We start from the raw sequence: 60948 nt of genomic DNA, 5'->3' as shown, positions 1-60948 counted from the left end.
GGACGTCGAAACTGCAAATAATTTTAAGGGGCAGTTTTATAAATTCTCGCGGAACCCCACCACTCAGAATCCACCGCGAACACCCTGCTGTGTCTTATCCGTGTCCACTGTGACAGCGCGGCCGCCTAGGGGGCCCCAGATGCTCCTGCTTCCGAGGTGGTGTGACAAGTCAGCCTTAGATACTAGATAGGTTAATATGTGGGTGGCCTGGTTGCCGGTGGCATTCGGGATGACACTCGAAGACGCCTTTGCCTGCGTGTCCTTGAACGCTACTGGGACGCGACGCTCTGGAAAGTTGCGGTGACAACGCCTGCAGCGCCCTGCCCCCGACAATTACCAGTCTCAGCGACCCAGCACCACAGAGTCTGGTGGTAGAGTCACGGTGGCTCGCAGGAGCACCGCCCAGTGACTGCCCGGCCCCGCCCAGAGGCGGAGCTCGCTGAGACTGAAGCTCCCCTGCAGACTGCCCGGCTCATCCGGGTGGGCGGAGCCCACCGCCCTCAGCGGCCCGCCCCCGCCCTCGGCTGCTGCGAAAACCCGGTTCTGCAGAGCGCACCAGACCTCGGCGCCGCCGGGAGCCGCACTGGGCATGCTCGGCTCTCGCCGGCTCTGGCGCCCGTAGGTGGGAAGCTCCGGCTGCCGGCGGCGGAGCTCGTAACCCGCAACGAGAAGAGGCGCGGGCGGAGGCGGAGGTTGGTACGCGCTCTGTGCTGCAGAGTTCCCCGGGTGGCCATGGCGAGCGGCGCACGGCGACCACCCGAGTGGCGCAGTGGTGTCAGGTCAGTGAGGGCACTGGGCGTGCGAGACTGGGCGGCGGGCTACGGTAGGAGGGAGCCCAGCGCCGGGTTTGTGTTCAGCGGCCGCCGGAGCTGCAGAACTTTCGGACGCCTGGGCTGACGAAGGCTAGGCGCCTGGAGGTGCCCTGCGCTCCCAGCTCCTGGCTGGTCGCAGGATGCTGGAAATACAGGCAGGGCGGGGACTGGCGGGTTGGGGACAGCCGGCGTCCCAGGCTCGTGCCACAACCTTCTAAGGGCCAGGAGTGCGCTGTCCACTGCGCTTCCCGGATCTCCCGGGAGAAGGAGGAAGCCACGCAAGCAGGGCTCTTCACCGGGCTGTGGATCGTTCTTGTTACGGTGCCTCAGTTTCCCCAGACAGAAAAAGGGGTGTACTGGCCTTTGCCCAGAAGGCGGCGAGGGGAGCTGAGGCGCCGTGTCCTGATGCTGCAGCAGGAGTGTGGGAAGCAGCGGGTGCTAAGAGCTGCCTCCTAGTCATGGGAAGCTGTTGGAGTTTGTCGCATTTCCCACCATAGCAAGTTGACACGAATTGTCTCGTGGCCTGGAATGGGGGGACGTGCTTCTTTGGCTAAAAAAGTAAATGCAGAGTCAATCCTTTTTAAGCCCGAGCATTGCTCGTCTCTCTCTCTTTAAAATAGTCTGGAACCACAAATTCCAAGGTTTATCAAGCAAACCGGAAAAAAAGAAAAGAAAATGTTTGCAGGTGCATTAGCTGCTCACCCTGTAGAAAATATTATGGCTCAGTTGCCATTGTTTTGAAAGACACTTGTTCAAAGTGTGGTTACTGTAGCAATCTTTATTTGCGCTAGCTTTATATTAAGAACTTGGAAACAGCACTGCAGAAACAGTGGTTTTTGAAGTTTTCTCACTTTTTTTCTAGACGAAACACTTTTTTTTAAAGTTGCTACTATACTCAACATAGTAAAAATGTTCAGGATGAAATATGCAAGATGGAAAAAGAATTATTTTCAGGCGAGACTAAATTAGAGCAAGGTAGCTTGCAGACATTGAGCTAATGCACAAAAATGCAAACTGTACCTTCAAGGGCATTATTACTATTTCCCCTACAGCTACCCATATACATCTATTAAAATATTTACAAGTTTGAGGAGCCCAGCACATGGCTGCTTACGTTTCCTGGTTCTGTGTGATGTGGCACAGTTAAAATCTGGCATGATTGCTCAGGATAGCTACGCCTCATGCTGTTAAGAAAGACAAGTAGGCGCAAGGCCCTGGGTTCAGGTCCCCAGCTCCGAAAAAACCAAAAAAAAAAAAAAAAAAAAAAAAGAAAGACAAGTAGGATCTTTCCTGTCTGACTCCTAGCAGGGAGCTGAGCACACAGGTCTTAGGAGTGTTCCTGGGATTGTATTTCTGGGCCCCATGGTTTTGCTAGTGACACTAGATGTACATAAAAGGTCATTTATTTTAAAAAATAAATCTCCCCACACTCACATGACCTTATTCAAATCCTACTCCTCACCCCTTTTGGCTAACAATTGAAAAATTTAAGACTATTTATTTTACACAGCTATTGTTTAATTTGAACTTTCAATAATTTTTTTTCAAGAACTTCCAAACCCTTAAATACCAAGTGACCACTTTCAGCAACCAAATTGTTTTCAGTCTTAGACCAATTCAATTAGCTTCATAAGGCAAGCGTGTTTGTATGTGTTCAGAAAATATGTAGATAGTAGTGTTTGCCTAACTTAGAATCCATCCTAGCATTTGGGGCACACATTGTCTTTTCTAGCAAAACCCAAGGGAACAGTTACAATTCTGACAGTTTCCACGGCCAATCACACTATGGTTAAAATCCGCATTGAGGTGCAACTGGTTGGTTTTAAATTTGCTGTGATCCCTCCGTGGAATGGTTAAAAGAATAGGGCTTAGTTGGTTATGTGGTTATAACTAATTAAAGGCAGACAGAGCCATTTAACACTTATGCCCCAAACAGAGGCTCTGTAAATTTCTTGGTCTTGCCTCTGCCTCCACCTGAGGTCTCTTCATGCATTAAAATATCACATTAGATTTTCTTCCCCACAAACTTTTATGGCCAGGCTTCTGAAGCTGCAAGGATGAGTAAGGCATCATGACTCACGCCATCTAGTTGGAGCGATGCGCCCGAAGACAAATCAATTAGAGCACAAAATAGTTACAGTGCACGCGCGCGCGTGTGTGGGCCTGAAAGCAGCAGAGAAAGATGGCCTCCTTGGGTTCGGAGGAGGAGAGGCCCTTGTGGAAGTGTTGACTTTGTACAGACTCTCTGAGAACCTGTTCAGAGTCTATTAAGCAGAGAAGTGGCTCCTCCATCCAGACAGAACCTATTATGCTGGGCAGGAAAGTGCCTCGATGCATGGTCATGGTGAGACTTTCTGGATGTGCTGAAGAAAGGACCTTGAGGTAGGAAAGAGTCACCCATGTGTGTCCCGTGGCTCTTAGTGGCTAAGGGAGAATTCTGTGGCGCTGTCAGAAAGACTCCATGGGCTGCTGCCAGCTTTGAAGATGAAAGGGTCTCACAAGCCAGTGTGCACAGTTGCAAAAGCAAGAAGGAAGATTCTTCCTCCACCAGTGTCCCAGTGTAGCCCACTAAGATACACGTGTGCCTAGTCACATTAGTTTTTATTGTTAACTTACGTGTCCTAAGAGGAAACAGTGATTGAAGAATTGCCCAGAGAACATTGGCCTTCTGGGCATGTCTGTGGAGCATTGACCTTTAAATAACTTATGAATTTTGTTATTAAGAAAACATTGCAAATGAAGAAAAGCATCACACACTCTAATTAGCCATAAGTACATAAAATATATTCTAGACTCAAAGTATAAATTGAATGGGAACAGCCTTTATTCTAAATGCAATTCTAATTATATAGAAAAGACAGGCTTCTGGTCTGGTTAATGGGGGCATTTTCTTGATTACTAATTGATGTAGGAGGGCCAAGTCCACTGTGGGAGGCACTATTCCTCAGCCAAGAGGGCCTGACTGTATAAAAAGGTAGCTGAGTGTGAGAGACTAAGCCAGCAATCCAGCCAGCCAGCATGGTCCCCCACGGTTTCTGCTTTAAGCTTCTGATTGAGTTCCTGCCCCGTGATGATAGACTGCGGCCTGGGAGTCAAAGCGAAAGAAACTGTTTCCTCTCCATGTTGCTTCTGGTCAGAATAGTTTACAACAGAAAGGGAATTAGAACATGTGGTGGATTTCCAAACCACAGAACAATAAGATAATGATTGTTGTATAAAGTCCCTAAGACTGTGATAATCTCTTATGGATGCTGTAGAAAGCTTATGCAGTCTTATTTAAAGGGAGATTTGGTGGGCAAAGGCAGCATAAGGGACACAAAGTAGTCCCTTCGCAGCAATGAATTAAACTATGTACAAAGGAGATTTGACTCTAGCCCATTATAGGTAAACAATAGGAAATGAGCGTAGGGCTTGAAGCAGCATGTGAAGCAAAACGGTTTGTTGGCTGATTTTAACTGCCAGCCTGGCACAGCCTGGAGTAACCCTGGAAGAGAGCCTTAACGAGGAATATCTAGATCATGTGAGTCGCTGGGCATGTCTGTGGGGAATTGTCGAATTTGTTAATTGATGTAGGAAGACACAGCCCACTGTGGGTGGCACCACTCCCTAGGTAGGGAGTACTGAGCGGTATAAAAAAGGAGGAAGCTAGCTGACCGTGAGTAAATAACCCTTTCCTCCTCTATTCTTTTTGTCTGGGCATCTGTCACATCATCAGATATGAAACTAAAACAGAAATATTCCTACCAGGTTTGTTCTCCTTTAAAGTAGCAAGGTGTAGCTGTATTAGTTAACTGTCCTTGCTATGATAAACCACCGTGACAAAAAATGACTTATGGAAGGAGAATTGATTTCGGATTATGGTTTCAGAGTGAGATTCCATAATGACAGAGGAGATATGGTGCAGGCAGCTGGAGCACGAAGCCTGCTGGGGTTCCATCTTCAGCCACACAGAAAACAGTGAACTACAAACTATCAAGGCCTTCTCCCAGTGATGCTCATCCTCCAGCAAGGCTCTACCTCTTAAAGGTTGTTCAACCTCCCCAAACCAGTTAAAGACCAAGTGTTCAACTAACCAAGCTAATAGCTAAAACCACCACAATGGCTAAGCCCCAAATTTCACAGATCATTTTGATGAGGGAATCAACCCCAGGGTAGTCAGGGCCAGTAGAGATCTCCAAAATGGCATCATTCACATGTATTTATGCAACCCATTGTTTAAGAAAACCTTTATGCACAATTCCTTATAGAAAGTTATAAAAATGAAAGCAAAGTCACATGTTGATTAGAGCTTAGAGAAGTCTCCAGTGTTAATCACACTTCTCCTGGATTGAAACCAAACAGCTGACAGAAACAACCTAGTGGAAGAGTGTTTCTTTTGGCTCCTGGTTTGAGAAAGTCCAGTCCTTAGGGCCCAGCAATGGGATCATGAGGCCACAGGCTGAAATCTCGGCCACGTGTAGGAAGCAGAGTGGATTGGCTCAGAGGCAGGGCCTCCCTGTAGCACCTAGTGCCTGTCCTCCCTTCTCACAAGGGACCCACTTCCTCCAGCTAGACTTCTCAAAAGTTCCACAACTTCTCAGAGTAGCATTCAACTGTGAAGCGAGTATTCAAACACATAAACTTATGGGGGATGTTTTGCATCCAAAACACAACTCCTGGTTCAGGGTGGTTCAACCTAATGTGTTCTGATTTTACAGTGGCCGCTTGGGACACAGCTTCACTTATTTATGCTTAGTGCCATCTTAGTAGTATTCTGCTGTCTCCACACCAAATGCATTTGAGCAGGGAGTTGTGGGAACACAAATTTGGGATCCTTTGGCCGAGAGTGATGAGATTTTGCCTCCTCTGCCCAGTTGGCGGCTGCTTACAATGCTGTGGCTACATGGATTACACTGGCTGTTCAGGTCACAGTTACTACTGACAGGGATAGCTTCAGTCTGAGATTCCACAGAGTTGCTGGGTAAATGTCCTTACAGAAAGAAGTATTTCACGTACAAGTACTTGTGCTGATTCATCTGAAGACTGCTATCATCTGTCAGCCATGTTTGCTGTTGGCTTCCTTCTTGTGGGGAGATCTGGGGCAGCTGCTAGTATGGGATCCCAAAGCCTCATGCTTAGATGTAAGAAATTCACCTACTCTTTTCCCAACATATCTACTCTCTTTTCTGGACAAGGCCTCAATTCCTGTCCTATAAAAACCTACAGACTTACTGAGTTGGTATTGCTCTGTGCCTTGAAAATCTAAACTGGAAAAAGCTATCTTATTAGAAGAATGACTCAAAAAGTATTTTTTTTCAGACAGTGTAGCAGAGGATGCCCTAGGTGATCAGTATGTGTTACTAAAAACAACAGCCATGGGGCTTTATTAAAATTTATCTTAATAAAAAGTGTATGTGTGTATATATGTATGTGTATAGTATAGGCGCCATAATGCCATTCTGTTGTTTTGTTGCTTCTACCCAAATGTCATTTCACAATGATGAAGTGATTCCTTTCCACTCTGGTATTCCTAGCTCAGAACAGACTTGTCAATCAAAAGAAAAAGCAACCACGGAGAGATTCTACAAAGGAAAAAGTGATATTTATTTGGAACTGACAGAGTTTCACTGGGAATATTAAACAATGAGCATATTCAAAGAGGTTGAGGGTGAGAGGAGGTTTAAAACCCCAGATTGGAAGGACTATACCGGGTGCTCAGAGACCATAATCCTTGATCACAGTTACTACTGACAGGAGTGGCTTCCATCTAAGATTCCCCAGAGTTTATACTGGGTAAACATCCTTATTATATACTTTGTATGCAATTTTAGACCTTTGTGCAATAGTAGTTCTCAGGTGACCATGTGTCAAGAACCTGCCCTTTATGACTTCCCAGCAGTGTTCATTTCGTTAGGGTTGATCAAGCAACTCCATTTTGATTCCGACAACCTTTACGTTTCTTTTCCTCCTTTCAGAAGTTTTTCTGCATTTATTAATCTTTGGAATATTATGCCTTTACTTATACCTCTCTTCTCTTAAGATTTATTCATCTTTATTTCGTGTGCATGAGTGTTTTGCCCTCATACATGTCTGTATCACATGCATGCTGTGCCTAAGGAGATCAGAAGGTTTCAGATCCTCTGGAACTGGAGCTATACATGGTTGTTAGCCACCATGTGGGTGCTGGGAACCGAACACAGCTTCTCTGTTGCCTGTGCTCTTAACCACTGATCTTCTCTCCAGTCCCTGGACCTTTCTTTTCTTTTCGTTCTTTCTCGGAGTGCTTGTCCTGTACTTTCTTGGTATTCCAGCCTTGGTCTTTTGATCTGTAAGCTACTGTGTTCTTTCTGAGTAACTGGGGTTCCCTGTGACTGCATCAGTCAGTCACCATACCCCAATGTTCCCACAATGTCTGTATTTCAAACCAACACCTCTCAGGTACATCTTCTATCCATGCATTAACTCATCGATTCGTTCAATAAAAGCTGACAGCCTGAGATGTCATCATTCAGCCGAGGGATGGGCATACACAAAAGGCAATCACCTGAGATAATGGGGTTTGGAGTGAAGTTGGGGTCTTTCAACCAAGATTCCTAGGTAGGCAGGGCCTTTCCAGATGGGCAATGGAAGGAAGATAGCATTGGAAGCCGCAGAGGTTCTATGAGAACAGCGAGAAGTCAGTAAGGGATGTAATGGGACAGCACAGCAGGAGAGGAATCCAGGATGTCAGTAAATTGGGGACTCAGAATAAAGAACATCATGAAAAGCTAAGTGCATACTTAGCTTAGTTCAGAATCACTCTAAACAAAACAATGTTTTATTTGTTCATTTTGTTTTGGTTGCAGTCCTAGGGGTTTGAACCCAGGCAAACACTCTGTGAACTGAGCTGTATCCCCGGCCTCTGGAGTATGTTTTCAGTCAGCTTTTGGAGAGTCAGCTGATTACAGCACTCGGGTTGGAAGCAAATCAAGGAGGAAGAACTCTCTTAGGGTGGTGCCTGAGGAGGTGATGATCACCAGGGCAGAAGAAGCAGGGTGGTGGCCAAATGCCTAGGAGCAAGACTTGCTAGAACTCGGTGATCGATTTATATAGCTGGGCAGGAAGAGAAGGGAGGCATTTAAAACAAGTCCCGAGCAATTAATTAGATTGTCAGGCGTTGCATATAAATGGAGGCACACCTGCTTGGGGCAGCTCTCCCTGGCTCTATCCCAGGGCAGGACTGGACGCTCCAGAGAGATTAAATTCCACTGTATACACTTAAAGCAGGAAGAGGAAGTAATGCCCAAGCCCAAGCCTGTGAGCCTTATGTATCATGGAGGGATGGACGCTGTAAGAGACGTAAATAAAAGGACTCCATTCTCTAGTCCTTCACCACCTCTAGATGGGAGTGTGTGGATCCCGCCCCGAGAGGGTATCTTAGAGGATGGGCTGCTACAGTGGCCCTTGTGACCAGTGAAGAAGAATACTTCCTGAACAGATACCTAAGTGTAATCCTAGCCCTTTCCTTCCATTGAGGACTAGAGGCTGCTTGATGGTCAGAGAGACAGCAAAGGGGAAAGGACTGTTTCTTGAAGAAATAAATGGGTTGGAGCAATGGGCTCCAGAATCGTTCATTGATGAGGCTCACCCAGTGCACACAGGGTCAGAGTCTGGAGATTTGGCTACTTCAGATGGTCCTCCTGGACTCATTAAAGGAGTATCCTACACATTTAAGAATATATACATGTATGCACACACACACACACACACACATATATACACACAGATACACACACAGACACAGACACACACACACACACAGACACACACACACAGCTGTACCTCTTTGAACTAGCATAGGCATTACTTGTGGCCATGGGTACTGCACTGATTCTGACTGATGCCTCTTCTGCAAAGGTCTTGTTCCTCTGCAAGGAAGGTAGACACACAGCTACCATGGGGACAGATGCTCACACAGCTACCATGGGGACAGATGCTCACACATCTACCCTTAGGACAAATGCACACATAGCCACTGTGGGAACAGATGCTCACACATCTACCCTTGGGACAAATGCACACATATCACTGTGGGGACAGATGCACACACATCCACCGTGGGGACAGATGCACACATATCACTGTGGGAACAGATGCTCACACATCCACCATGGGGACAGATGCACACACATCTACCCTTGGGACAAATGCACACATATCAGTGTGGGGACAGATACACACACATCCACCGTGGGGACAGATGCACACACAGCCACTCTGGGGACAGATGCACACACATCTACCCTGGGGACAGATGCACACACAGCCACCCTGGGGACAGATGCAAAGCCATCTTCTGTATCATTAGCAGAGGAAGGTACTTGACTCTCTCCAGGCTTTACCAAGGGCGTGCTCATGGGATGATAGTGAGAAGCTTAAACTTCCAGCAACTATTCCATTTCCTGTTTGTTGACTGTCGTGACTCATCTCAGGTTCTATATTTCTGTGTTATTCTAAGTGCAAGCACTGGAATGGCCCACCCAGTCTCCTGCCACTTCTTCTGGTAGTCCAATTTAGAGGAAAAAAAAAGGCTTTGTTGTCCTTGTTTGCTCTCCCTCTCCCTCTCCTTCTCCCTCTCTCTCCTCCTCTCTCCTTCCCTCCCTCCCTTTCCATCCCCCTCATCTCACTCTGCCTCTGTGTGTATGTGTTAATTATTTTTTATTTTCTTATTTTTAACTGCAAGCTTTTGGACAACCCTAGGTGCCCTCATCTCTGAGTTGGACTCTACGTAGATGTCTCAGAAGTAACCAATTTCTCTCGATTCCAGTATTCTTTCCAGAAGCCTGAGATTCATGTCCAGAAAGCATTGGCCTTGCACCCATCTTTGCCTTCACGGGGGCCCAGCATTTCTCCGTGGATGTTTGCACACAGTGCTGCTTTAGGCTTTTAGCTTACTCTTACCTTTGAGGGACATCTCATACCAACTTCAAGGCCGTGGTCTGTCACCTCCCTTCCTTTCACAGCAGTGCTCGGTTTTGCTTCCTAAGTAATGGACCATCCATTCCAAAGTGCTCTCCACATTTCTCTGGAGATTCTAGGGTCTGGAAGCTCTAGCAGCCCATTCATTAAACTGAGTTTTTGGAGTGTACCCCAGCATCCCAGACTCCTCGGGAGGGTACTCGCAGCAGACAGGGTAGAAGAGCTTTGTGAAAACGGATCACAACACAGGCTTCTGTTCCTCACCATGACAATTTACTTCTACGCTCACTTTCCACAGCAAAGCCATTATTCCTGCTGAGAAAACTATGCTGTCTCTTTTATTCATCCTCCACGTCTTGGCCAAGCCCAGGAAATAGTCTATGCCCTTTCCATTTTGCCTCATATTTCTGTGCCTTGCTAGGCACCTGGAAGGTAGAAACCTGGTCTTCAACTTTTTCTACCAGAGCAATTGGTATTAAACGGACACTAATCGCCTTGTAAATAATGTGTTCAGTTAGTTAATAGAATCAGCTCTCGGTTGCTTTTCTCGCTTAGCTAGGCCTGACTGCCCAGGTAATCACTAAAGAAACCTGGTGCTTGTTCTGGGCCTACAAGGCCGTTGCCCATCACAATAGGGAGAAACTGTGGAAACCAGGGAATTCCTATTTTCAACTGGTTATAGTCTTTAATCATTGATTTTATTTTATGCATATTGGTGTTTTGCCTATGTTTTCTATGTATTTACTTGTGTGCCTGGTGATGGCTGAGGCCTGAAGAGAGCATCAGATGCTCTGCAGAGTTACAGATGGTGGAGAACTGCCAGCTGCGTGGGTGCTAAGAATCAAACCTGTGCCCTTCGGAGGAGTACCCGGTGCTCTAACCACTGAGCTACCTCAACTGCAAATTGATTTCATTTGTTTCTAACAGTTTGCTGTATTGCCACATTGAAAGACATGTAGGCTTGCTGGGAAACGATCTTAACCTAGATAATAATGCCAGCTAGAAGACAGTTCAGGTCTAGTCCTGAAAAGAGTCATTCATTGGCCCCAAACCATTAAAAGAATGATTACTAAGAAATTTATGCAAATGTATTAAATTTAAATATGTCTGTCATTTGGACAGCTTACCTAAGCCAAGGTGTGTCCCCAGTGATCACTGTGAACACATTGCAGGGGCCCCGGACTGGGAATCTGAAGGACTGAGTCCAACAAGAGGCTTACTGGGCTAGAGCCAGGAGCTTCAAATTGCTTCTTCCAGGGTCACATGGACAGAATCACATAGGCCTGCCCCCACCCCCAGAGCACAGGGGGCTTCTGAGGGATGAATGTTTTATAAGCCGTAAATGTTGTCGATGATGAAGGAAGTCATTGTTACTCCCTTAATACGAATTAAGTCAGGTGGAGTTTGAATTACAGAATCCCTTCTGATCTGTGTCGCAGAGGTCCAGTTGTGTAGCATGAGTGGCCGAACCACTTCACAGGGGGAATGTTGGTTATGCAACTCCACTTTGTGCAAATGGGCTGGTGAACCAGGAAAGTGGAAAAGCTGTTTAACTCGCTCCAGTTAATTGCATTTTCCTTTTCAAATGGATAAAGTCTTATTCCAATGAAGAACAAAGCCATGCTTGGTCCATATCATCGGCTGTGAATCCAAATGGCTTTAATCAAATGCTCAGAGGCACAGGGAGTGAAGAGTGCTTGGATGTTTGGGAAGACTGATTAAGAGTATGTATTTCAGGCCTCAAATAGAGCTCTGTAGTCGGTGGGATTCAGTCCTTGGTCTTCTCTGTTTCAGAGGATAGATTGGAGCCTGTGTTGGACCCAGAAGGATAGTCCCTGCCAGACTTGTGGTTTGTCCCTGCTGGGATCAGGGTTGAGTCCCAAAGAGGGTGTGAGTGGGCAGTCTTCCTGAGTCCATGTTCCCTGTGTGCACAGGAAGTTCTGTTTTTGCCTGCCGGGGAAAGTTATCACATGCCTTATGGCACATCTACAGTTCCTGTGAGCCCTCCTTCAAGTCTCAAATGGCTTATGGTCACAGTTTGACCTGTTGATACCAGGATGATTTTGTTTTTCCTTTTTAAGGAAGGAAGGGTTTCTTTGGGCTCCCAGGTTGAGGGGACAGCCTGTAGTGCAGGGAAAGCATGGTTTCAGGAGTGTGAGGAAGCATTTGCAGTCAGGCAGCAGGAAGGTGGATGCCGGGGCTCAACTACTTTTCTTCTTTTTATTCAGTCTGAACCCAGAGCCCATGGGATGGCACAGCCCACATTCAAAGCAGATCGCCCTTTCTTCATTAAACTTAGAACTCTAGGAACTCTAGAAACACCATGTTAACATCTGGATATGCCTTTCTATGGCGATCCCAAACCAAATCAAGCTAACAGTGAAGATTAACCCTGGGCTAGGATTTATTTATTATCTGTGTACTAACAGTTCTCTTGTCTCCCCCCTATTCTTCTCATTTCTTCCCTGGGCCAGCCACAGCCTTAATTGCTGTGCTTAGAGAGAGAATGGTGAGTTTGGGAGGAACCTAAGAGAAAAGGCCACAGTTCAGAGGCACTGGATGACCCCCTGGTGTCATCAAGAGAATTGTGCAAGTAAGGAAATGAGTCTCAGTCTTCATCCCAGATTGTAGACCTTCATCCTAAAATTCCCAAGTTCTTTCCTCCTCACATCTCTCCCTAGAATTTCTGTCTTCCACCTTAACTTCGGAGTCCATCCCATTTCTCCTCCCAGAAACCCTGCCTGTCCTCTGCCCTCCTATAATGTCAGCTTCTTGGCTGCAGGAAGGCTCTCATTGTGTGCATAATTCTAGCTAGCCTAGAGTACAGTGCACGCCCCTATTGGATGTTATTCAGTTATTCTTTGCTTTATTGAGAGCTACTAATATCCTGAGGCTCATAATGAGTTTGATAGTTTTATTACAGGCTGTACCCTTGCAAAATAATCAGCCGCCCTCTGAAAGAGTTCATGGGAAAAACTGCTCTCTCAACACCAGAGCAGTGAGTTAATTGCGTTTGGCCGGTTGGGAAGCTGTGTATGCACAAAGATTCATTCACTGTGCCAGCCGCGAGACTTTATGGAGTTCCCAGAACTAGCAAGAAAATCTGAACTCAAAATTGGTTCTGGCCTGTTTTACAATTAAGAAAGTGTGTTGAGAATATTATTCCCTGAGCTGGCAAGATGGCTCACAGATAAAAAACACTTGCTAAGCATACTAGACGACCCGAGTTGAGTCCCCAACCTGAATTTCATCTCTGTATCCCAACAACGGAAAGAGAGGACCAGCTCCCAGATATTGCATTCAGACCTCTTACCTCCATATCCATCTCTGGTTCTCATGTGCATATGCACAAAAAATAATAATTTTTTAATAATGGGACAGGAGAGATGGCTCAACAGTTAGGAGTACTTGTCACTCTTGCAGAGGGACCAAGTTTTGTTTCCCAGCTTTGTTGTCAGCTTTGTTTCCCAGAACCCACATCAGGTGGGGCACAACTGCTGGTAACTCCAGTTCCAGGAGATCTGAGGCCCCTTCTGCGCTCCTTGGACACCAGCACATAGACAGTACACTAACATGCATGCAAGCACTCATGCATGCACATAAAAATAGTTAAATTCTTTTGTAAAAGATTATCATATCACTCCCTGGTTTATAGACCTTGAAGTTAGCACAGGAACAGAGGGAATGGTACCAACTCAACTTGTAGACAGCTAGGAGTTAATACTCCAATAAAACTCCTCCATGTTCTGTGGGATCCTCTGAACATTTCTTACTAGGTTCTGGGAAGAGTTCTGACTCACTAATACATCCTGGTGGCTTTACTCTGACTTGAGGTTGCTCTAAATCGTGTGTGTGTGTGTGTGTGTGTGTGTGTGTGTGCATATATGATTTATATATATATATGATTTATATATACATAAAAATTAATGGGAGGAGCTAACTTTGAGAATCAGAACCCATGTAGAAAGGTGGGTGTGCTGGTCTGAGCTTGTAATCTCAGCACTTGACAACAGAGACAGGAAGATGTCAGCCACCCACTGAGAGACTGTCTCAAAAGTTAAGGCAGAGCCAGAGCAATAAGACAACAAAAGGAGGTCAAGGGGATACAGATCGGAAAAGAAGAAGTCAAAATATCACTATTTGCAGATGATATGATAGTATATTTAAGTGATCCCAAAAATTCCACCAGAGAACTACTAAAGCTGATAAACAACTTCAGCAAAGTGGCTGGGTATAAAATTAACTCAAATAAATCAGTAGCCTTCCTCTACACAAAAGAGAAACAGGCCGAGAAAGAAATTAGGGAAATGACACCCTTCATAATAGACCCAAATAATATAAAGTACCTCGGTGTGACTTTAACCAAGCAAGGGAAAGATCTGTACAATAAGAACTTCAAGACTCTGAAGAAAGAAATTGAAGAAGATCTCAGAAGATGGAAAGATCTCCCATGCTCATGGATTGGCAGGATTAATATAGTAAAAATGGCCATTCTACCAAAAGCGATCTACAGATTCAATGCAATCCCCATCAAAATACCAATCCAATTCTTCAAAGAGTTAGACAGAACAATTTGCAAATTCATCTGGAATAACAAAAAACCCAGGATAGCTAAAACTATCCTCAACAATAAAAGGACTTCAGGGGGAATCACTATCCCAGATCTCAAGCAGTATTACAGAGCAATAGTGATAAAAACTGCATGGTATTGGTACAGAGACAGACAGATAGACCAATGGAACAGAATTGAAGACCCAGAAATGAACCCACACACCTATGGGCACTTGATTTTTGACAAAGGAGCCAAAACCATCCAATGGAAAAAAGATAGCATTTTCAGCAAATGGTGCTGGTTCAACTGGAGGTCAACATGTAGAAGAATGCAGATCGATCCATGCTTATCACCCTGTACAAAGCTTAAGTCCAAGTGGATCAAGGACCTCCACATCAAACCAGATACACTAAAACTAATCGAAGAAAAACTAGGGAAGCATTTGGAACACATGGGCACTGGAAAAAATTTCCTGAACAACACACCCATGGCTTATGCTCTAAGATCAAGAATCGACAAATGGGATCTCATAAAACTGCAAAGCTTCTGTAAGGCAAAGGACACTGTGGTTAGGACAAAACGGCAACCAACAGATTGGGAAAAGATCTTTACCAATCCTACAACAGATAGAGGGCTTATATCCAAAATATACAAAGAACTGAAGAAGTTAGACAGCAGGGAGGCAAAAAACCCTATGAAAAAATGGGGTTCAGAGCTAAACAGAGAATTCACAGCTGAGGAATGCCGAATGGCTGAGAAACACCTAAAGAAATGTTCAACATCGTTAGTCATAAGGGAAATGCAAATCAAAACAACCCTGAGATTTCACCTCACACCAGTGAGAATGGCTAAGATCAAAAACTCAGGTGACAGCAAATGCTGGCGAGGATGTGGAGAAAGGGGAACACTCCTCCATTGTTGGTGGGGTTGCAGACTGCTGCAACCATTCTGAAATCAGTCTGGAGGTTCCTCAGAAAATTGGACATTGAACTGCCTGAGGATCCAGCTATACCTCTCCTGGGCATATACCCAAAAGATGCCCCAACATATAAAAAGACACGTGCTCCACTATGTTCATCGTAGCCTTATTTATAATAGCCAGAAGCTGGAAAGAACCCAGATGCCCTTCAACAGAGGAATGGATACAGAAAATGTGGTACATCTACACAATGGAATATTACTCAGCTATCAAAAACAATGACTTTGTGAAATCCGTAGGCAAATGGTTGGAACTGGAAACTATCATCCTGAGTGAGCTAACCCAATCACAGAAAGACATACATGGTATGTACTCATTGATAAGTGGCTATTAGCCCAAATGCTTGAATTACCCTAGATGCCTAGAACAAATGAAACTCAAGACGGATGATCAAAATGTGAATGCAGATCGCTCATGAGAGACACAGCCAGAATACAGCAAATACAGAGGCGTATGCCAGCAGGAAACCACTGAACTGAGAACAGGACCCCTGTTGAACAATCAGAGAAAGAACTGGAAGAGCTTGAAGGAGCTCGAGACCCCATATGTACAGCAATGCCAACCAACCAGAGTTTCCAGGGACTAAGCCACTACCCAAAGACTATACATGGACTGACCCTGGACTCTGACCTCGTGGGGTTGCAAATGAATATCCTAGTAAGAGCACCAGTGGAAGGGGAAGCCCTGGGTCCTGCTAAGACTGAACCCCTAGTGAACTAGACTGTTGGGGAGAGGGCAGCAATGGGGAGGGGTGGGAGGGGAACACCCATAAGGAAGGGAGGGGAGGGGATGTTTGTCCCGAAACCGAAAGGGAATAACATTCAAATGTATATAAGAAATACTCAAGTTAATAAAATAAAAAAAAAAGAAATATGTAAAAAAAATAAAATGCAAAAAAAAAAAAAAAAAAAAAAAAAAAAAAGGCAGAGACATCCAGTGTCAACCTCTGGCCTCCACAGGTGCAAGGTGGGTGTGTCCACCCACACAGGCATATGTACACATAGGTATACACTACACACAGAGAGAGAAAGATATTAGTGCTAGAAAGTACCCTCTATGTATACTACACACGAATAGGAAGGATGTTTTGCTTTTATTAAGAGTAAAGTGCTGGGGAATACATATTCTAAAGCTAGGAGCATAGAAGGCAGAAGTGCTTCTGGACCAGCCTTAGGTGGACTGTGAGCTCTAGGAAGGATGATGTAAGGGGTAGTAAATGCCAAAGTAAGCATCCTGGCCATTGCAATCATCTGTCTTCTCCTGATTGCTTTTTTGGCACAGTATCTCACTGTATAGCCCAGGCTAGCCTCGAAGTAACAGCATTCCTTCCGCCTAGCCTCCAGAGTGCAGGTATGTTGTGACCAAAATAAGAAAGCTGTGGAACCAGTTCCCACGCATTCCCTGGCAGTCCATAGTTCTGGCTCCAACGGGCTATTGGAACTAGCACTAATTTATCTCTGGTTAGTATCTCGCCCAGAAGCTTTCTGCTAGCCACGGACTCTCTGGTTCTGGCTACCTGATTAAATCAGGGCTCTAGAAGTCCAGCATGGGCTTGGCCTATCACAGCTCCCTGCCACAAACTCTGCCCACACTCCCAACCACCCGGTGAAATCAGGACTCAATAAACTAACTTATATGTTAAATTCTCAATCCAATGAATCCACACAATAAACTCACAACCAGTTGATAAAGATATAAACTGCCCACCTAGATGAGATAAATTGACCTATAGGAATCCATCCCTTAACATAACAACCTGTGTCTATGTAGAGATGCATGGCGAGGATGGGTTACGTCTGCCTCCATGTTGTCTCCTCCTTTCTGCCTCTCCTAAAACCTGTTCCCGTCTCCCTTCCTTCTCGTCCAATGACAGACCTTGTTTTATCTTGTACCTACCGTCACCTGCATAATGACATCAACCTACACAGGTATTGTAGTGCATGCTCTGATACACTTCACGAGAACCTTTAAAAATCTGTCTTGGACATTGGCTTGGCAGGATGAAGGCATTACGGTAGTACACCTTTCCCGTGTGTGTTCTGTTCCCAGGTTTCCTCCCTGTCGGCATGCATTTAAGGAGGTTCCCCTGTGTTCAGTTTACATTGATTGAGACCCAAATTATTTTGGGCCATTGCTTGAGTATGAGAACTAGTAGACATTAAATATGTGCTACAAGAATTGTCAGCTCCACTGAAGGACACAACCATGGTTACGGGCTTCACTTCGTGCCCTACCTACTGGAACAAGTTCAACACAGCCTTTCTAGTGACGAGAGATTCTAACTGGCGCCATCTAGGCAGGAACAGCCATTGCCTCTTCATATTGGTTCTAAGCCACTAATCCTTGTCAATGGGTGCCTTCTCTTAGATTCCCTCTCGTGTCTTGCGTAAAGAAATAGCCTTATGAGCAACATCTAAGGTTTTCCAGGACTAATGTTCTAATTCAATGAGCAAATTCATATAATAGACCTGTTTCCAACTTGTCTAGCAATTATATCTACAGAGGAAACCCTTAATAGTGTTTGTCTTCCTTTGTACAGCTTTGTCTTTTTTTTCTCTTTAAAAGACTGTAGTAACAAATCCCTAGACTGCATCCTTTCCAATGAACAAGCTTAATAAGCACTTGTATTTAATAAGTTGCCAACGGTATCATACGTGTGCATTAAATGGACTTTTAAAATGATTTCATGGTCATGGGGCAAGACAATTTAAACATCTTTTTTAAGCTGGACTCTTTCTCTTGAGACAGTCTTACAGCCCAGAATAGTGATGGATAGATATTTATGCAGTGTGTCTTCTCAGTTGTGTCTAGTGGTCATCTACGGCAATCCAGTAAGTCGGGTGTGTATTTTGTTCTGTCCAGTGAGTAGCTAGAAATAGTCCTAAGACTATTCTACATTAAGTACAAGGCATCCCCACAGTTATGTGAGGTCTCCTCTAGTCTTTCTCTTTGTAGGGATCAATCACAACCTCTACTCTTCTGAAGACACAATGCCATGTACCTTGGTTTATGACAGCTTATCCCTTTGGATGGTGACACTGTTGCTTGTCCTTGAAACATCTGTCAGAGACAGGACCAGTGGAGCTAGAAGGAGAAGTGAGAGGACCAGGCCAGAACTACTGTAGACTCTCCTGAGCCCTGCCTAGCAGACAGTGGTGCGATAGTATGCCCAAGGGTGCAGTAGCCGAGATCCATAATTTGTGTGTATGTACGTGTCTACCAACAGTGCTGCACTGGTTTTGGCAAATGAGAGATTTTTAAAAGTTTAACTGGATACTCCATTGCTCAGGAGGTCTGATATTACCTTAACCGGCTAACACATTCTAATCCTAATGCCCCTCCTTTCTGACGTGCCCTTTCATTCAGACTCTTGACTCTTCCTTCTCCCCTTGGATAGTGTGGCAGTCTTCTAGTGACCTCTGCATCAGCAGCCGCTGAGTTCTGAGCAGGGTAACCTTTGTAAACAGAGTGCCTCTGTCTTTGGCCATACCACCACCTACACCGTCTGGACAAGCCTACCCAGGCTCCTCCTTTGTGTATGCATGGAATGTTTCTTCAACCAAAAGTGTTTCTTAGGCTCACTGAATCACCTGTGCACCATCGAAAACAGTGCTGACTCAGATGTTGTGACAAAAACTCATTGTTGTGACTAAACAGAGTATTTGTCCCCATTGATGGAAAGGTGCCAGCAATAATGCAGCCAAGAAAAGAACAATAATGTATATTCATTTAGTTTAAAAAACTCTTAACAAGATGCCCCTTTCCCCCAACTCCATAAACACATCATCTATAATCCTGCAGGCTCTAGATGGAGAGTAAAGAAGCAGGATTCAACAGAGCGTCCTATTCAATACTTGTAGGTAAAATATAAGAGTTGGGAAATAGGGGGGAAAGGTCAAATTAACAAAATAACATTTGATGTTTGCCACACATTTTCTTGTTTTTCATATTTATAGAGCATAAAGTATACTATAAAAGTCTTCCCAGAGGCCCCCAGCAAATGCATGGAGCATAACAATTTGCCCATTGTAGCCTCTGTTAAGCCCTGCCTTGGAAACGCACGCTCTTTGTCCTTGCGTTTTGAAGGGCTGCGTCTTAAGCTGCTGGATTACAGAACTCACATTTATGCTTTGCCACCTCAATTGTCTTTTCACAAAGTTAGAGTGTTATTAACTAAGCTTTTCATGATGCTGTCAGATCCCAGTCTGATAGGTTCTTCTTTAGAAAATTCATTTGTAGACTATCTCCTCAACATTCTGACATCATCTGTGCTTTGAGCATTGCAGTTTACTCATGAACAATCATGACAAGTTTCCACAGAAGTCTAGCTTCAGAAGTTATGTGTGTAAATGTGATTCCTAGTGCCTTTTACTAAGGAAATCCTATGGGTCTGTATGTGACGATTCCTCACCATGAAAGAGATAGAACAAGATGTCGGGGTAGGAAGAGTATCAGAAGTTCCACATGAATAGCAGATGCCACAGGGACCGTGTGAGCCCTGGGACATACCACAAGGGAAAGGTGGAAGATAGCAAAGCTCTGGGGAGCATTCAACAAACACAACCTAGCTGTCCCTCTCCAGCTGTCCCTTACCTAGAAGCAGCTGTCCCTCCCTCCAGCTACACCGTGAGCAGACATGGCCTCTGATTTATTTAGCTTATAGCACTGTTCACCCCCCATGTGCCTGGCCACATATCAACCACTTCACACATGCTATGTACGTGAAAGAGCGTGGCATGCAGTAGCCTGGCTTCCTAAAATAACAGCTGACTAATAACTCCATGAGGCTGGTGCCTTTTTTTTTTTCCAAACTAAATTTTCATGATTTTTTTCCCCTTCAAATAAAACAAATCTTCCGTATGGTCTTTGAGTTGTTTTGCCATTAGTTAACTTCACAATGAGATAGGATAGGAGTAAGAAGGGAGATTTGACAGCCCGCTAACTGCAACTCGCACATTACAATGCAAGTGACCGCGTCTGCCCATCTCAGAGACTCTGAGGAGCCATTCGCAGAAGCCACAATGCGTCTATCCCAAGACTGAGATGGTTACCACAGCACGGCAGTGTCACCGTCGTTCTTGCTAGCATAAACCATGCATTTGCGAATGCAGTGCCAGCAAGGCCAGCCTCTGGAAGGAACAGCTCTTGACCTACATGTTATTTTAATGAATATCTGTTGTATGTTCCCTGGTTGTGGAAAGGGCTATGGTTTGCTTTCTCCTTCTATTTTTCTAAAGTCCTTCTCCAGGTTTTTTTTTTTAAATCTTGCTCTTAGCCTAAGGCATTAAACTCTGCCCTAGAAGGAGAGAAAGGAGAGGGAGAAGGGGACGGAAGGGGGGGAGAGGGGAGGAGGGAGGGGAGAGAGAGAGAGAGAGAGAGAGAGAGAGAGAGAGAGAGAGAGAGAGAGAGAATGAGAATGAGAATGAGAGAATATATCCAGTGTGTTCACTTCAGTGTGGCACCCAAAGAAGGAAGCCTTTTAATTCTCACACTTGAGTAACTACAAAGGACCCAAGGGCTGGAGAGATGGCTCAGCAGGTAAGAGCACCAGCTGCTCTTCCAGAGGTCCTGCGTTCAATTGCCAGCACCCACATTAAGAGCTCTCAACTGTCTGTAATTCCAGTTCCGCAGGATCTGACCCCTTCACACAGATATAAATGTAGACAAAATCATCAGTCAAAAAAAACAAAGGATCCAAAAGTAGAAGCTACTGCAGTAGCTTCTGGTGCCAGGGTGACAATCAATATGGCTGGCATTAGCCCACCAAGCTACATTCTCTAAATAGCACAACTTAAAAAGGAGAAGCCCAGCTCCAGTAGAAAATAGCTTTGTATGTGGAGCCAGTCATTCTTGTTCATCAAGGCAGGCAGCGTGCAGTGCAGTGCTCGTGTACTTAGACTTGTCCTGTGCTCAGTAAGTATATATGTTTATATACAGCCAATGAAAGTCTAACCTTTGTGAAACCTGAAGTCCCACTCCTAGCTGAAGCCCTGCTCCTCTAGCCACTCTTCTGCACTGAACATGTCAACTTGCAACCACCCTGATGAGAGGAAACCACAAGTTCAGCCAGCCATTAGGGTCTAGCATGCCTCATAGCTTATGCTATCTGCCTTGGCCATGTGGTTTGTATAGACGGGGAGTGTTTTGTCTATGCTGAGACAAGCAGGCCAAGGAAACTAAATTCCACTAGAATCCCAAGGGAGCTGTGGAGAAAACTCTTTTCTTTCTTCTAAAAAATAAATTAAAATAAAAAGTGGCTTGAAGATGTTATCATCAATAGTTACCTCTCCGGGTGGATTATGTTGGAAACCAGAGTCATGATCCTTCCCTCGGAGACATCTCTGTTCATTCGTCAAACATACACTGAGCATCCCATGTGTCAGAGGCATAGCAGGCACTGCAGATGAATGAGGGAGGAAGTACGGTTGCTATGGTATTGGCATAAGGAGACGATCTCAACATCAGTGCAACAGAATAAGAAGTTTAGAAATAGACCCAACCCCGGATGATCGTGTTTGACAGGAAGGCAAGGTAATCCACTGGAGAAAGGAGGGTCTTCTACAGATGGTGCTAAAACAACTAGGTATCCATTCGGGGAAGTGAGCCTCAACCCATTGGAGCTATGCTCGGTAATCACTAGGCTGGATCATAGAATGCTGAAACTCGGAAGGGGGTAACATGGAACTTTGGGTGAGAAAAGTGTCTTAGTCGTATTTATTGTGACAGTTGCATAGGCGTATAAAGTGGATACCTAAAATGGGTAAGAGTTACTGTATGGAAATGACACTTCAGTGAGTTTGGAAATTGTTTTTAATTCCCTTGCATAATGTTCTCGGTGAGCATTAGCTAAGATGCAGACTTTATTCTGACCTGCCTAACTCTCACCCATCCTGCGGTACCAGTGCCATGGTGCTTCTTCATCCAAGACCCTGCCCCTGCTGTTCCTTTTTACCCAGAGTTCTCTTCCCCAGGTCTTGGCAGTGAAGGCCCTGGCTCTGTGTCACCTTCTCAGTGAAGTCTTTCCTAACTAGCTAACTCAGCACCAAGTAATCCCAGCGTGGTTTTCTAAACCCGCATCATGCGTTGATATTCTTATTTTCACACATATGTACTTCTTTTCTGCTTCTCCCAGGAGACTGTAAGCCTGCCTCACTTACCATAAACCACCATCGCTGTCCACTCTTATGTCTCCAAGACGGAGAGGAGAGTCTACCCATGGTGCTTGTTCAATAAATATTTTTTTGAATGTGTGAAAGGGTTATAAGTCAGATTTTGTGGGATGGGGAGAAGAGAGATAAAGGAACAACACTAGATGGTTTGGGGTATGGAAGATAGTTCCCTGTCAAAATTTATAGAAATCGGGCAGGGAGCTACAGAAAGAATGAACTAATGCTGCAAAAGACTGCTGCACGTCTGACAAGATGATAGAAAGTTGGAATAGATACTTCACTGCCACATAGTTTCTCGGAAGACGCAGCAGCAAGGATGGAAAAAGTTCCAATGTTTTAATTGCACTTTTGCTTTTTTAAATTATTTTCTTATTCTTATTAGTTCTTCGAATTTTTTATATAATTTATTTTGAGCCTGTTCATCCCCCTCCCTCAACTCCTCCCAGACCCAAACAGCTTCATTCTCCATTTTTTCCCCTAAAACCATCAAGTACAATTTGCATTGTTATATATTCTTGGATATGCAACCTACTTCACCATGGCCAATCTATCAGGGGTCACATCCATTTATTACATCTGAAATGTTTTCTTGAGTGTTACGTATGAGTACACTGATTTTTTTTTTTAATCATTACAGCCCTCTCTCCACCCAACTTCTCCTCACAGTGAGTGCTACCAGGTTCATGGCCTCTTCTTCTAGAGTTATTATTGTCACATACTCGTAGACAATCTACTGAGTCCATTTATTGTTGTTCGTATGTCCCTGTGTGTAGAACCAACCATTCAGGACTAGATAACTTATCGTGGGATTAGTCCAGCTCTGCCTCCCTGAGCATATGTGATTACTGTAGTTCTTCATCTAGGGGTGGGGCCTCATGAACATTTCTTCAGCCTTATTTTCATGTCTACTTGTGTGGTTATCTTGAAGGTCTTGTTTAGGGAGCCATGCTGTTAAGATTTCATGGGAGCAGCTTCCCTGGCATGTCTACAAGACACTTACTTTCTCACATCAGGCACCCTGGTGCTCTGGATCTTAAAATCTTTCCATCCCTTCTTCCACCATGTCCCTAAGCCTTTGGTGCAAGAGTTGCAGTATAGATATACTAATAAGGGTTGGGTACCCCACGGACATGTATTATCTACATTTTGACCAGTCACTGCATCTCTATAGTAGTCTCCCTCTGCTGCCAAAAGAGGCTTATCTAACAAGGGGTAGAAGTTCCACTTATCTCTGGGTATAAGAATAAGACTTTTGAATATAGTTACAAGTAGTTGATTGTCTACTAGGGTTTGTTGACCTTTCCAGCCGTGAGTAGGCCGTAGGCATAGACTCCATCAAAATGAGTAGAGCTTAATTCAAATTAGGTAGCTGTTTGTTACTTCTGAGATGCAAATGCCACTGTTGCACCACTTGGGAATATCCTTCTGGGCTGGTCATTGTGGTTCCTGAAGTGAACTCAACATTGTGTTTACTGAAGCTCCAGGAAATGAGAATATATGTCCAGAGCTTCCCAGGTAATGGGGCTCTGAGCAGAGATCATGGATGCAAGAAATAAAGCATATTTTGAGTATAAAAATGTGTTTGCTTCTGTAATATTAAATTTGAGGTCTCTACAGAATATCTAGCCAAAGATGTCGAGTGGGAAGTTGACCATGTGATCACACTGACCAGAAGAAACTCAGGAGAAGGGATTAAATAAATGGCCTTGGACACAATAGGGTTTGGTTGGGAATAAAAACATTAGATGAAACCTTAGAAAGGGCTATGAATTAAAAGGGGGGCAGAGCTAATGGTGAACCCTGGGAATTAATGAAAGTTTAAGAAGCAAGAATGACAGTAGGTCTTGGGCATGGTAACTCATGTCTGTCTTGAGGATGCAGAAGTAGGAAAACTATGAGTTCAGAGCCAGTCTAGGTTATGAAGTGAGGCTCTACCTCATTAAAAAAAATTCAGTAATAACTAAGTGGAAAGAGAATAACCATCCTGGAAAGAGAATTTTGAAAAAGAATAATTAATGATACCAATTAGCATAGTGGTTTGGGTAGAGGAAGACAAGCATTTGGCAACAAGGAGTGATTGTGGACTTAACAAGGGCTACTTAATGAAAGAGCAAGTAAAATATAGAACGTGATAGTGTGGGGGAGGAATGGTGTGTGAGCAACTGAGCGTGAGGTACTTTGCAAAATGCTTTCCACAAGGCAGAATAAGAAGTACTGGGGCTATATAACCGAAAGCACTGGTGGAAGAAAGATGGTCTCTACTATTTTAAGATTAGAATAGCACTGGCTTAAGACACTTGATTCTCAAGCTGATGATGTCATAAGCATTATGGAAAGACAATCCTAAACCAAATGAGTGCAAGTAGACTGCCAGATGTCCCCAATGCCTGGCAAGAGTCAGTGCTCGTTCCCTCATTATCACAGTGATTACATGGCCGAGCAGTTCTTTCCCACAGTGTTCTGCCTCCTGGGTGTAGAAGTGAGGAAGACAGTTGGCTTGATCAAGGTCATCTATGAACTGAGTAAATGGGTCATGAAGATATGGAGAGAAGACATTGTACTGGGGTCTATTTGGTTGGGTCTGAATGAAACAAATAAAACATGGAAGTCATATATAGGGAGAGAGACTGAGAAAAACAAGGGTCAGAGAACCCAGGGAGAAGAGAAAGAGATTTGCAGAAATGGTTAACATCAGCTAAAGGTGGTTTACTTAGAACCTGGGAATTACATGGAACTTTAGAATTTAGAATTTGGACACTGGGTGTGGCTAGAGGAGCAGTGGATGAAATGGAGGAGTGAGGGGAGGAAGGGAACAAGTGGAAGTTAGACCTTAGGCATAGAAGAAGCTATCATGTTACTCTATACATCCTGATGATGTTACCCAACCTTGGGGGGGCAGATGAAGATCAAAACCAGGAACTTAGGTGAGTGGCTGTTGGTCAGTTGGTAACTAACAGAGATGAGAGGGAGTTAAGTCTGAACAGTTCATAGGGATGGAGAAATTGGGTGAGGGATGGACGGTATCATGAGTTACAAGAACACCAGATTGATTCGAGGGAGTTCTTCCTAATGCTGTCAGAGTCTGAGTTGGGACCAGTGAGATGTGTTGGAAGATGTGAGCTATGAAAAGAAGAAAGGAACCCTTGGGCTATCATGAAGACAGGGTGTTGGGTAGAAGGAACCTTGTAAGTCAAGAAGGAGTATAGAATTAAGAAGTAATGTAAATTAACAAGTAATGTATTATTCAGGTATAGTGGTCCATGTCTATAATCCCAGCACTTAGAAGGTAGAGCAGAGGCAGGAGAGTCATAGCTATCTTCTGTTACATAGCAATTTTGCAGCCAGACTGGACTAGATGCTTTCCTGTCTCAAGAACCACAACCAAAAAGACAAAAAAAAAAAAGATAGTATCAATTTAGCATAAGAACTCTAACTATTCCTATGGTTTTAATACAGAAAGGTAAATGTGTACTATTAAGGTATTGGAGTGCCAGAATATGTGTTTTAGTTAAGAAAGATAGAGGTTTATACCTTCGCTGGATTGCTGTTAGTTTACAAGTTTTATTAATGGTATTAATGTTAATATTTGTGTGTGTGGTTTTTTTAAACAGATCCTTGATCAAATACCAACTCCATGGATCCAGGACAGGTCTGTCCCATGGCCTGCTCTGAACAGTGTGCAGTCTGATAGAAGATTCCATCGGCAAACCATCTCTGGCCTTACGGAACAAGCGAAGAAGATGGGTCTTTTGAAGAGCCATCTGACTGTGTGTTTACCACCTTCTGTGTCCTTTTTAATCCTAGTATCCACTCTAGCCACTGCTAAGAGTGTGACCAACAGCACTTTAAATGGCACTGATGTGGTCTTGGGCTCCGTGCCCGTAATCATTGCCAGAACTGACCATATCATAGTCAAAGAGGGGAACAGTGCCTTGATTAATTGCAGTGCTTTTGGCATTCCTGACCTAGAGTATAAGTGGTATAATTCTGTTGGCAAGCTGCTGAAAGAAATGGACGACGAGAAGGAGAGAGGAGGAGGTAGGCTTCAAGTTCTGTTGTCATGAATTAGAAATGGGGACATAAGAGCCCAACCCTTCTTAAAGAGAGTAGTCTTCATACAAGTCACTTAAAGATGCTTCTTTGTAGTCTTATGCAAAGGCATAGGAAGACCGTATGCTCTTAAGGACCCGAAGGTGTAGCTAATTCATTTTTACCATTCCTTGACTTGGAAGACAGAGGGCAAACACTGATGTCTTTAGAAAGAACTCTTAGACTGTTATGCTATGAAGTACTCAAGACATTGTCGAGTTTAGAGAAGGATTCTCTTGGATTATATGTTCCATTTATAAGACTTCTATTTCCTGTAGTAGAAATGGTTCACATAAGCAGTAGAGCAGTGGTTTTTCATTCAATGTCAGTTCAGCTGACCCACTATAGATTTAATGACCAACTTCTTACAGAATTGTCCGCGCAAGCTCAAGGCCACCTGCAGAGTCCATTCCATGCTCCTGAAGACTTGGCTGGGCTCAGGGGCATAAGGAGGAGCCTGCCTAGGGTTACATATAAGACCCTTGGCTTTGAATGATGAGCTTCTCACCAGAAAGTGTGAATCAATCCCTCCCTGAGCCCTGAGCTTCCTTCACTAGATTGCATCCAGAGACAGGCCCTCTCAGCATCCAGAATCTACTCTTCTTGTGAGAAGTAATTGCGTGAAAATCCAAGCACACTGTGATTGATGTGAAAGAGTTAATCTGCCTGATTAGGGTTTTGACTAATGAAGTAGGGCATTGGAGGTGGGAGAATACAAAGACTGTTGTTCAGAGGCGGCCCTCTCACCCCCTTCTTCTGCTTCACCCTCCCTACTCTTTAACCCCTAACCAATGAACAATCCCCAAAAGAGTTTCTGCTCCAGAAAAAAGAGCTCCACATTTAATCTCTTCCCTCGTATTATCTTAATTGCTCTGCAAACGGAGAAAGCCAACTGCTTTACATCTCCTTAGGAGGTTCTTGTAATTGCATACTTCCGTGTCACCATTACGTTCCCAGTGGAGAAGGCTGCTAGAAGCCTAACTGCCTGGGATGTGCCCCTGGCCGTCATGCGACTTCTGACATTGTTTTGTTTAGCTACCCACAACTATACCATATAGCCACTTCTCTTCAATCAAAATATTATATATTTTATATCATATGTATGTTTAACGTAGACAAGGGACCACCATTCTCCACCAGCTCAAATTGTGCTCTCGTAGAAATTCTAAGGGAGGGGAATTTACAGACATCATAGTCCTCTCCTGTACTGAAATCTGCCTGAAGTGCTACTGTCAATCAACCGTTGGCAGAACCCTCACCGCTGACAGTGGAGGGATAAGAAATGCCACCCGTTCTTCCACAACCATAAGTCAAAAGGATGACATCACACTAGAGAAGGGAGGACAGTAGCCATGGTAACACACATGCAGACCTCAGTAACCTTAGCCAGTCTCTATGCAGGGGTGGGCCACCCCTAGGGACATCAGGATGAGGGAACTGAGAAGAACAAGAACTCTAGCCCAGAATCCACCTTTCACATGAACCGTGAAGCAAATCTTGCCCCTTGGTATTTAAAGAGGAGTTTGGGCTCTGAACTACCAAGTCCTAGAGCGGAAGAAACCCACAGTAACGTAATGCTGGAGCCTAAAATTCTGCTGCGTCATTTTGAATGTTGTCCCACAATAGTACCCACTGCTTCAGAGAAATGCACAGTGTTCATTGCAAAGGTCCTAGGAAGCCTGGAGCCAGTCTCAGCAAGCAGACACCCTGGCTTGCCTCCTCCATCAGCCCGTGAAGTGACTGGGCCATACTAGACAGTGTTCAGATTTGCTTTACATTTATTTCGCTTCTGGAAGCTCGAGCGGCCGATTAGAATAGCCTGTCTGCAGACTCTGAGCGACCCAGCAGCTTGAGAATTTGCGGCCCTGTGGGGTACTCACATCTTCTCTGTAGACTTGCCGATAAGTCAGCTAGCTCTTTTAAATCTCTTAAAAGAAGATGCATTTTCAGTTTCTCAAAAAGAACGCACGATCCCAGTACTTGATGTCCCAGCATAGCTTTTGTAATTACGAGGCATAATAATAGTAATTTCAGAGCACAAGGCACATGGGGAAATGCAGCAAACATCACACCTAGCAAGTAGGCAGCACGTGGGAAGTGGCAGAAAGGAGAGCTCCTCAGGAAGCGTTAGCACAGCCATGGAACTGGGGCGGCCTGCACAAGCCCACAGTCTTTTAATTCCTCATTATATAAATGTCCATTTTATAACACGGACATAGACGTCTGTTTTCAAGCCAGTACACTAGGGGTTTAAATTGGACAGCATTTCATTTGTAACGGAGCAAACGCGTGATTGACTGCGGGATGAAAATTGTGTTGGTATCCCATTAGTAGGAGTTTATGTACCTACAGGGGGACAGTTTAAGCTAGAGAGATCAAATTTGGATCATCTTCAGTAACAACTACTGCACATAATCCAGTGTGCCAAATTGTGTGTAAAACTTGTAGTTCTATGGTAGGCACGTTGGAGAGTTGCTGCCGGTCCTCGGGATGCAGATAGGAAGTCAGAAGGCTGGAGAAAACACGATAGAACCAGAGCAAAGCCAGTTGTTTTCTCTGTGTCAGACCAGACTCTGTTTAGCTCTAAGGTCTCAACCGATGAGGAATACTGTGGAGCATCTGACGCAGCTAGAATGAACGTGGGAACCATTCCCACAGGGAAGAGACTGTCATCCCAGTTAGAGTTAGGATTATTTTTGCCGTAGGGTGCGCGTGTCATGCACACATTTATGTGTTCAAAAATCACTGGTCAGGTTGCTCACAGGAGCTGATGACCGTTGACTTCATGATTAGCCTGGAAAGAAACAATTTCGTATCTTGTTTATGCAGAAAGAGTGAGATAGCTGTTCTGCATGGCAGTCCCATCTGTGCTAGAAAGAATGGGGCCATTTCCTGTCCTGACATGAGCAGCAGCAGCTGGCTCGCTTGGCTTTCCCGACTCTCCCCAGTTCGTTTCCACGGGACCGGGAAAGCATAATGTGTAATCTCCGTCTGAGAGTTACGGTTCGAAAGTGCTTCAGGTGTGTTTCAGGTGCTTCACCAACCGGGCTCCAGAATTCAAAGATGCATGAGCACCAGTGGCCAGAAATGGACCGTCTTCCGTTTTTCTTTTGCTGGAGATGATGAGTAGAAAGTCTGCTTGACTGGAAAGGGTTAAGAAAAGGCTCCAATTATTTCAGACACGCTAATTCTCTAACATGTTTCACTGTGCTTTCTTACTGCAATGTTAAACCATTTAAATTCACATTAACACCTCCATAGAGGGATATATAATAAACGTAGTATTTCAAGAAAGTCGACTCATGCAAGACCCTGGAAACATGCCTGACTGTTAGAGGTGGCAAATTCTGCCTTTAAACTCCCTTCCTTAAAAATCTACTTTCTGTGTGGATTTATTTTACATAATACTCCATTGTCCAAATCATTTAATAACTTTCTTAACTAAGCAGCATAGGAGAAAACTGAGCAGAACGGCCCTTTCCTTGCTTCAGTGTATCACAGAATCCTTTCATAAACTGGAAATGCCTTTTAACCAGTTCTGCAAGGCGCAAGTCACTCAGATTTCAAGAGGGTCATTCTCTCGAGCCCCTTCAAGTTCTTCCAGTTCTTTCTCTGATTCCTTCAACGGGGGTCCCGTTCTCAGTTCAGTGGTTTGCTGCTGGCATTCGCCTCTGTATTTGCTGTATTCTGGCTGTGTCTCTCAGGAGCAATCTACATCCGGCTCCTGTCGGTCTGCACTTCTTTGCTTCATCCATCTTGTCTAATTGGGTGGCTATATATGTATGGGCCACATGTGGGGCAGGCTCTGAATGGGTGTTCCTTCAGTCTCTGTTTTAATCTTTGCCTCTCTATTCCCTGCCAAGGGTATTCTCGTTCCCCTTTTAAAGAAGGAGTGAAGCATTCACATTTTGATCATCCGTCTTGAGTTTCATTTGTTCTAGGGATCTAGGGTAATTCAAGCATTTGGGCTAATAGCCACTTATCAATGAGTGCATACCATGTGTGTTTTTCTGTGATTGGGTTAGCTCACTCAGGATGATATTTTCCAGTTCCAACCATTTGCCTACGAATTTCATAAAGTCGTTGTTTTTGAGAGCTGAGTAATATTCCATTGTGTAGATGTACCACATTTTCTGTATCCATTCCTCTGTTGAAGGGCATCTGGGTTCTTTCCAGCTTCTGGCTATTATAAATAAGGCTGCGATGAACACAGTGGAGCACGTGTCTTTTTTATATGTTGGGGCATCTTTTGGGTATATGCCCAAGAGAGGTATAGCTGGATCCTCAGGCAGTTCAATGTCCAATTTTCTGAGGAACCTCCAGACTGATTTCAGAATGGTTGTACCAGTCTGCAATCCCACCAACAATGGAGGAGTGTTCCTCTTTCTCCACATCCTGCGCCAGCATCTGCTGTCACCTGAGTTTTTGATCTTAGCCATTCTCACTGGTGTGAGGTGAAATCTCAGGGTTGTTTTTGATTTGCATTTCCCTTATGACTAAAGATGTTGAATATTTCTTTAGGTGTTTCTCAGCCATTCGGCATTCCTCAGCTGTGAATTCTTTGTTTAGCTCTGAACCCCATTTTTAATAGGGTTATTTGTTTCTCTGCGGTCTAACTTCTTGAGTTCTTTGTATATTTTGGATATAAGGCCTCTATCTGTTGTAGGATTGGTAAAGATCTTTTCCCAATCTGTTGGTTGCCGTTTTGTCCTAACCACAGTGTCCTTTGCCTTACAGAAGCTTTGCAGTTTTATGAGATCCCATTTGTCGATTCTTGATCTTAGAGCATAAGCCATTGGTGTTTTGTTCAGGAAATTTTTTCCAGTGCCCATGTGTTCCAGATGCTTCCCTAGTTTTTCTTCTATTAGTTTGAGTGTGTCTGGTTTGATGTGGAGGTCCTTGATCCACTTGGACTTAAGCTTTGTACAGGGTGATAAGCATGGATCGATCTGCATTCTTCTACATGTTGACCTCCAGTTGAACCAGCACCATTTGCTGAAAATGCTATCTTTTTCCATTGGATGGATTTGGCTCCTTTGTCAAAAATCAAGTGACCATAGGTGTGTGGGTTCATTTCTGGGTCTTCAATTTCTATTCCATTGGTCTATCTGTCTGTCTCTGTACCAATACCATGCAGTTTTTATCACTATTGCTCTGTAATACTGCTTGAGTTCAGGGATAGTGATTCCCCCTGAAGTCCTTTTATTGTTGAGGAAAATCCCCATTTTCAACCACAGCACCACAGGCAGAAGTGCCAGGATTAAAAAGTCCTGGTCTTCTACAAAGAGACAACCCCCACACACACACTCACTAAAGAAGCCTTCTGAAGCAGATCTGTGAGTCATATCTTTAAACCTTTGATGTATTTTCCCATAACAGGGGTCAGTTAATGATATTTGTGTTCATCTTCAAGATTGCCCCATAGTAGTTAACCTGATAACCACTATGAGTGTTTTCCTTTAGTGACTTGTGCTTGCTTTGGGGTGTAAGCCTAGATAGCTGCAATCTTAGATGTGAAAGGACCCTTTGAGAGCCTTGTCACAAATGAGAATGACAGCTGAGATTCCCCAAATGGAAGTAGCTTTTCTGAAGCAAATGGTTTGGAAGAGCTAGTCTCTTTTTTTTTTTTTTAATTGAGATTATCATATCAAATTATCAAGAGGATGGGTTTTTTTTTTGTTTGTTTTTTGTTTTCCTTTGCCAGGATATAAAGGCAGCAGGTTCCTTTCAGATATCAATTCCTCTAAGCAGAACAGAACTACAGATTTGAAGAGCAAATCCTTCCACCCTGACCTTCCTACCCTGAAAGCTGATCTAGTATCCCAAGGTACCTTTGCTCTGTGGGACATAGGAAATGGCTTGTTAGAACTACCCCAGCACTCTCTCTGAAGAGGACTCGTAGGAGGGTTGGGGGGTGGGGAGAAGAACCCCAGCAAGCTTACAGCTTGTAGTGTTTGTAACCCGAGTCTTCAGTGGCTTCAAGGAGCTGTCATCTGCTGCTGAAGCCCCTGGAACAGGTGCAGCCATGCCGTACTAAATTTATTTTCAATTACATTTTGAAGAGAGGCATGGGATCCTTCCTCCTCACCAGCCTGTGTTTCACAGTTGGAAGTGTGTAGTGCATTTATAGACAGAAACACACACATTCTATGCTGATTTGGAGAGTGTTGATGTAATGTGATACTCATTCAAGATGTCATCTGTTTTTATTTGCATAAACATGCATGGGAATACTCACCACCTGATCATTTTTTATGTCTTAAAAAATAAACGTTCTAATTCTGTCAGATCTCCTCCTTGCAAGGCTGTGAAGTTTAAGAGTTCAAGTACCCGAAGGAGACCGGGAGCAGTTATAATCTGTTTGCCCTACCTCTCCAGAGGTCTAAGGGACTGACGTATCAGCTGCTTTATACGTGTATGCAAATACTGCTAAGGGGAAAAGCCTTTCCTTTAAGGCATCTGTGGACATTCTAAGAACGACAATGCTTCTCTTTAGTGCTCAGCCTCAAGAAAGGCAGGGAAGATACAGGTTTTTGGAGAGACAAGCTGTGACCACCCAGGGGATCTTTGTGGGTTGTGTTCTCACTTTCCTTGTGACCCTTTAGCTCCTAAACTCATTGATGGCGTTCGTTCCAGGCAGTAGTAATTGGACCAGAAGTTGTTGGCAAGCCTGTTGGATGGTTGTCATGGTACCATGTGTAGGGTTCACCCTGAGTCATGTTAGAGCCCGTATTGGAGGGGTCCTTATTGCTTCCAAGTTTAACTCCAACCACATAGTTCTGTTGATATCTTGGCAGAAGTCCCACCATCCTATTGGTGTGACATTATGATGTAAGTTGTGCCCAAGCCAACATGCCAGGATCATGGTCCCAGGGTCATTACCTATCTGCCTTGGAACTGAGTTGCAGCCTCCTCTAGAGAGAGCTGTCAGGGAAGGAAAGTTCTGGAACTATGTTCCTAATCCCATAGTATATGTATGTGGGGGAAGGGGGTAGAATTCCAGGAGGAGATGTCATCTAAGCAAGATTAATTGTTTTGAGAATGACAATTTTTTTTCAATGCCTTGATTTTTGTTGTATCCATTAATGTTTGCCTGTTGGTCGAGGGAGGGGAGCTTGCCTGTTTTGCTAAATTTCGAGAGGTCTAGAGGAAGATCATAGATACCTCCAATCATGCTTCCAAAGTTTATCCAACCAGGTTGACCTACCTGAGTGCAGGTAATGTCCTTCCACACATCCTGGATGATGCAATCCACTGTCTTTGTCCTCCTCTTCATTTTGGCAACATGAAATGTGAACATTAATGTTTTAAAATAGGACTGATCCCTTTACATTTAATTATGGTTTATTTAATCCTGGCCGGAAAATTCTGATACTGTTTCTGATCCTTGTTTCTTGCAAGTTGCCTGTTCATATATTTTCCCTATTCTTCTTTTGGATTTTGTCTTAATTCATAAGGGTCTTAACTCATATGGTGGTGGTTGTCGTTGTTTGGGGTTTTGTTGTGTCTTTGTTGTTTTATATTTCATAGTTGTTAAGCATTTGTATGTCACGTATTCTAGAGTTTTCTCTCAGCATGTATCTTCCTTCAACTTTTCTGGGATAAGTTTTTATGACTCAAAACATGTTCGTTTGGTGAAAAATGTGATCCATCCGCATTTCCCTTTATAGCTTCTGAAATTCTTGAAAATGCCTAGAAAAGACCTCCATCCCCCAAGTTAATCAAAGTTTTATGTCCTCTATTAATTTCATATACTAAGAATGTGCAATTGAGCTTTTATTTATTACATAAAACAGAGATTTGCACATCTTTTTCATATAATGTCTGATCAGTTAGCCCAAAGTCTCTCTTCGCTGATTTGAAATGCCTTCTTACTCATTCTTAAAATTCCTGCTGGTTCCTTCTAATCTGGGATTTCAGGCTTTCTTCTCTGATTTAATAGGGGTCAAAAATGGCCACTCGAAGCATGAGATTCCAGATATAAGGGTTGAGTCAGCCAGTGGACTTGAGTGAGGAGGAGAGTGGCGTAGGCAGACAGGAATTAGTAGGAATGTCTGATGGTCTTCTTTAATATAAGAAATGTGTATGTGCTATATCTGAACAAATCAGTTAAAATGAAACACAAACACCGAAGGGTCCAAAGTTATCTTTGCTGTGTATTACAGGCACCAGAACTCTAGCCTGCGTTCCTTTCAAACCTGTCTTTACCCAAGCCCTGCTCTGGTTTTATACGTGGTTTGTGAGCTCAACACCCACAAGGTGTTCTCTCTTGCTTCCTCCACCATCCCCCCACTGGCCCCAAGAGTCTCTTCTGTGTTCTCCCCGTCCAGGTTCTACCTGCTCCCGCCTCTGCCTTCCATCCTCAGTATGGCATTGCACTCAGTGCGAGAGCTGTCTGTTGGAGCCCTCCCCCGTGGGGACTGGATGATTTTGGTAGTCAGGATTCATGTCTTGCCCATCTTTATATGCTCACCTAGTGCCAAGCCTGGCGCACACACAATTTGTTCAGTGATATCCATCCCGCTGACTGAACGAGTGAGCAAGATGAACCAGATCACCGCCCTTATGAAAATGTCAGCATCCTTGTGAAAGCCAGCACACACCCTCAGCCCAGCTCAAACCCCACATCTGTTAGCTCCTCTCTTTGCAAAGGAGAGGTTGTCACAACGCGTTCATTCACGCGTGAGAGATGTCCGTGTGACTGGGAGTTCCTGGAGGAAGGCAGTGACAGACTGCTCAGTGACCACCAATCTATAATAATGAGCATGTCTGTATTTTAGCCTGAAGCCTCAGAGGTGCTGTCACTCTGCAAGGCAGCACTGGGGAGAAACACAGTGGAGGGAAAGAATTGGGAATTTGAGGGTAGGGGCTACAACCTGAGCGAGACACAGAAAGTGGGTAAGAGAAGGAACTCGGTACAAGTACTGGGAAAATGCATCACATTAGGTCTTCTGTTTTCTTCTCAGAAGGTAAGTAATCGTTAACAGCCTGCCCTTTTATTGCCACCCAAAGCATTGCCTGTGGAGCTGTCTTGGCTTCAGCTGCTGACACTTCAGGTTTTTATTGCACTGAAGTGGCACCGCTTCATGAAAATTCAGTGCATAGCTCTGACATTCCCACCAGCTACGGTTTAAACCACCCAGCAGCAGCCTGGTGCATGCGTCTACTTCGTATTCATGGTACCGAGGACTTCCTGTGACAATCACTGTGGGTGTTCTTATGGCTTTCTCGGTCTGGCAGCCAAAGTTGGGGCCCTTCCAGAATAGGTCTCAGGGAGGATATTCTCACAGACGGAGGTGGATGGAACATTCTGGCACAGAGACAAGACCCACCATGACTCCAGCTGCAGAGCTACCCTGTGGAGATGTTTCTTGATCCTGGTCCAACCCGATGGAGGAGAACCACAAAGCATAATTCACAGCATCTTTCTGGCTTGCAGGTCTCGATATGTTAGTAGATCATAAGTAGATTATTTTTCACTAATCAGAGGGTAAACCAAGGTTGAGTAGAAGTTTGGAGCCACACCGTCCAGAAAACAGTGACTCACCAGGCAAGAGAAAGAAATGAAGATGTACTGAGCCTTTAAGATCAGAGGAGCAGAACTTGAGTTTATCTTACTTAAGCATTGGAAGGTGTGTGTGTGTGTGTGTGTGTGAGTGTGTGTGTGTGTGTGTGTCTGTGTGTGTGTGTGTATGTGTGTACATGTGTATACATGGGTGTTCATATGTGGTATGTGTGAGTGTGTATATACAGATTCATTTATCTCTAATTGTGTGTATGTATGTGATTGTGTGTACATGAGTGTTTATGTGTGCATGTATGCCTGTGTATGTGTGTATAGGCTCCCGATATTTTGACTTTCTTTGTGGCCTGGTGGCAAAATGTTACTCTAGATCATGTGTTCGTTTTATGATATGATACATGGTTGGAACCCTAAGTGGCATTGGTATTACCTGACTTCATAAAACAAACATGCTGTTGGTTTCAAGAACTAGAATGATGTGTCAGTGTCCTAGGTTGGAAAGGAAATAGCTGCTATTTAACTAAAGTAATGGTGAAAGATCAAATTCTTTGGGGATCACAGTACATGTGTTTCTATTTGTTGTTTCTTAGGGTTAAATCATAATGCTCATTTCATACATATGTGTTTGGACTTCAAAGTTTGAAGACAAACAGGGTTGGAAGAGATGGCTTGGCAGTTCAGGGCACTTATTGCTCCTATAGAGAGGCTAGATTTGTTCCCAGAACCCACATGGTAACTCATAACTCTGTAACTCCAGCTCCATAGACCTGACTAGACTCCCTTCTCTGGCTTTCTTGCGTGTACATATGGTGCACATAAACTCGTGTAGGTTCATATACCTACAAATAAATAAATAAATAAATAAATAAATAAATAAATGCTTTTTAAAAGAATAAATGAGATCTTTAAATGTTGGACATATTATTTAAGAGATGTTAGTTTAAGGAATCGGAGTTCTGAGTTACAAACCATAATATATATTTGTAAGCAGTCGTTCCCCATGATCAACTGCAGAGAGCAACAAATGAGGTTATTTTTGACACCAAACTACACTCCTCCTAACAGCACAAGAAGACACTTTCAAAGTGTTTGCATGTCCGAATTTAACTGCTTGGCCCAAGAGTAGATAAATGGGAGTCAGTAGAAAAATTTAAGTATGTCTGGAAAAAGTATAAAGGTCAAATTCAGAACATTTAAAAATACTCAGTAGAGGAAAACATTCCTTGTAGCTACTGTGTATCTTTGCATTTTCTCTTCCTGTGAAAGTGGATGGAATTTCACTAAGCCTATTGAGTATGGGAAGGAAGCTTTTGTTAACTTCCATCAGGCACCTCTGTCCCTAGTTTACTAATCTCCAGCTTTCTCCTACCCCAAGTGCAAGCTTTGTGTTTATAATAATTTCTCCAGGTAATGGGTGTAGAAAAGTGGTGGAGTGGAGACAAGCAGACTGACCTACTCATTTCTGACTCTCCTCACCCATCCTATGTCCAACAGAAAGAAGGCAGATGATATAAGAACACTTTCCAAGGCTAGTCTCTGCTAAACGCAGCACATTCGTGTTGAATAAACTGTTCATGTTAGGGTACTCTTTCCCTGTCCCTGCTGTAGTCTACATGAAACATGCATGCTACAGGAAAATAAATAGATAAAGCAGTTTCTCTGGTCATTGTATATGCAGCTAAATCTTCAGCAGAAAGATTAAAATTCATGCTTGGGGAATGAAAGGTTACCTTAGCTGCATCTGAATAGACGACTGTCAGGCTATCGTGGACCACATGCTGGGTTTGTCTGTGTGTGCGAATTCACAAGAAACTGAAATCACTAGACATTTTAGGCCAGCCTTTTCTACTCTTAGGGGAAGTTCGCTGGCCGGATTGTTAAACAGGGTTACTTGGGGACCCCAGGAGCCAACCTTTGCACATGTCTTTTCAGAAGGCAAAGATTGACAGCATCTTAGTGGGGGCCTCCTGCTAGAGTCATCACAGTGGGCAACAGGAGGTGCTGTGACCCCAGGAAAGAACCACATTGGTGAATCTAGCCTTTTTATACATGTCCCTTGGCTTAGAGGACACCAGATCATCTGAAACCCCATACAGCAGTCCTTTTTTTCTTATTGGATATTTTTATTTACATTTTAAATGTTATTCCCTTTCCGAGTTTCACATTCATAAGGCCCCTATCCCCACCCCCTCCCCCTTATTTCATAGTGGTGTTCCCCCTCCCCAATCACTCCCCCTTCCCAACTCCCCACCCTGACATTCCCCTACAATGGGCGGGTCCAGCCTTGGCAGGACCAAGGGCTTCTCATTGGTGTCCAACAAAGCCATCCTCTGTTACATATGCAGCTGGAGCCATGAGTCTGTCCATGTGTACTCTTTGGGTAGTGGTTTAGTCCCTGGGAGCTCTGGTTGGTTGGTATTGTTGTTCTTATGGGATTGTAAGCCCTTTCAGCTCCTTCAATGCTTTCTCTAATTCCTCCAACGGGGACCCTGTTCTCAGTTCATTGGTTTGCTGCTAGCATTCGCCTCTGTATTTGTCGTGCTCTGGCTGAGCCTCTCAGGAGATAGCTATATCAAGCTCCTGTCAGCAAGCACTTCTTGGCTTTATCAATATTGTCTAGTTTTGGTGGAGATGTGGGGGGGGGGGCTGGATCCCCAGGTGGCGCAGGCTCTGAATGGCCATTCCTTCAGTCTCTGCTCCAAACTTTGCCTCCATATCCCCTCCCATGAATATTTTTGTTTCCTTTTTAAAAAGGACTGAAGCATCCGCACTTTGGTCCTTCTTCTTCTTGAGCTTCATGTGGTCTGTGGATTACAGTAGTCCTCTGAGACCCCAGCTGTTTACAAGCTCTAGAAGTTAAGAATGCTGGGCCTTGAACTTGTGAAGCTAAGGCATGGGCCCTGCCATTAGAAGTAGTTGAGCTAGTCCCAACCTCATTAGACGTAATTGTAAGTTAAAGCTGCTACTGTGATGAGAAGCAGCAGTCAGATTCATGGTAACAGTAGATAACTTAAAGCTGTGTTAAATGATCCCACCTTCTCTGGTTGGTTCATCTCAAAATTCATGACATAAATTATGTTTATGAAGTCACAGAAGGATGATATCAATTCCAAATATAAGTTGCCCAAGCAAACGATTATGATTTAATGATTCTTTCCAGGTTTTATGGTGAACCTAAATGTTCTCCATTCCAACAGGCCTCAACCTCCTCTATAAAGTGTGTTTCAGTGAAGATCTGCTCCCAGTCCAGGTAGAAAGGCTCATGGTACCTTAAGGAACTCATTCTTAAAATTCTTAAATTTCTTATTTACCACCAAGATTTGGAATTCTACACTATAGTTGGTAGTTAGCAATAGGTAACCTTGTCTACTAAGGAAGTTCCACTCCTTATGGGACTTTGCTCTGGTAGACTGCCCGAACTCCAGCGAATGTCCCCACACCCATATACAGACAGAACTAATTGGAATGAGGGGATTATTGATGACAACAACAAAAGGAGAACATAAAATTGTCAGTGATATGGGACAGTGGGGCACTCAAGACTAGGGATGTAGGCCATTGGTAGAGCATTTGCCTAGCATGTTTGAGTCCCTGAATTTGAACCTTGTCACCACAAAAAGAATCAGGGGAAGGAAAAAGAAGACAGCTTTTCAAGTACACACCCATGATCTAGTTATATATACTACTGCTAAATAGGTAATCTTCATAAACTTGTCAACTATGCCTTAGTTATCTTGCCCATAATATAGGTCCAATATTAGTGCTTCCTTAAAATGTCCCAGAAGACATGAATAGGACGGTGTCACAAGTATACCACAGGCACGTCTGTTACATGTGAGACATTGTCATCAGCCCCCTTAGATGTTTTTAGATAGGCATAAGATTATGTGGCTATGGAAATCATATACTCGTTGTTGAAATCTCTTCCCTCCCTCCTGACAGGAAAATGGCAAATGCTGGATGGCGGCCTCCTGAACATCACCAAGGTGTCTTTCTCAGACAGAGGCAAATACACATGTGTGGCGTCTAACATCTATGGCACTGTAAACAACACGGTGACCCTGAGGGTCATCTTTACCTCCGGAGACATGGGTGTGTACTATATGGTTGTGTGCCTCGTGGCCTTCACCATCGTCATGATCCTCAACATCACCCGCCTGTGTATGATGAGCAGCCACCTGAAGAAGACTGAGAAAGCCATCAATGAGTTCTTTAGGACAGAAGGCGCAGAGAAGCTGCAGAAGGCTTTCGAGATTGCGAAACGCATCCCCATCATAACCTCAGCCAAAACTCTAGAGCTCGCCAAAGTGACTCAGTTCAAGACCATGGAATTTGCTAGGTACATTGAAGAGCTGGCCAGGAGCGTGCCCCTGCCTCCCCTCATCATGAACTGCAGGACGATCATGGAGGAGATCATGGAGGTGGTTGGGCTGGAGGAGCAGGGGCAGAATTTTGTGCGGCATACCCCGGAAGGCCAGGAAGCCCAGGATAGGGATGAGGTATACACAATCCCCAACTCTCTGAAGCGAAGCGAGTCCCCCACAGCTGACTCAGACGCTTCGTCATTGCATGAACAGCCGCAGCAGATTGCCATCAAGGTTTCAGTTCACCCCCAGTCCAAAAAGGACCATGTGGATGATCAGGAGGGAGAAAACCTTGAGGTCAAAGATGAAGAGGTGACAGAACCATCGGAGGAACATTCCCCAGAGACTGCAGAGCCATCCACAGACATAACGACCACAGAGCTGACATCTGAGGAGGCGTCACCTGTAGAGGCACCAGAACGAGAACTGCCACCAGCACACCTAGAAACAACAGAGCCAGCAGTGACATGTGACAGAAACACCTGCATTATTTACGAAAGCCATGTCTAATCTTAACTCCGAAAAGCTATGCATATCAAGAAAATCAGGGGCTGCTCCTTAATACAAATGTAGTATGCACTTGCCGCTAAGCCTTACCAGGAGACGCTCATCCCTTAGGTAAGAGTGACGCCCCCTCCCCCAGCAAGAGGGAAGACACCTGCATGGAGCTCATGTGACTGGAATCACCCCAGTAGAAAAAAAATCTGGAGTGCTGGGGTACAGAACTGATAAGACGGAGCAGGGGTCTGTCCGTGTGATCTAAGTTGTAGAGGCCATTCTCTGCCAAATTCCTTAATTGGTGATGCCCTTCTGGCCAAGAGTACACTGTTGTCATAAGCTGTTCTCAGTTCAGGAACCCTGTCTAACGCGTACTGCATTGCTTTTCCTTTGAAAATTACAGGTCTGCTACAGTAGCAAATGCTCACCATGGGTTTGTTGCACTTTATTTTTCGTTTTCATTATCTTCGCCATTCTTTTCTAATGGAGTAGTTATTATATTAATATTAATTGCTCTTTCTGCTGGAATCTTCTGTGTCACCTTTGTCCTTATTTTCTCTTAGTAGGTTGACCTCAGAATCCTGGGTGTCAGTCACTGACACGGCTGACATATGTAAGTCATGTGTAATGCTGCAAAGTAGTTGCAGCACTCCTTTTTCTTTTCCTTAATATTCTCTTGAAAAAAAATTAATAACCTCACATCTATTTTTCATATACTTTTTGTTTTCAATGAAGCTGCTATTGTAAAACTGAGAAAAACTTTGCCCCTAGATAGCACTTTAAGAGTCAAATAAAAATGTTTACCTGTCCAGTTCTGAGAGCATTCAGCTGTGGTGTACAGCAAGATTGTAAACGCTTAACTCTACTGTCAGCACTCATGAAAGTGGTTTACATGGAGGTGTAAAACCAAACGAAGACAGGTTCTTTCCCTGGAAGATTTGCTTCCAAAGACAGAGGTGTCTGGTGATTTCCTGTAGGTACAGTGTGTCAGCTTCCCACAAAGCCTTGGACGACCCATAGGGTATGGTCAGCTCTGCAGTAGATTTAAGGCAGCAACTAGAGGCTCTGTGAACAGCATAACCAGGTCCCCTTTAGACTACACACTTGACTTGTTGGTCATTGCAAGATGAGGATAAGAAAATAGATGATTTTTATCCTGAAATGATTGAATTATTTGTCCCACTAAAATGCAGTATGTGTAAGGTAGCTTGATATTAGAGAAAAAAGACAAACCAGCCATCCAGAGGTTTAATACTTGACTGTGCCAATAACCAGATGTTTGGTAAGTCTGGGCCTCAGTTTTCCTCTCTGTAAGACAGGGCAAAGTGGAATGAACTCTGACCATCATGATTATTTTAAAGACTTTTTTGCTTTCATCTCTGGGTTACCAAGCCAGTTTTAAGCTGTGTTACTTACTCAAATGAAAAGGAGCCAAATGAAAGTTTCACCAAAACTGAGAATCGTTCCCCACCAAAAATAAATTACGAGGTCCTCTTCTCTGATTTAATCTCAGTAAGGATGGTGAGTGCTGTTATTTTATTTTTAAATACAAACAAGGAAGACTAAAGCTTTACAACAGGTATCAGAGGCCGCATAGTATATGGTGGGCACGATGGAGTTGTGACTTCAGAGGCTGCATGGGTTATCAAAACAGACCCAGATGTTTAATGACCAGGTAATCACCATCAGAGGAAGTGGCCATAGACGACTGCTTTCTTAGACTATGCTGGTACCGGCTGGTAGAGTAGATAGCCCTTGAAGCTCCCTAAGGATTTTGTGGGAAGTCTTCAAACTGTAATGATCCTTTTAAGTCAATGGGACAAAAGTGGTTACGTTAGGTGAGGTGCTTGTGTGACCTGAGCTCACAGCAGGTGTGTCTATAAGTGAGGGTAGTAGGATTGTCTGCAGAAGTGATCGGGACAAGATTATCGACAATTTGTATGGAAAGCAATCTGACAAGACTTGGAGTTTGGTCAGATTTACCCTTTATGAGAAATTCCTTATTGGCTCCTAATTCAAATGGCTTATGGATCACATAAAGAAACCGGTAGCCTGTAGCCATAAGAAGCCATGACTTTTTTGGGGGCTCTCTGGATGAGGGCTTTACACAGTTATACTGAGGAAAACTTTTATTCCCAGCTCTTAGAATATACAGTTTATGACTTTCATGAAGAGTGACAAATACTCACTTTTGCTATATATGCCCAGAGTACCAACAGGGACTAACTACTGAATGTTTTGTGATGATACGTGACCTCTGTTCTATTCAGTTCTCACCCATCCAAACTCATGTATAGAATTCCCCCATGGAAACTGCAGGGCAAGGAACCCACTCCGTACAGATACTGATTTAGGAGAGTAAGCTAAAGGAGGCATATTTACTATGAAACAGGAGCTGAGAGGTATGACCAAAGAATGTTCCAGATTGATTTGGATTCTTTAGCCTGCAGTGGGACGGAGAGTAAGGGGATGATTTTTTCAAACCTTCCTCTTTAAGGCATCAGATGTTCTACCTTAAAGGGAGCTTGGCTTCATATGGAATTTCTCTATCCAGATTCTATGCTCCGTACATCCCTCTGCAAAACCTTCCAAAACGAGAATAGCCTCTCATGAGAATATGAAATGTAGAAGACTTCATAACAACTCAACTGAGAGTTTCTCCCGAAAGTGAACCATTCACATTAGAATTCTTCATGGAGTCCCATTAACCATACACACGTCCATGTGTGTGCAAAACGGACTCATTTGGGCAGTTTTAAAAGTGCAACATTCAGTCCCAGCACTCAACATTTAATCCCAATCTTTGGATCTGTTATAGTCATTCTTTGAAAAAAAAATCCGTTTCTGGTTTCTGACTCATCTTGGTTATACCTCTAGCAATTTTTTTTCTTGAAATTCCGAAAATGATTCACATAATATGCATATTTAATTCTCTTAGATAATCTATAAGCTTGGATGGTATTTATTCTGAATGGGAAAAATACCCAAAATTTTATATGGGGAAAAAATCTATGTAATTTATAATGGTTTGTTTTATATATTTATATTTTCATATCTTTAGAGCACATCTGTTGTTCTCATCTTTTTGTACATCACAGTTGGCAAAAAGAAATACTAATACTTGACTAAAATCTCTAGGAACCAAATGTGATATATGTCATACATAATGTATATAAATTGCTCTAGAAATACCTGAATGTTCCCACCCAAGCCAAACACTGTTTCGTCATTACAGCCAGAATGTCTGGGGTGCTTACAAACATTACTTTTTCACAGGGAAGATTGAAAGGCCTGATATCCTACACAGTGGCTCTCAGACTCTCTTTCCCTTCGTTATCTTGTTTGTCTTTGAACTGAGCGCATCCTTCAAAAGGGCAAAAGAGAGCCAGTGAGAAAGGCACAGGAATGAACGAGTTATGGCTGATGTAAATCCGTTAACAGGCTGAGGGCTTTAAATCCCAGGCTCGGGTGCTGCTCACTGGGATGCGGCATCTGCTCAGTTCTGTTGCACACAAAGGGTAGGGCATGAGGAATGAATGAATGCTTGCATGTTTTGAACAGGCACGGTGGACATTTAGTGTAGCTACTGTTGGTGACTTTGGGGATCCCCATGTGGCACTGGAAGAAGTGTTCTAGAAAATCAAATCAGTTACCTTTTCTTACATGGTTTGAAGTAGTATGTTTATCACTGTTAGAACTTTTAAATGGCAGTCCCAGTGGTTACAAGAACTAGGGATTTCCTTTCAATGTTTTCATTTGGTAAGAAATGGTCATCAAAGTCTCTTTAAAAACACTATTTTCTCAGTACATTCAACTGCTTTCCTCATATGTCTTAGCATATCTTCTTAGAAACCCCCTACATAGTTTCTGTTTCTACTGTTGCTTCTTAAATACTTACTGGTAGTCTTTAAATACCACTCAAACTCCATTATATATTTACACACACACATGCACACGGTTTTGAACATCTATTAACTTTAAGATATTGATTTTACATTTCACCAATAAAGCCTTCAAACCAATAACTAAGTTCATTTTCCTAGTGACCCTTTTATGATTTCTTCAGAGATTAACAGGTTTTGATGAAACAAATCATTTGTGGGTAAAATAATCAAATAATACATAATTATTTATTATATTTTGCAGAAGACAAGTGTTTGATTATTATACAAGGAAAATCTCATGTATGAAGGATGCTGTTTAAATGACTTTTTTTCTTTAAAAATGGGCATGTAAAGTGGGCTATCACTGAGAATACTACAATCACTAAAAATAGCTAGAATAAAGCTAGAAAGTAAACAATTCTAAGAACATTATGCAAAAAATAATTTTATGATTTAACCAATTATAAAAGCCTCAAAATGTATCTCTAATACTACAGATCCATGAACAGTGAGTTGGTTTCAGAGAATATGTTCACATCTCTTTTTGGTTTACTGTGCTTCACTCATTCTGAACATTCTTTGTTAAACTGGAAATGAGAAATGAGATGGAAGATGTTATCAGGAAGAGATAGGAAATAATTTAAAGCTATAAACAAGTGACTAAGATAGGAGTTGATCTCACTGTAGTAAAAAGAAACCATGGCTTGTGATCCATCCTGTAGTCTGTTGCTTTAATAAAGGGTTTACACAGGTGTGTGCTGTGTGTGTCATCTTACCTGAAGAGCACTTAAGTGTGACCTGAATTACCTTGCAAATAAGATGAAATCTGTTCCCATTCCCCCACCTTTTTTTTTTGCACCTGCAGTGCTTTTTGGGATATGTGGAGAATGAATTAATTTGTTTCCTAGTTCAGAGCTCTACGCTGACAAACTTATAGAACAGCTTGTCGCCACCATATAAATTTTAGCCATACCATCAAATAGAGAATCCTTCTGGAATTAATTTGGACCAGGAAACTCCCACCACTCAAACATCACACAGGCAGAATGTATCTGTAGTAGAGATTCTTTGAATCACCTGAACACCACCAGAGCTGGGTTGAAGCCAAAGACTCACTGAGTAGGTCCCTCATGATCAAGTAAACTGCAGAAGCTCCAATCCTTTTTGATGGCATGTGGGGTGAGTAAGAAAAACTCAAAACTGTGGAAAAGAACTAGAATGTTCTGCTACAGATAGACCAATTACTACTATAGGTAGACTGGATACAATATTTGTGTTACCCAAGATTCATTGCATATAGCATCCATCTGTGCTTTTGCTTGAACAACAAAGAGATTTAAGAGAGTTACATTGGCACTAATGAGCACAGTGTCCGCTGCACCACAATGGCAGAGAAATGAGAAAGGTTGCACTGGTAAACTTGAGCTGATCTGTATCATAAAGACCCAAACAAGTACCGATGATATTTTTTTCAGGTTCTGGAATGCTGTGTTCATAGGGGATATGGTTGAGTTCAATGTTTGTGACTTTCAAAGAAGCATATAGTTGGAGAGGTGAAAAGCAAGCAACAGGCTGGCAGATAAAGTCTTCCCTGGGACATCACTGACAAGTAGTTCCTCTGCTTGGAATTACAAGGGAGAACCCTCTACCCTCGAAGTTAAATATTCTGTTTTTTAGGTGCTGAGTCAAAAATCTTTAATGTTTGTCTCCAGTGGTCCTTTGAGAGGGAAGCATGACTTGATTCTTCCATAATAAACTGTCTTCTTTACTGGCAACACAACCCAAATTTAATGCACACGACATAGAAGATTATAACAAAAGACTGAGCACTTCTGACACTATTACATTAGCTGTGCCATGTGGAGAATGCGAGTTCTGGAATGGCTTTTTTTCTTAGTGTTTTTCATGCTATGAGGATGCAGGCCAACTATAAAGAACAGGTTTGGTTAGCTCACAATGTTGGCTCCTGGAAAGAGCATAGTGATCTATGCAGAACCCACCTGAGCTGTTCCCTCTCACATGGATAGCAATGGTGGGATTGTAGATGGAAAGATCATATCTCAGAACCAGAAGACAAGGAGGACCTTCCCCCCTTCTGAGAATACACGCTCCAGTGACCCACTATGCTCCATCTCTTTGAAGTCCCACTACCACCACACTGAGGTTGAAACCTCTAGCATGAAATGTTGGGGGACACAGCTACATTCAAACCATAGTTCCAGTAGCAATAAAAACCCATTAAAACAACTAGACAAGAGAATGAATCTCTGACCCCAGTGAAGACCTTACATTCCAGTTAGGGCCAGTCAATCACCTGGTTGTGTGAGCACCCCTAAGAAAGAGGACTCACCTTAAGCTGTGCTAGAGATAGAATAATTTTCCTTTGAATGAGAGGCTATACTTTTCCTTCCCAGGAATTCTCCCATTCTCCCACCCCACCCCCACCCCCACCCCAGAGAAGCTTCATTTGGGTCTGCCTGCCTTCTGGGAGGCTGAGTCAGAATGGCACAACATCTCTTCTGGATGTTGACCAGTGTTACCCTAGCCCTTGGCCCCTCAGGATGGTCCTTGAGGGTACGGGGTAAGAAGGTGCAGAACCAACAACACAGACTCCGGGATTTGGGTGAGAAGTGGAAACAGACTCATTTATTGCAGGATTGGGGGGTGCTTTTATACCTCCACCCATGTCCCATGGGTCCATGACATCTGGCCCCTTTTCCTGGTGCCATCTGATTGGCTGGTCAGGTCAACTCTTGTCATTTGTCTCCACGTGCTTATCTGACATATATATGTCTGACCTCATTGCTTGCTTAAATGGTGTGAGGTTTTACCTTCTCTCCTCTTCTGTCCTTTCTTGGTCAGCTGCTGATATTTAAAGCCTGCCTGACATGAGTGGTTTGTATTTTTGTTTGTTTGTTTGTTTGTTATTTGTTTGTGGGGATTGTTTGCTTGTTTGATTTTCCCTAATAAAATTGTCCTCAGACTTCTGCACCAATCTATTCTTAAACTCTGTTTAACAGTTGGGAAGAAATAGATCTATAGATTTACTACAGATTTATCACTTATGTTTTCAAAAATTTAGTAGAAGCAACTTGGAAAAAAAAGTCTGTCTTATATGTTATATCAAGATACTTGTTAAATAGCCAGCACTAACTGCCTTTATAATGTTAGGGGAAATCAATGCTAAAATAATTTTCTAGGATAATAAATACTAAATACACTTAAATTCAAAATGAGATTTAATATGGTAATGTGACTTTCTCAAGCCAATGAATCTGACTCAGTTGATCATTATTCCTGTGTTTTCTGCTTCTTGCCCAATATTTATCACAAAGATAAATTATTTTGATGAGTGCTTGCAACTGATTGAAAGGAGACCTTGCACAAGGGGCTAACCTAGGAGCCTATTAACACACCAAAGACTCCCCCAGCATCTCAAGTGCCTGTTACAAAGTCCTGACTCTCAGCACTTCTCACCTTTGACCCTTGCCCTAAACCTCTCCAGGCCCTCTGCTTCCTCCCCAACTGGCTTCTCTTTCCTATATAACTCAGCCATTTTGGACACATGCTCTCTTGGTTCTCAGCTCCTCTCTTCATCCATTTGTCCTCTCTCCTCCTCCCTCTCTCTTCCTTTCTTATCCCCCCTCGCCCACCACCTACTGCTGGCCATGTTCAGCCTGGACTTTCCTGGCTGTTCTCCCTCACATCTACAATAAAAACCTCCTCGGCCATACCTAGGAGTGGTCATGCTCTCATTTCCATTCACTAAATAGAATGGATTTTCCTATATTTGACTCTGACTTTAAAATTCACAATAGACTAGATAACCCAGTAAACGAAACAGATCACCTGAGTTAGGGGGACTAGCAAAATTAGGAGCCCTTTTCTTGTTTCTTATAAATACTGCACAGCATGCTATGGTGCTGAATTCCAGGATCTAACACTAAGATATTGCAAGGTAAAAAACATTTTATTTGAGGCCCAGCCAATCGTGTAGTCTCTCTTAGTAGGAGAAGGAATCAGCTCAGACCCAAAGGCAGGGAAACCTCTTCTTAGCAAGCAAGCAAGTAATTGCAAAAGTGGAATTTTACAGTTATTTTTACGATCCCAGGAATGGTACATGTTATGGGTTTATAGTCAGACTCTTCCTGTAACATACCAAAAAACAATGGAAACAGTTTATGACATCTGAATCACAAGATTATAGAGAAGGAACAAGTTAAGAAAAAAAAACAGGAACAAAAATAACAAGTTGACCTTAAGCTGAGGGCATGAATATACAGGAGAGGGCATGAATATACAGGAGAAAGACACCATAAAGAACAGTATAAAAATAAATTTAAAAATGTTAACATTATGTTTAACTAGGAAAAGGAAAAACGGAGTCAGCTGACCCTGTACAAGCATGCTCTTGGAATTGTTCATGGTCCGTACAAAGTTCTTCCATACTGGAGACACTAAGTCTTTTTATAGTTATGGCTGGCTGGACTGCCTGTTGGTGCTGCTGACTTGTAAGGTGGACTTGTCAATAAACAGAGTCTTGAAGCTTCAAGGGCCTTCTGGGTCCCAACAACCAAGGTTCTCACACAAAACAGAAAAAGAAAGTCTGTCTGAAGAAGTGGGACCCACCTCCACACACGGCCCTCATTAGAAGGAATGGTGCTGGCCTTTGATGCAAACAACTGAAAGTTTTGAGGCCTCAGATAATGGGATAAAGTCCTTCCATGTTCTACATTATTTTGTAGGGAAAAAAGAAAGGGGAGTTTTGTGACCACTGGACTTTTTACAATGTGAAAAGGATAGCTTTCCATGTCATCAACTCATCCCGATTCATGTCTTCACAAGAGTTGAGGTGCATTGGTGATGTGCGTGAACACTGCCAGATCCCAGGAAGAATGCAAATGTAAAATTGTGTGGATTTTTTGGAGTCAGCTGAGTATTTTTTGATACCTTCTCTCATTCCCTACTGACTGAAGGAATTAAGTATGTTTTACTTTTATGAATCCTTTGAAATTGCTAATTGCTGTGTTTCAGACAAGCACATGGCTCTCTGTAGCCATCAAACTTCCCACACCCAGACGTGCTGAATCAATGAGGGATTTACAGGATGACTGTAAAACCGGAGCAGCTACAGCTAATAGGGAAGGCATCCTGAGACAACACATGGATAGCACATCCACACAAAGGAGCTTCCGTGGAAAACACAGACCATAAAATTTCCAAATCCTTAGTGTATGGATTTAGATTTCCCCTTCTAAAATCTAAAGACGTCTAGAATACTCAAAAGACTGGGAGTCAAGAAGATCACAGCAGACAGAGAAAGGGAAAAGAGGCCCTAGGTAGATTAACATTTAGAATGACCAACTTCCTTTTGCTTCTCCCTCTCCAAGTCAAAGACTTATCACCCCTCCCTCTTGACCTTTCAAGTCTCCTGCCAGGGGAGCTCCTGTGTCAGGAGCCAGTCAGCTTCCTTTTCCTTGTCAGAATTATCTAATCCCCCACCATAATCTAAACCAATTCTGGAGAGAAAGGGAACACACCCTATACACAAGCATAAAGACTTGAACTCTGCCAGACAAGCTAGGACACCATTCTTAGGACACCTTCCCACTCTGGGGAATCCATCTCTTTGCTACTAGAGAAGTTAAAGGTGGAATCTGCTGCCCAAAAGATTTCCCCAACTGTGCTGGCAGAAACCAGAGTCATCTGGGAAGGGAGAATCTCAACTGTGGGATTGCCTCCGTCAGATTGCTGTGGACAAACCTGTGGCCTCTGTTAATGATGGATGCGGGAGGTGCCACCATGAAGACTCAGGGTTAGCAGTGTTCCTTTGTGGTCTCTGCTGAAGCTCCTGCCTCCAGGTCTTTGCCTTGACTTCCCTCAGTGATAGCCTGTGATTGGGACACGGGAGCCTTCTCTTTCCTCCCCAAGTTGCTTTGGGTCATGCATGGTCTGTACCACAGTAATAGAAAACAAACAGGTCACCCCCTCCAAGAAAGGAATAGGGGTGAGAGTCCAGGGTGCCACTGAAAGCAGGTCCTGAAACAAGTGACACAAATCTCACTCTGAATCCACAGATGGTCACTGACATATCCTTCTGTGGATAACAGAGATTTAAGTTGGAAGACCATGATCTTCTCAGTCGCTCTGGAATATTTGGAGTCTTTCAAAAATGAAGTTCTTTACTTGTTTTTGTTTGCTTGCTTGCTTTGTTTTTTGTTTGTTTGTTTGTTAGTTTTGGTTTTGTCTGTTTTAATTTTAAAAAGGTGCTGAGTTTTTGTTCCTCTTTTAGAATTATAGTCAACCTCTTTGAGCCCTGTTTCCTAAGGTCAGTTTTTGACCAAACTGTGATGGTTCTAACCATTTGAGAGGACCTGAGAGGTGGGAAGATTCATGAGAAGGAAAGATACTTGGTGATTCTTGTTATTAAACATGACACGTTGCCATTTTTCTCTAGTTATTAGTTGGCTCTGTGATCAGAACTATTTTGGGAATCCTGTGATTTATACTGCTGCTATTCAAAGACCCAATCAGTAAAACATAATGAGCTCTCACTCACTTCTAACTGCAGAAGAAAGTTAAATAAAATATAAAAATTGCTGGTTAGCAGTTTTACAAGAGCAGAATACATTCAAACCTAAGCTTATCCTGGATTTTGTACTTTGATTTTATTGAACAGTTCAACATAGCTGCATTTCACATCCTTATACAAGCCAGATGCTGTTGGTTCACACCTCGAATCGCAACACTTTCGAGGAGTAGTATTCTTGATTTTGCCCTGAGCTGGTTAATAGACAACAGTGTCACTTATGAGGCAGGGAGAGATTGCTATTAGAGGGTCTAAGAGATAATGAAATGATATTGGTTAGCAAGACACTATGGTATATATCTACATAGTTGAAAATAGGAACCACTGCTCTTCTCAGTGACCTAGGCCAGAACTGGCAATTAACATGGAAGATGTAAATGAGGCTGCCCAGAGGGTGTGCAGCACAGGTACCAAGAACACCGGTAACAAGACCTACACGTCATTTATTTAGCACTAGGATGAACTGTTGACAAAGACAGAGTCATCAGGACAAAGACACCAAGGGTCAAGGACACAAGCAAAATAAAGACTTTTCAAGGGCCCCATAGGCATTGCTAGGGAGAGTATCAGGATCTTCAATAGAAAAGTTGTTCTGGCCTATACTTACCTTCAATCTTTAAGAAGAGAGGAATGATTGAACAACATCTTGTAATTCTAGTCTTAGGAAGAACCGTGACTACCAACTGCTTTATAGAATCCAGCTTCTCAACAAGTCAGATTTGGCTAGAGAATAAACATTTATATCATTTCCTGTTGACTGAAGGACTCTTATGGCAATATTAAAGTGGTTTTGCAATCTTTAAAAAAAAGGAGACTAGCTATGCTTTATAATACCAACTTTAGAGTTAACCTGCTGCTCAAATGTGATTTTAGTGGCAAAAATGTACACATTATCATCTTTGTCACCTGCATCTTGACTACTGTTGTGAGCATGGGTGTTTGCTTATGTATTATGTGGATGAACTCTATCTGAACACTCTAAGACTGGGACATGTATTTCAACAAGACTTCTTATTTTGGTATAACTATAGATTCACATTGACTCACGAAAGAGGTGTCCAGTAAAGCCTTTACCCAATCTCTCTAATGGCAATATCTTGTTATACTGCATCACTGCCTGCACCTTAGTACAATCCCCAGGCTGTAAGTTACTTTTCTCATTACTATGACCAAGGTCTGACACAAGACAATCTAAGGTGTGAAGGGTTGACTTGACTCATGCCTTGTCCACAGTGACAGACAAGGCATGGCAATAGGAGTGTCTCATGGCTGTGACAGCAAGAGCAAGGAAAGAGAATGGTTATGTCATTTTGGCAGTTGAGACACAGATGTTAGGGCAGAAGCATAGTTGGCCTTCTAGGCCTGTATAACCCTTTAACCCTGCCTCTGTGGCTGCCCACTAGGCCTCATGTCTGAAAGACCTTAAAACATTCCATAGTAGCATCTGGGGACTAAGTGTTCAAACACATGAGGTGGTGAGAGATATTCCACATTCAAACCATGGCAACAGTCTTCCTCAGCTTCCCATTTTTTTTTTCAGGCACTCATTTGTGTTGGGGAAGGGGTGATTTTATTAGACTACCTAACCCTCCGAGATGTGAGCATCTCTGGTAGTAGAAATGTTGAAGGAGATTAACAAGAGCAACACTGACTCTCCAAGGAGACTTCAAGAAGGTTGGTGGTAATGGCGCTGCTCAGCGCAGGGGAGTGTCCTGAATCCAGCCTCTTGGAAACTAAAGACAGGAGCTGCCAAATAGACTGAGAATATTAAAAAGCAGCTTCTTTGTACTGTCTGAGAATATTAATTAAAAGACAGCTCCTTCATACCATGAACCATGGATAGCCATGCTTAGATCCCAATCAATTTATAAGGTGTAGCATATCATATCTGTGTTAGCATAGTTACATTGATCAGTAAAATCATAAAAATTATATTCACTACCTAATTTTCAGTCAAGAAATCTCTTCAGTTTTAGCCATTGTTATTTCTTCAACAGACAGAACCTTTGTGCTTAAAGCATTTGGTTATAAGCTCATTGATGTACTGTTTTTAAAAATCAAATTGTCAGCTCTTTTTCAAGAAATTATCTCCACTAAGAGTAGTAGACAGACTTTGAGTCAAGTGGTGATATTAAGGCATCTTTTAAATACTCATTTATTCAGAGCGTGATGTATCAATTGGAATCTTTGGTTCATCAACCTTAAAAATGTTCCTTGTAATTGACTCCTCAGTAATACTGCTATTCATAACTGGAGGTTGAGAATAAAAATCTGTACACCACACTCCAAATATGAAGCTCAGATTCAGTCTAAGTTGTACTCTGTTTCTTCTTTCTGCACATGATATATTTTACAGTCTTAAATTTTTATTTTTACTCATTCATCAAGATTTGACATTTCCTGACATTTTCTTGATGTCAGAATATTTCACTATAGCTGGCCATTTCTTTAGTTTGTCTCCATGATAATATTCTTCCTCCTTACTCCATGTCTTGTAGGCAGCTAGAAAGAAATAACTAGAGTTAGGGAGATAGCTCAACCCATAAAGTGCTTGCAGAGGACCTAAGTTTAAGCTTCAGCACTGGTGTAAAAGGCCAGGCATGGTGGTGCATGGAAGGCAGAACAGAAAGATCCGTCAGCCTAAACAAAGAACCCAGGTCCCAGTGGGAAGCCTTATCCCAAAGACAAGGTGGACAGCATCCTGAGAAATAATAGCCAAGCTTGACCTCTGGCCCCTACATGCACATGTATACTCTCATAGAGAAACATGCATGTACATACCCATGGTAGCAACTGGCATATGGATGACTAGAGCCATATCCACATCTGCACACCTCTTTCCCCTCCCCCCAAATCCTAGAGACTACTGGCTTTCTTAAATGTGGATTAAATGAAAATATTTCTTCCAATTAATCATGATTTGTTGGAACTGTATTAAATAAGTAACCCCAATGAAGAAGAGTGCTAGTGATCAAACCCAGGGCCTTCAACATTAGCCCTATGCAACTGAGGTATGACCCTAAACCCCAAAAGCACATTTTAAAGAATTTCTTTAAATTTAAAAGGCCTCCATGTTCTAGATGTACCTCCATACAATCTATATGTTTCTATATATCTGAAGTTAGTAAACCTAAAAACCTAATTCATAGTGTAATACTGTAAGGCAATGGGGACTTCATGAGTTAATTCATGAAAGTGAAGCCCTCAACAATGGGACCAAGGTCATACAAAAAGGAACCCAAGGGTGATCATTTGCCCTGTCTACCAAGAGGAGTCCCACAAAAAAGGTGCTACCTATGAGAAAGCTCACTGAATACCTCCTCTGCTGTCACCTTATGCCAAGGTTCCTAGTCTCCAGAGCTGTGACAGATAACTTTCTGTTGTTTATATACTAGTTAGTCTATGGTATTGCTGTTACAGCAGACAAATAGATCATGGCAATGTTTTTTCTCAGTATATCTCTCCTTTGCAAGAATAATAGCCATACTGGTGACTCATGCTTGTGACCCAAGCACTCAAGAGGCATGATGGGATGATTTCTGTGAGTTAAGGCTAGGCTACATAGTGAGTTTCATCTCAGCCTGGGTTAGAGTGTGAAAAGCTCTGTATCAGATCTCAATCGAGCAAACATGATGACTTAATTTTCCCCATTTTCTTTTTTTTTTTTAACTTTAGCCTAATTTTTAAACAGGTTTCTGACCACTCATTTCTGACAGAATCAGGCAATTTTTTTACAATTAGAAATCTCCGCTGAGGTCAAGACAGGTAAAGTGTGACATTGAACTTATTTCTATGCCATAGTGTGTCATCCTGTATCAGCACTTTATAGTCACTCAAAGATGAAGCAAAACAGAGCCACCTCCTTTCCGCACAGCAGATACTTTTTGAGACAGTATGAGTACACAGCTATGAAGGCACCCAGCTATATGGACACCCAGCCATATGGACAACCAACTATATGGGCATCAAACTATATGGGCACCCAGCTACATGGACACCCAGCTATATGGGCACACAGCCATATGGACAGACACCCAGCTATAGGTTAAAACATTTAACTGTTCAGAAAGACATGACTTAACCCCAGGTTTCTTTTCTAGCATAGGAAGCAGTAGCAACACAATTCTAATGAGAAATGAAATTGGAGACTCCACTCTCTGGAACCTGTTCTACTTTCTCCATCATCTTCACCAAGGTAGACTTTCCCCCATGAGAAAACTAACCTGGCAACAGTGAAGGGTTTAAGTGTTTCTTTCCTCAGTGAGAAGCATGTTTGTCTGCTCTAACGCGCCCCTATAGACCTACCCATAAATGGGTTCGCTGCAAGAGAAGAAAAAGCAAAGAAAAACTTGAGCCATAATCATGACTGGAACTGGTTTGAGGTGAAGGAAGGGAAGCACACAGAGACAGTGAATAGATTGAAAACCATACTGAATCCAACGTCCTGAGCTTGGTATTCTGATCTCGTTCAGTGTACTGGCTGGTTTTGTGTCGACTTGACACAAGCTAGAGTCATTAGAGAGGAAGGAGCCTCAGTTGAGTAAATGCCTCCATGAGATCCAGGGGTAAGGCATTTTCTCAATTAGTGATCATGGGGTAGGGCCCAGCCTGTTGTGGGTGGTGGTGATGGCATCTCTGGGCTGGTAGTTCTATCTTCTATAAGAAAGTAGGCTAAGCAAGCCAGGGGAAGCAAGCCAGTAAGCAGCATCCATCCATGGCCTCTTGTCAACGAGGGTACAGAGGGTACCTGGAAGAGAATGGGGGACAAGAGACGCAAAGAAGGATGCCAAGACAGGAGTCTGATCAAGGCGACAATTTTATTTTTTTCCAAGGCTGAATTTATACCATAACAGGGGTAACAGAGGGAGGGGGGGAAGTAAGAAACATTTACACAGGCCAAGGACACAGCTCTCTTGTGGTCAGGCAATTGGCTGATATTAACAGGATGTTAGAAAGGTCACAGGTTTGTCATATCTATTAGTCAGCAGGATGTTGGTTTTTCAGAAAGGTTACAGGTCATCACATTGGGCATCTTGACAACAGATGTATTTCTCAGCAAGGTCAGAGCTTTATCATCTCATTATTCATCCTGACCACCAGGTTTGTATTAGTCTTCTGCAGCTGGCTGGGGATTTTCCATGAACCCAGTCATACTTATCTCTAACTACACTATTAGCATCAATAATGGAGGGTTTTAAGGGCATTACTCCCAACAGCCTCTGCCTCAGTTACTGCTTCTAGGTTCCTGCCCTGCTTGAGTTTCTGTCCTGACTTCCCCCAGTGATGGACTATGATCTGGAAATTTAAGCTGAATAAACCCTTGGTTCTCCAACTTGCTTTTGTCATGGAGTTTCATTACATCAATATAAATCCTAACCAAGACATTCACTTACATTCACTCAATACATTACTCAGTCAATGCCCATAATTGAGGAGGGACACCATTCCCAGCATCCATGGAGGAAGGGAAGACTTCTGCAGCTGCCTCTCTCCTTTTCTAAGAAGTCTCTATTTCCTCTCCTTAAAGAAGTCAGGTCTCCCCTTGACTTTCTGTGCCCCTCCATCTTGATCTATTATAGGACATCCTAGACCAGTTGTCTGGCTTCCTGCAAATAAAGACCTCTGCGTTCTTCCTGTCTGAAAGCTTGGCCAATGTGTGTAGTAAAGCTAGGATCTGAACTTATGTAGACAACTTCTGACCTGAGAGGATGCTTCCCCTTCTCAGTTCTCAACTTTTGCAGTGCATTTTATTAGGCAAGGTTCTCTACAACAACTACTAAAGGGGAGCTAATAGATGTGAATATAATTATAAGAGGGAGACTATAATGCTGGCTTACTCAGTCAGAAGCTGGATAGTCTCAGTGTGGCAGCTGTCTGCAAGCTAGGAAACCAGGGTAATCCAGGAGTTGCTCAGCCCAGGAATCTCGATGCCTTCGAACAGAAACCAGAGATAGAAGTAAAGTGTGACATGAAACTCAAGAAGGATGACCAAAATGCAAATGCTTCACTCCTTCTTTAAAAGGGGAGCAAGAATACCCTTGGGTGGGAATAGGGAGGCAAAGTTTAGAACAGAGGCAGAAGGAACACCCATTCAGAGCCTGCCCCACATGTGGCCCATACATATACAGCCAGCAAACTAGATAAGATGGATGAAGCAAAGAAGTGCAGGCTGACAGGAACCGGATGTAGATCTCTCCTGAGAGACACAGCCAGAATATGGCAAATACATAGGCGAATGCCAGCAGCAAACCACGGAACCGAGAACGGGACTCCCATTGAAGGAATCAGAGAAAGGACTGAAAGAGCTTGAAGGGGCTTGGGACCCCATATGTACAACAATGCCAAGCAACCAGAGCTTCCAGGAACTAAGCCACTACCTAAAGACTATACATGTACTGACCCTGAACTCTGACCTCATAGGTAGCAATGAATATCCTAGTAAGAGCACCAGTGGAAGGGGAAACCCTTGGTCCTGCCAAGACTGAACCCCAGTGAATGTGATTGTTGTGGGGAGGGTGGTAATGGGGGGGAGGATGGAGAGGGGAACACTCATATAGAAGGGGAGGGGTTAGGTGGATGTTGACCTGGAAACCAGGAAAGGGAATAACAATTGAAATGTAAATAAGAAATACCCAATTTAATAAAGATGGAGAAAAAAGAATTTAAAAAACAAAAGAAGTAAAGTGTGAAACTGAGGACCTGGAAGCCCCCTAGAGAGTCTGGTGCAAGTCTGAGTTCAAAGGCCGAAGACTCTGAAGTGTGATGTCTGTGGCTGATGACAGCAGAAACAAGAGAAGAGAGAAAAGGGGAATCAACTGGAGAAAAATGGTATGTACATATTTAGGAGCTCCCCTACTGACTTTACTCTTTGCTCTATATGGATCTGTTGGCAGCAAATTGATCACTGATACCTATATTCAAGGTAAACAGTCCCCACTCAGCAACTGTCTTTAGAAACACACCTACAGATACACCTAGAAGTGTACTCAAGTTGACATCCCAAATTTGCCATGATATGCCTTCCGGTTTGAACCTGCACCTGGAGCAGACCTGGGGCACTGGCTGTGCGCCCACTCCTACAACACACAGAAAGAGCCCAACTCCCAGGTGTTCTGAAATGCCAGGACCACAGGAGAAGCCACAACATCTACCCCAATACCTGGAGTAACTGGGTCCCCCAGGATCCATAGATGCAGAAACCCCCCACACTGCCAGTGGCATGGGTTCTTTCTCATCTGGACCTGGACCTGGAGCAGACCTGGGGTGCTGACTCTGCATCCACTCTTACAACATCCAGAGGGAGACTGACTCCCAGGTGCTCTGAAATGCCCAGGATCACAAGATCACAGAGGAAGCTTAACTCCCAGGAGATCGGACATACCCAGGATCACTGACACACTCAAGATCACAGTTGGGGCCACAACATTTTTCCTAACACCCGGCATAACTGGGATTCCCACAGGAACCAGGGAAACACAAACCCCCACGTAGCCAGAGGCACAGATTGCTTCAAGCCTGCATCTGTGCCCAGAGCAAACACAGGGCTCTGGTTCCCTACACACTCCTACATCACCCAGAGAAAGCTTGACTCCCGGGAGCTCTGACACAACAGGATCTCAGGAGCTTGGTTACACCAAAATTTCAGGATCCCAGAGACAGCTTGACTCCCAGGAGCTCAGGTACATCCAGGATCTCAGGATCACAGGATCCATGAATCACAGGATCATAGAGACAGCTGGACTCGGAGAAGTTCTGACACAACAAGGATCAAACACAGGAGGGACAGGCTCTAGTCAGAGACATCAAGGGGAGTTTGTACTAGAGATAACCAGATGGTGAGAGACAAGTGCAAGAACATAAGCAACAGAAACCAATGGTGCTTGACATCATCAGAACCCAGTTCTCCCACTACAAGTCCTGGATACACTAACATACCTGAAAAGCAAGACCTAAAATCCCATCTCAATAATATGATGGAGTAATTTAAGAAAGATATAAATAACATCCTTAAAGAAATACAGGAGAATATAGGTAATCAAGTAAAGCCCTTAAAGAAGAAACAAATAAATCTCTTAAAGAAATACAGGAAAACACAATCAAACAGGTAAAGGAATTGAACAAAACTGTCCAGGATCTAAAAATGGAAATAGAAACATTAAATAAAACACAAAGGGAGACAAACTTGGAGATTAAAAACCTGGGAAAGATATCAGGAGTCACATCCTCAACAGAATACAAGAGATAGAAGAGAGAATCTCAGGCTTAGAAGATAACCTAGAAGACAATGACATAACAGACAAAGATAACACAAAAAGCAAAAAGCTCCTAACTCAAAACATTCAAGAAATCCAGGACACAATGATAAGACAGAACTTAAGAATAATAGGTATAGAAGAGAGTGAAGATTCCCAACTCAAGAGGCCAGCTAACACCTTCACCAAAATCATAGAAGAAAACTTTCCTAACCTAAAGAAATGCCCATAAACAAACAAGAAGCCTACAGAACACCAAACAGATAGGACCATAAAAGAGATTTCTCCTGTCACATAAGAATTAGAACACCAAATGCACAGGACAAAGAAAGAATATTGAAAGCAGTAAGGGAAAAAGGTCAAGTGACATATAAAGAAAGACTCATCAGAATTATAACAGAATTTTTAACAGGGACTATAAAAGCCAGATCTTGGGCAGATGTCATTCCTGTTCCCTAAGAGAACAGGAATGCCAGCACAGACTATTATATCCAGCAAAACTCTCAATTACCGTAGAGGAAAAACCAAGATATTCCATGACAAAACCAAACTTAAACAATATCATTCTAGCAATCCAGCCCTACAGAAGATAATAGAAAGAAAACTCCAACACAAGGAGGGGTACAACGCCCAAGAAAAAGCAAGAAACTAATCTCACAACAAATACAAAAGAGGGAATCACACAAGCATAATTCCACTTGTAACAATAAAAAACAGGAAGAAACAATCTTGGTCCTTAATATCTCTCATCATCAAAGGACTCAACTCCACAATAAAAAGACATAGACTAGCAGGCTGGATACGAAAACAGAACTCAGCATTTTGCTGCATACAGGAAACACACCTCAGTGAGAAAGACAGGCATTACCTCAAAGTAAAGACAGGAAAAAAGTTTTCCTGGCAAATGATCCCAAGAAACAGGCTGCTGTAGCAATTCTAGTATCCAATAAAATAGACTTTCAACCAAAAAATATCAAAAAAGATGGAGAAGGACACTACATACACATCAAAGGAAAATTCTACCAAGAGAAACTCTCAATTCTGAACATCTATGCCTCAAATGCAAGGCACCCACATATGTAAAAAAATTACTGAAGCTCAAAGCACACATAGAACCTCACACAATACTAGTAGAAGATTTTAACACGCCATTCTCACCAATGAACAGATAATGGAAACAAAATGAAACAGAGACATAGTGAAACTAACATAAGTTTTGAACTAAATGGATTTAACAGATATCTACAGAAAATTTCATCCTAAAACAAAAGAATATACCTTCTTCTCAGCACCTCCTTCT

The 60948-nt window shown here is 43.1% G+C and overlaps 1 protein-coding gene across 1 annotated transcript; it reads left to right on the top strand.

Annotated features, from left to right (window-relative positions):
- Positions 1–552: 552 nt before the first annotated feature.
- Mfap3l (microfibril associated protein 3 like) lies at positions 553–45561 on the top strand. Its single transcript, XM_032918416.1, has 3 exons — positions 553–779; positions 26061–26487; positions 40004–45561. Exons 2-3 carry the CDS (start codon positions 26190–26192, stop codon positions 40933–40935), a joined length of 1230 nt encoding a protein of 409 aa, XP_032774307.1. The 5' UTR covers positions 553–779; positions 26061–26189; the 3' UTR covers positions 40936–45561.
- The last annotated feature ends 15387 nt before the right edge of the window (positions 45562–60948 follow it).

Source organism: Rattus rattus, chromosome 13 (genome assembly GCF_011064425.1).
Source record: "Rattus rattus isolate New Zealand chromosome 13, Rrattus_CSIRO_v1, whole genome shotgun sequence".
Classification (NCBI taxonomy): domain Eukaryota; kingdom Metazoa; phylum Chordata; class Mammalia; order Rodentia; family Muridae; genus Rattus; species Rattus rattus.
Note: the sequence above shows the minus strand (reverse complement) of the source record. Positions and strands in the feature narration are given on the sequence as shown.

Coding starts and splice junctions, on each gene's coding strand:
- Mfap3l (XM_032918416.1), top strand. CDS start 26,190: ATGGGTCTTTTGAAGAGCCATCTGACTGTGTGTTTACCACCTTCTGTG. Junction 26,488..40,003: donor CGAGAAGGAGAGAGGAGGAG/GTAGGCTTCAAG, acceptor CCCTCCTGACAG/GAAAATGGCAAATGCTGGAT.